The sequence below is a fragment of the Pholcus phalangioides genome, unplaced genomic scaffold, assembly GCF_987345545.1.
Source record: "Pholcus phalangioides strain wild (caught in Gottingen) unplaced genomic scaffold, Ppha-v1.0 ptg000010l_1, whole genome shotgun sequence".
In the NCBI taxonomy this organism is placed as follows: Eukaryota; Metazoa; Arthropoda; class Arachnida; order Araneae; family Pholcidae; genus Pholcus; species Pholcus phalangioides.
In genome coordinates this window covers 43,693,637-43,748,724 of record NW_028301603.1, presented here as the reverse complement: position 1 = coordinate 43,748,724, position 55,088 = coordinate 43,693,637, and the positions used below count along the sequence as shown (strand labels likewise).

The following is a 55,088-nucleotide window of genomic DNA, read 5'->3' as shown; positions in this document are numbered from 1 at the left end:
AAGAAGTGGGAAGCTTGAGAGAGTGAGAGAGAGAGGAAACTTTTTGGCTTATAGAGCTCATTACAAGGTCGTGCAGGTATGTGGGTTTTCCATTAAAATGTGAAGAAGTAGTGGCAGTAGGACGAACTCTCTCTCTCTATCTCTCAGGTAGGGTCGTTGTAGGGGGGAAGAACTGTAGTACTCGTTATTAAAAAAGATATATATATATATATATATATATAAGACTTAGTGTTTCTTTTTTTCACCACCAACTTAGAAATCAACTGGACTTTCCCGGGTTCCGGTAAAAACCGGTATCAAAATACGTTGAAAGTAGGAAAAGAAAGCGAAAGATGAATAAATTTTTGACTCGTTTGTTTAGGCACAGAAGGTCGAATGGCCAGCTGAGCCGCAACAACAACAAGACATTGGAGAGAATCGCCTCCTTCTGTGCTTTGCTCAAGACGTTTGGGGTTCGTGATCTGGTTTACGAAAAGGGTTTGTTTACGATTACATCGTCGTCGGAGCTCGTGGATGATCTTCTTTACTGACGACGTCGTCATCGAAGGAAATTCCTCGGATTAAGACGTCATTGATGGTGATCTGAAGCATTAGGAACGAGAAGATTGTTTTTGAGGACACTTTGGTTAGAGTAATCAAACGTCTTGTTGAGGAGTTGGGATTGCTTTGATCAATAATTATCATTTCAGAACTGACATGGTTAAAGCATCGTGACAAGGTCGTGGATACTTTTCACCACCATCTGTTTTGTGCTAAATTGATTACCCGTGACAACTAGTCGAACACAACTTTCAATTCTCGAGACACTAGTACAGAAAGATGGAGTTCGAAGACGTCCTATACCAAGTCGGTGACTACGGCAAATACCAGAGGAATCTGATCCTACTGTTCCTATTCCCATCGGCTACCCTACTGCCTCTATTTGCGATGAACACTTTCTTCTTCATATCGGAACCGGATCATTGGTGCAGGGTTCCCGAACTCGAAGGGTGGAACCTGACGCTTCAGCAAGAGATGAACCTAACCAGGCCGCCGACCGATCCGAGATGTTCGACCTACGACGTCAACTACACGGCCCTGCTCTGGAGCGGAGACTTGACGATACCGAACGGGACGTTGACCAGGCCTTGCGAGTACGGATGGCGATACGACGACACCTTCTACGACCACACCGCGGCGACGCAGGTAAGATTAATCATTATTATAAAATTCTCTGTCGTATCATTTTTGGTCAATTTCATTGCATGGTTGTCGCGGGAATTCCATTCACGATGTTCCAGAGAGGAGGTAACGAAATTTTTCAAGCGGGCAAATGTATTGGGATCGATTAACCCATTAATGGTGAACCTACCATAGTTGTCATAGGCAACTGTTGTACATGCCGATGAAACAACAAAACTTGCCACACGTAAAGCATGCAGGGTCGTTTAGTCACGATGGTTTCATGCCGCTTTGCCCCATGTTTTATCTTAGTGGACTAAACAAAGTATTACTTTTTCACACGTATTCGTCGCTTTCTCCTCAAGAAGTTGGATGCGTGCGGCACACAGTGGTGCGTTTTGCGAAAAACGTGGTCAAAATTCTTTACTCGCCTTGAAATTCGTTGCATATTTTTGAAACCTGTTTTGGAACAATAAATATTATGCTTTTTTAACGGCAGGGCACAGATTATATGATTAAAGGGATTTTAAGGATATGAAATGGATAAAATATGATATGTTTGAATTATGGCTATAGATAGAATTACGATAAAAAACATAGCATGGATTTGTTCATGATATCTCATTATCATATATATGACATTTGAATTGCAGTAACATGTAAGAATATTGCTGAGATGCATTAAAAAACTTATAATAACATAGAAATGCTACATAAAAAAAATGAATTAAGAATTCAAAAAGAAGTAAAAACGGGAAGTTAAAATAAGCATAAAACGTAATTTATAAACACAGTAATTTATGATAAAAGTTTGTAATGGATGGATTAATTGTTTCTGGTCGTGGTCTGGATGTAAAATCTTATGGTCACTACTATATATTAATTGTGTTTCATAATAATATTATAATCATAATTATGATTTATTAACAACTAGCCGGCGTTGCCCAGGTTTTCTGCACATACTGCGATCATTGAAGAAGTGACAAACCATTGTAAAGGAGTAAACATGTCTGAGACGCATTGTTAGGGAGCCACGGCGAATAAAGTAAGCATTCCGAAAATCATTGTTGAGGCCCAAGAACCATTCTTGCCTGACAATTTCGGGAATTTGGCCTGTTTTGTCGAACTTTTACAGTGGCCTATCGTTCAAGTCGGGTCCTGTTTCGTTTACGAGTATATGTAAAATTTGTTCACTATCGATCTGAAATTGTGGATTCGTAGAGAGAACATATACACAGACAGACACACAGAAAATCAATTTTACATATACAGTCAAAACTAGTTTTGGGTTATTTTGAAGACGTTTTGCGGCAATCTTAAATTTTTTTTTCGTTGTTTCCCCCATACTAGATATGAATGGATGAGAAAAAGTTATTAATTCGCGCATCACACCTTGATAATTTTGGCAAGAAACTTTTTCGAATTTATTCAAGTTTTTGACGTATGTGCTATTTCCTTAATGAATCAGTTATTTTCCTTTTTGTTCTTTTATTAGTCTCCACAAATTCTGATCTGTGTTTACCACCGATTCTTTGTGTGTACAGTGCTTCGCAGAAAATAAGAACGTTTGTTAAGATCAGTCAAGATTTGCAATTCATTTTTTTACGATTTCTGTACACCTTTCCAATTTTACTTAATTTAAGCATTTAAAACGTCATTCCCTGTGTTCATTTCTTTACGCGATTTTCTAAATCGGTGCATTGCTGCCTAAAATTTGAGCTGTGATCCTTTATAAGTATTTCGTTAAAAATCTAAATTTTTTTCAGAGTGGAGCACCCTGAGTTTGAAACTAAAAAAGACAAAAAAAAAAAAAAAAAAAAAAAATTAGCAGCTAATTTCACCTTTTTCACAAACTAAACATGTTAAAGTATGTTGAGAAATGAATTTCAGGAGTTCACATCAGGTCACTTTTTTCTACCGCCACTCACAAAAATGAACTTTTTTTTAAAAATGACCTGGTATTAAGAATAACTTATTTTTTAATAAAAATATCAAAAACGAAATTCAAAATGTATTTCTAAATTGCTAACACACTTGAAAGAAAAAAGAAATAACTGCCTAAAATTCCCCGGAGAGCTACGAAATCTCTGAACGAGAGCGGCCTTTGTAAAAGGTTTAGATTGATGTGCGGTATACTGCTTGCTGCTACTTGAATCACCACATTGGAGCTCCTTCTGGGCGAAAACTAAGAGGTGATGAACGAAAAAAAACATACGTCGAAAGCCGGGGGTTATTCACTCTTCATCTGTGAAAAAATCAGGGTCGAACGGCAAAACTTTTTTTTTTGTGGGTTTGGCCACAATTTTCGCAAAACGCACCACTGTGTGACCCCTCCCCAAGCCCATGGGGGGGGGGACATTTGCTCAAGGCCTCCTAATTTTGAGAGCACCAAAATTTCAATGAATTTTCTTCAAATAACCAAACACTATTTACCTGCGTCCAAGAGGGGGCCCCCTAACTTATGCTTTACCCAGGGCTCCTGATGCCAAAGTCGGGCTCTGAATGTGTGTCTGAATATTTATTATGACTTTTTTTCGGAGCAAACAAATACAAATACAACGCCGCAACAGGCAAAATGCCCAACGAGGTGGCTGATAAAAAGATGCCCATAAAAATATGGATGTCATATCTTTCAAAAATACAAAGTGTATTTTTCTGTAGGTGGGTGGGTTTGAACCCATGTACCCTGAACCCATCCCATCTGTAACTCCGTATCTTACCAACCCACCACAACAGAAAAATCTGAAACACTAGTGCATTTTGTCTTGTATTTTTCAGCCGATAAATATTATCTAACTAAAGACAATTTGGCACCCTCTGAAGGGCAGCGTAGTGTATCCTGATGCTAATTCCAGATAAAGGAATGGATTCTGCAAAAAATTAGGAGGTATCATCCACTGACTTTTTTTTTTTTTTTTTTAACCGAGCACAACTCAGGTCTATCGCCAAAGGCAATTTTCTACCTAGTGAGTTGTGCCGGAAGTGTAATTGTGTGTACCTAACAGTCTGAGTGCGTATCAAGTGTTGTGTATGATTTTTCAGTGCTGCCATCTATATCTCAGAAGTGAAGTGAGTGATGTGTCGTGACTGAATATTTGTACTGTTTGTAGGCCTGCTGCTCTCTGTGGCGAGACTTTTTAACGGGGAGATCGGCTCGCATTTGCGCCTCGAAGATCATCCACTGACTATCGAAATACAATGAATTGAATAGACCGTATTTGCTCAACCCATGGCCCACAGGCCAAATGTGACCTTCGGAGTCATCTGATGTGGCCCGCGACCTCAAAACTTGTTGTATTAAATAGAATTAAGCATTGCTCATGCGAGTATTTTTCGGTTAAACATGTGTCTATACCGCATTACGCACCCTTCTACTGTGGATACAAACGACCATATAGTTAAAATGGAAACTGTAACGTGAATAGCCCTGTGTAAAAATGTAAAAGCTCCTATATGAAACATTTTATGTGGTTGTGACCCACGACCGATTACCAAATCTCCATTCACTTAAGCGGCTCGCGGAACGTTTCCAGATCACTCAAGTGGCCTCCTCCTCCTCCTCCTAACTAGATCGTAGCCTACTTCTCTGTCTCAATGAAGAGATTTAAGCTGGTGGTCGAAGACCTTTTTTGTCCATGCAGGGAAATGTGCGTGTATGTGTTGTGAATCAATCATATATACAGTTTGTTTCTGTGTAATGATTGTTATAGTGCTACCATTTGCCATCAGTTTTTCAAACTACGAGTGAAGCGTAATGATTGAATAATTGTACTGTTGTAGGCCTGTTGTTTCCTTTACTCAAGTGGCCTTGGGCATATTCCCAGATAACTTGAGTTGTCCGCGACACGTCTCCAAATCAATGAAGTGGCCCGCACTCTCCAAAAGTTTGAGCATACACTTGGTACCGTTGTACCACAATGATCAAGTACTGTATCGAATTGCAAAACCTTAATCCCATTGGGGGAGGGGGTTAATCAGGGCCGCTTTTACCGGATGCTGGGCCAGGCACGTCTTGATAATTTTGACGCACTGAAAATGTTTGGGACTCCTTTTACTCCGATTTTATACATACCTTATGAAAGGGGAGAAATCGGCATTCATTATCTCAGCATATACAGGAATGTTGAGAAAAAGATTCATTAAAAAGAATTTTAATGACAAAATTAAATGTATATTAACAAAAAAACAAATTGATGAAAATTTAGCACTGAAGGTAATTTTGAACTGATGAGAGAAAAAATTCACCAAACCAATGAAAATTTTAGAATTGACAAATAAAAAGTAATTGGAAGAAATAATTCCAGAATTGATGAAAATTCAGTATTAATTAATGCAAGAAATAATTTAAGAACTGGGTGAAAGCCTCCAATAACTTACCGTGAGTGCTGGGCCCGGTGTGACCGCACCCGCCGCACATCCCCTAAGGAGGTTCTAAATGTAACTTCAAGATATCCTAAAGCGCTAAATAATCATTCAAATTGAAATCGCGGCGAAATACTTGTGTGTGTGTCGAAGAGACACGTGATTAGAAAAAAATAAAAGTTATCAATTAAATCACTAATTGCTTCACTATTAGGTCAAATTCATGTTCATGTCGATGTCAAAAAGAGGGGGAAAGAAACTGGCAATCTATTTCGTAAAATGCCTTTGGGAAGTCACTGTATAATCACTTACAAATTGATCGCTTTCGCGTACATAATTTATCATAATTTATAATCGATTAATGCACACTAATTCTACTTATTGCAAAGGGGGTCATTCAAGTATTACGTCAGCATCGATAGTTTGAGGGAGAGGGGTTTGGATTTGCTGACTTTTGATGACGGGGGGGGGGGGGTGTTTGAATGATGTTTACGTCATCTACCACCCTCCTTTATAAAACTATGGAATAAGAGCGTGCCATAAACGAGATAACTTTCCCCTAGTTTGTAGGCGCATCTGAACTAATATTTCCTCAATGATAAGTCCTTTATAGCAGTCTTTCTCGACTGCCATGCCGCGGCCCGGTTTCGGGCCCGACCTCAGTCTAACCAGGCTGTGAGCGGTTCAACGCTTCATTTTTTATCAATTTATTTCACATTAATCATGTGTATGATCGGGCCTTCAACTCACAAAAACGAAACCAACCGGGCCATGGGCTTCCAAACGCTGACCCTTAACTGTGCCGCGCGTCACTCAAATGGTCCGTAAATTTGTCTCGCGGATCACTTAAGTAATCTGGGAATATGCCGCGGGTAGCTTGAGTGACGTAGACGTAGAACTGCACTACGAGCCGCTTAGTGCTCTAAAACTATGCCACATGTCACTTAAGGGAACTTTAAATCTACCACTTACTTATTCTGGAACTGTGCCGCGGGTCACTTAAAAGTGATTTGTGAATCTGCCACGGGCCGCTTAAACGCTCTGGAATTGGTGCTACGGGTCACTTGAGCGATCTGTAAATGTGCCGCTTAGTTTTCATTTTTACGAAATTAGGTTTGAGGTGGCGGGCCACATCAGATAACCTCGAGAGGCCACATTTGGCACGCGGGTCACGAGTTCAGCATGTAGGGCTTAGAGAGTGGGTCGCAATGAATTTCTTGAAGAGAAATTTTGAGTTCTTTGCCTTCAAACACAACATTGAAAAATTAACGGAAACTTCTTCATAATAACATATAGGAGGCAAGGGGCAGAGCTGACGAAATTTTTCTGACAAGGGGAGGCGGGGAAGGGATCAGAGTTTTGCTGACGGGGGAAGTGGTGGTCTCAAAAATCGCTAAAAATTTACTGCCGTAATACTTGAATGGCCCCCAAAGTTCGCTTTTAAGACAATTTCAATTCGCTCGACAGGACGGCAATAAATGGACCCAGCAGGAAGCTCCAGCGGAAACTTCATGGTCAAGTGATTCACACCATTTTTTTTCGGGTTGAGCAAACACCTTTCGTGTTATAGCCTGTGATTTGTTTGCAAACACAAACCTTCATTGAAAAATGGCCAGAATTGAGGAAGAAAAGTGAAAACACACGAGGTTTCCTCTGGTCACTTTCTCTTTTTTGTCGCCGTTCTTACGCCACTGACCCATTTTGTCCGAAAGACAAGCCGAACCGCGCGGACTGAATGCAAAAGCGTTTCGAAATATCTTTCTGATTTAAAAAAATATTCATTATTTGGCCTTATATACAGTATCTGATGGATATCACGAGGCGGGATAAGTTGGACGTTTGAAACATAATGGAAGTTTTTTTGTTTGGTCATGTATACAGTGTGTGCGCAAAAAATTCGATGTCTGGATTGATGGTGCGACAATAAGTTCGTTGAGACATCCATTCAACATCAATGTCAGCGCGTGGTGTAACACTGATGTATCTGTAACGGTAAATGTAAGAAATCGGAGGAGGATAGAGGAAATGACTCTCTATTAGGCTCTTGTCACTATGTAAGCGGCCTAAGAGGGGCTGGAACGTAAAATAGGGATTAGCGACGGAAATAGTTGTATTGTTTTGGTCTGCACCACACACACTCTAGGAGCGAGAGAAAGGAGATAGTGATCTGTAAATGCGTTTGGCTGAGGCGGCTCTCGAGAAAAAAAAATCTCTACTCGTGCCGGACCTATTTTTGGTGGCCCCTGACCACCCTTTGTTTTTCGAAAAAAACTTTTTGTACCATTTGAACTCAGAATTGGATTGGATGCCCCCCCCCCCCCATAGAGAAGCAACCCACGCGGCCGCACGGCAAAAAACCCACCATTGACGTCGCGGGTTGCATAAGTGATCTGTGAATGTGCTGCGGGTCGTTTAAGTCCTCTGGAACTGTGACGCCAGTCACTCAAGTAATACGTAAATATGTCGTGTGTCACTGAGGTGGTCTGCAGGTACAATTGGTTGAAATTATTCACCGTTGTAATTGTTGATACTAATAGTATCTAGTGATATGGGTTGAAATAAATTTTCACCTTCATACTTAAATTCGTCATACATCATCGAAGAGAATGCAGGAAATTGCGATCTTAAATATGAGATATCAAAGAATTTTGTCAAAAATTGCAATTTATTGCTTCGAATTCAATTTGTTAATTACTGCTAAAATTGCTGAAGGTGTGGAAATGAAGGGCTGCCACAAATCGCAGTAAGCAAAAATGTATTTCCCGAAAAAAATATTCAAATGATCTGATGACCATATTTCATTGAGAAAAATACGATAAACTGGGAACTTAAATAATAAATATACGGGACATTGCCAATTGTCATTAAAAACATTGTCAGAAGCAGGCATAATACAAATACAAATACAACGCCACAACAGGCAAATTGCCCAACGAGGTGGCTGACTTAAGAACATCATGGATCCCCGAGCCATTTTTTGGAGGCCCTAACTACTACTACCAAACCCCACATGCGGCCCCCCCCCCGAACCCCCTAACGAATCGGTACATACGGGAATGTACGTGTAGTGAAACCTGACGTGAAGTTTTTGTTGTTTCTCTGTAATGCTTGTTATGTGTAGTGCTGCCATCTGCCACTAGTTTTTCTAACTATGAGTGAAGTGTTATGATTGAATGATTTATTGTTGTAGGACTGTTGCTCTCTGTGGCGAGACTTTCTAACGGGGAGATCGGCTCGCATTTGCGCCTTGAAGTTGGGAACCACAGAAAACCTACTTCAGCCGACCACTGCTGTGGGGTTCGAACCCGGATCCTCGCATCGCGAGTCCGTCACTATAACCACTCGACCACCACAGCGGCACTGTAAAAGTTACTGTTTTATAGAATTAAATATTAAAATTTGTGTGTGTGTGAGTGACATCTATAAAAATAAACATTAACGCGCAGTTGGCAAAATTACATTAAGGCTAAGGGTGATAGATGAATATTTGTGGGACAACAGGCCGAAAAATTGCTGCTGTACACGCGCTTACTGGCACAGTGGACCCTCTCACACAATAGACTTATATGGATCACACCTCCTTGCACTAACACACATGCATATCAGTCTTTTCATTTATAGAAAGATAAGGGTCCTTAATACATTTTACAAAGAGATAATAGTGTGAGGAAAAGGGTGTTTTCAATAGACAAATTATCTCCCAAAAATCAATTGCAATGAAAGGGTGAACATCAATGCAAAGGGTAGCATGAATAGAAACTTATGGAGGGTGGGGAGAGAAAAGTGGTTGAAATATGGACGAGTCCACTTCAAACACAAAAAAACTGGTATTTTCACGAACCTCCCAGGTCTTCTATCTGGGCATTAAAGAGTTAAAGAAACATTCGTCTCTGCTATAAAAATCAAATCCACAGGAATGCTCCTTGCTATTGCTGCTGAGAAGGATCTAGAAATCCACCAAATAGACATTACTGCTGCAGATTTGAACAGGTAACACTAAGATCTCAACTTGTCTCAATCTGAAGTCTTTGAAGTAAAAGACAAAGAGCACCTGGTATGCCATCTAAAATGAAGCTTCTATGGTCAACAATCTAGAAGAATATGCAACTTGTGTTTAGATCAATTAACACCACCACCTAGCATTATGTAAGGGGAATTCATGAGTTCCACCCTGGACATCGAGAAGGTAAGATGTCTTGATCATCTGCTCTGATATATAAATGCTTGCCTACCTATATATGCCTATATAATCAATCTAAGTCTAATGTAATAATAAATGCTCATCCAAAAAAATAACAATACCTATGTGTTATTCACTAGGCACACCAAAGTGCAAAAGAAACATCACACATAAGGGCTCATTATTTCCTACCGCTTCAAATAACAAAACTTTAGAAATAAACTATACTTGTTCCATAATCTAGAAAATTTCCTAATCAGGAATCAACCAGGTCCAGAGCAACCCGGATTGGAGAGGTTCTATTGTATAAGACTTCACAGCATTTAAAAAAACCCATTACATATTTTATACTAAAAGTTATTCAACCCCTCAATGTTGAGTGACAAAATCTGTACATCAGGCCTGAATTTCACATGGTGGCAGCCCCCCCAACTACGTATCTTATAATTTTTTAATCCATTATGTTACTTCATGATCTCTGCATGTTTGGTATCATTCAAAAGAGGAATGTGACTTTGTGAACAATAATAATTATTTTCATTCATTATATCTAATTGTGAGTGATGAACATTTGCTGCTTAACACGTAGGAATCCGAGATATTATTGTAAAGAGCATGTTTTAGCCCATTGAACTAAAAAAATGTCCTGTTTAATTATCATATCGTAATTAACTAATCGTAATTAACATACCAGAATAATTAAGGATAAAACATTAAGCGTGACAAATATGCGAGATGAATGTCGTTTATAATTCTTGCCATAATTATCATATATTATGGAAACGCTTATTAAGGCTTATTAACAGTGATGGGCGAACGAAAGACGTTTATCGAAAATTACACCAAGGTATTTAGTATGTGCATCAGATGGATGAATAATGTTTCCTTGCACGTTTATAAATGCATTCGAGGGAGCTAAATTTTTTCATTACAAGATATACAGAAGACTGGATGTTGTGAAGATATTTATTATTAAAATAATAAATATCTTCACAACATCCAGTCTTCTGTATATCTTGTATTGACAAGTGGAGAGCGACATTCATGTCATAAATTTTTTCAGTTACCCGCATGGGTCAACGATTTGGGAATTCTCACTGACGAGCGGCTTAGGTTTTCTGAACATTGTTCAGCGGTGGTCAAAAAAGCGAATAGAATGCTCGGTCTCATTTTCAAAAAGGTCTCTTCGCGTTCTCCTAAAGTCATTCTTCCGCTTTTCCGAGGCTTAGTTCGTCCTGGACTGGAGTATGCTGTAAGGTTTTGGATACCTACAGAGGGACATACACTTGGTTGAAGGGGTGCAGAGAAGAGCTACGCGTGTCCTTATTGGCACACGGGGCTTGAGTTATGAAGAGAGACTTCATTTTTTGATCATTTGATCATTATTGTCGCACCACGGTCATTTTCTGCGCACGAGGGCTAATTAGACCGGGACCTACAATTTATTGCCGATTCCGAACTGCAGGCTTGTTTTTTGTAGTCATCGAGAGGTTGGTGCGCTAACCCCTCGATGGGGAACTCCCTGCGGTAGCAACTTTTTCTGCGGTCATGTCGCCGTTTCTGTTGTACCCCTGGAAACTTTCTGGAAAGTTTTCTCACAACGACGAACCGAGTATCGAACTCGCGACACCTCTAAACATCCTTTGGTACTTTAGGCGAGTATCTTATCGACCTGAGCTACCGCGCCCCTATGGCTAAATGTATGTACAACTTCATCACGGCCAGGAAACCAGGATCACAACTTTACCAAAAGAAAATCCCGGATCACACACGATCAGATTCTTTTTTTTTATTTATTTGTAAAAAAGGAGTCTCACCCAGTCCAATGGTGAGATCATCACCAATAATAATAATAATAAGCACTGGTATTCAGAATCATCTAATCATCTCGACCTCAAGAGCTTTGTGCCATCATTTTCAGTTATTATCACGCATAAGCTGTTCATAGACCCGGCAATGCAGGTCTAGGCATATGTAGAAAATTCTTAGTTCTCTTTAATCGTAGCCTCTGTCTGCTATCGTATGGACAAATTTCGGCAAGATGCTACTACTATTGAACCAGACATGCACGTCGTCCATATTCTTCTGCGGAACTTCTAACGAATTGGTGCATGTTCGAATGTGTGTGTATGCGAAGCGTGTTGTATGAGCGCGAATGCGTATGTCAATTACCAAAAAAATGGCTTTAAGAGTGTGTGAGCAGGGGAGTGACCAAAAGTGACTCAGAGAGCAACGGACCAGGGCAGTGAACAAGTCACTGGGTCATAATGACGAACTCGCATTACGAGGATCTGGGTTCGAATCCCATCGACGCCTCAGTGCTGATCGGCTGAAGTTAGTTTTCTGTGGTTCACCAACTTCGAGGCACGGATGCGAGCCGATCTCTCCGTTAAAAAGGCTCGCCACAGAGAGCAACAGGCCTACAACGGTACATTTTTGTCGTTACACTTCACTTATGGTTAAAAAATTTATGGCAGATGGCAGCCCTATAACAACTATCACACAGAAATAAACTTCACGTTAAATTCACCACACACACTCACAGCTTCCAGCATGGCTCACGTCTTCATCGACCACCTGCTTTTATCTCTTCATTGAGACAGAGCGGCGGGTCGTGAACTGATTAGGAGGAGGAGGTTAGTGAGCCACCAAAAGCGTGTCCCTGAGCCTTTTTGAATGACCCAGAAAGCAACGAACCAGGTCAGTGAATGACCGAAAGATTGATTTAGAGAAAGTGTGTGAATATGGAACTGACCAAAAGAGTGATGTTGTGCATGTGAACGCACGTAAATGACCAAAAGATTGACCAAGATAGTGTGTGAACATGGGAGAGACCACAAGACTACGCAAGCATGTGAGTGGTTAAAAGAGTGACTTATAAATACAGACGTATAGCACAGGGCGGCAAATTCAAGAAATATGAAGTTAAGAAAATTAGACTAGAATGGGGGGGGGGGCTAAACTGTAAATCCGCCTCTGGGTGTAATTGCAGGACAGCGGGACGCCAAGCGGGTTAAAGTACAGGATGGCGAATTCGAGGAAAGATTAGTCAAGAAGAGAGTTAGGCTAGAATGGGCGAAGGTCGGCAAAATTCGTGTAGCCTACAGGCGGTAAAAACCATAAATGCACCTCTGGTCCCAACTTGCGACTGTTGATGACCTCCTCTGCATTACTCAAAACTAAAAATTTGGTTTCATTCATCACCATTGGTTACGAATAAGCAATACGAAAAAGCACATTCATTAACGAAAAGAAAAAGAAAATCAATGTGTTCCGGAAAATGGTAAATATGGGCACGCTATTCAAGGGGGGGGGGGGGCACTGACAAAATGCTTGTCGGGGGAAGGGAAGACCGTGATTCAAAAAGTTTGGGAACCACTTGCTTAGAGCAAGTGGTGACCAGGAGAAATAAAAAGGAAAAAAAAAAAAATTAAAATAATTATATTAAATTTTGATTGATTACAATCATTGATTATAACTGATCGCTTTGAATGCATTATGAAATCTTAATTCGGCCATTTAAAGGTTAAATTTCATTCCCGTACACCATTTTATAGAAAAGTGATGAGAAAAGTAGTCGGAGATAAACCTTAAACGTACAGAGAAAACCACAGATCAGCATGCACAGATTCCATGCTGGGAAAACACGATATTTCCACGATGCCGCAACGTTTCGCCTTAGTATATATGCGGTCATGTGTCTATTACTATAAACAGGTGGGGATGGCGGGAGGGTGATAGGTATTTTTGTGGTCAGAAATTTCTTAGGACTCGAATTTTTGTCCAAGTTGAAATCGATTTTTGGGGGGAAATTCCATCATTTGAGATTCTACTCGTTCCGACAAGAATCAGATGGTGCAGGTGAGGATCCAGGACGATGCGGCGGAAGAGGCGAATAGTGTAAGTTCGTTTGATCGGCCTGAACTTTACGGGACAGACAAATTTTTTTCCAAATTAATTCAACTCTTGGGCTGGGCGGTCTTTTCCATCACACCCACTCCCCATCCCCATGGATCCACACATAGAGTAATAAAAGTTGTATATATCTTTAGTCTTATGAATCCACACCTGAAAGAAGGCAGACAACTTCAAAGATGCGAATAGAGCGAAAGCAGGCATCTTCCGCTTTGATTGGAGTGGATTCAAGTACTTTCAGCTGCGAATGAAGCGGCGGCAGGTATCTTTAGCTGCAAATGGAGGAGGAGGCAGACATCTTCGACTGTGAATGGAGGGACGTAGACAACTTCAGATTCAAACAGAGCGAAGGCAGACATCTTCGGCAATGAATGGAGTGGAGGCAAGTACCTTCAGGTGCGAGAATGGAGTGGATGCAGGCATCTTCAGTTGCGAATCCAGGGTGATGTTTCCGAGAAGTGACTTATTGGGTAGATGCGTCGGAATCATCCCGTGTATTACGGGACAGACAAGTTTTCTCCATATATTTCGGCTCTTGGAAAAGATGATAGCCCTCCCCACCCTCCCCTGATTCGCACTTGAAATGGTGCTCATTTTTTGGACATGGAATTATAAAGTATTTTGGCCACACCTTGACACGCGAAATTATATAAAATATAATTTTAAATAAAAACACCAACCCGTCTGAGTGAATACGAAAACACGCCCAATTCGGGAAGGCCGAATGCCGCGCTGTCCAGAACACGTCGGATTTGATGTTGGCCTTGGCGGAAAAAATAAAACCATCTCACAATTTTTTTCCATAAGTAAATACTTTAATTGTGAATGATTGATTATGGGATGCAGATGGACGTGAATTTTCATGAGCCGAGACTTATCGGACCAGTCGTGAAGAGATTTTGAAGGTCTCTGAGATGAAGAGATATATCTAAGTCTCTTTGTGGAATGTTTCCACGTGAAGGGCGTTGGTCCACCTTCCAGTGCCATTTTAACGTATATGGGCCCACCCTGTAGTGCTGTATTAACAACATCATGGGTCCTCGGGTAAAGTAATATTCTGGGGTCCCTAATTTGCTGAAAATACCTGTGTGATAATCCACATAAATGATCTCGGTAAGACCAGACACCGTCTGGGCTAAGATTTTATTTTGCAAAAAACTTCAGAAACGATTTCAAGATTGTCGAGATTTCCTCTGTTGCGCTACTTCAGAAATAAAAAAAGACAAGGAAAGAGACTTGCATTTTTTCTGCAGTTGAGGTTGTCTCTGTTGAGTAAAGTTCATTCAGAGAACTGATACTTCCCGCTTAATCTTGTCTAAACACTTGTCATAACTTAAAGTTATCGGAAATTCCAATTTCAGAATGGGAAAAAGAGAAAGATTTATTAAAATAACAGTCTTATCTCTTATATGTGCAATGTCTGCCAGCAGTTTATATTAAAATATTTTAAAAATATTTTTGGTGCAGGTAGAACAAAAACTTGAGCGCAGTTAGACGCAAAAAAAGTTCATAGTATTTAAAAATTTAAAAATGTGTTTTTTGGAAAATTTGAGTGCAACAACCCCCCCCCCCCCCGCCATTAATCATATTTAATTACTGAATGAGAAAATTTAGAAGTAAACTGGACAAGCATACTTTATTATGTGGGAATGGACGCATACACATGATACTCGTTTAAATGAAACGAATTATAAATAAAGTTTATGCAAAGTTATTTTTCTGTCAAAAAATGCAGCGAACCCTTCTTTCGTAAGAAAATCATTCATTTCATACAAACAGACAAATGAATCTGCTAAATTCTATTACTAAATGCTATTTTTTTCAATATTCTTTCATTCCTAAAAACTTCGACTTAAAGGAAGAAAAGTTTGAGATAACGGGAAATTTTAACAGCAAAGTACGGAAAAAGTGTTGGGACTGAGTGAAAAAAATATTATTAATATTCCAGGAGTTCGACTTATCACGTATTCACTGTATATAGATACATATTCTAGTTCGGTTGCATTATCTAACTAAAAACTAGATTATTCATATTCCGTGCAAAAAAAATTCAAATAAAAACTTTTTTGAAAAAAAAAATTAATTTCGAAAAAAAAGTTTAAAAAGTGAATCAAAATTTTAAGATTTCTAAATTTAAAAAAATTGAATATGATTTTCTGCAATTGTCTGTTATTCCTAGTCATAGGCATATGAATAGAGTGAAAAAAACACAACCTGACATTTTACGGTGCAGAAAAAAATTAAAAACCCGTCAGGAAAAGTAGTTAATATAGCCGCTGTGGTGGTGGAGTGGTTATAGCGACGGACTCGCGATGCGAGGATCCGGGTTCGAACCCCACAGTGGTGGTCGGGTGAAGTTGGTTTTCTGCGGTTCCCAACTTCAAGGCGCAAATGCGAGCCGATCTCCCTGTTAAAAAGTCTCGCCATAGAGAGCAACAGTCCTACAACGATAAATCATTCAATCATAACACTTCACTCATAGTTAGAAAAAATGGGGGCAGATGGCAGCACTACACATAACAAGCATTACAGAGAAACAAAAAACTTCACGTCAGGTTTCACTACACGTACACGCACATTCCCGCATGTACCGATTCGTTGGGGGTTCCGCGGGGAGGGGGGTGGTGTAGCAGTAGTAGGTAGGGCCTCCAAAAAATGGCTCGGGGATCCATGATGTTCAGCCACCTCGTTGGGCAATTTGCCTGTTGTGGCGTTGTATTTGTATTGTATTGTATAATATACGTTGACACTAAAACAATAATATAAAGGGGATTGTAAGTGAAGTTCCCTTACTCTGAGTAGTTTTTCTCAAAAACTAATCATCCGAATGCAGTCAAATTCTGTGGTGTTTGGTCAGAACATGATATCTCCAAAAGTATAACTAATTAGAAGTGAGATAAATGCACAAATACTTGCGTCCGGAAAAAAAAAAACCCGTGCTGGTGTATGATATTTTCATTTGTATTTGTGTGTATGCTTTATTCTTGATTCTTAAATGACAATGCAAATTCCTATATCTCGAAAATGTGATTTTTGGGTTATCATGTTCTGACAAAACTCCACAGAATTTTCAGAATATCATAATGAGACTATGGGAGAGAGATTTATGAAATAAGAAAAAATATAGTTGAATTTTCGACCAAAAACCAGAACGGATGCCACAGAGGTCTCAGTAGTTTCAATATACTGACACTGCTCAAAGCAATGTAGCGCCCGTTCTGGTGGACGTATTTCATTGAAACTTAGTACATACCCTATATGGACCATGGAAAAAAAAAGAAAGAAAAATGCAATAAAAAAGAGAAATATTGAACTATTTTTAATTGCATAAATCTCTCTCCCAGGGTCTCATTAAGATATACTTAAAATTTAGCTGCGTTCGGATGAGTAGTTTTTGAGAGAAACTATCCAGGGAAGGGGGGAACTTTGATTATAACAATGGTTTTTGGGGGCCACTACATGAATTTCCTAATAAATCTGAAATGTGAAAAGAAACATGGAGAACTAAGATCAGGGCCGCAACTAGAAACGGAAACACTCTGTCACCCATGGCAGCCAGTGTCCAATTTCGAAGCAGCCTCACCGGAAATTTGAACGGTTTAGCGTTGTATTTGTATTTAACTCAGCGTCCTTTCTGATCGAGCACCCGGCTCTTCGGTAGTTGCGGCCCTGACTAAGGTCGATCTCTGGGATCCCAAGAGGCTAGAGCTCCGTCGGTCCCCGTCTTCTTTTTCGGAAAGGCCAAAGGTTTAAAAGGCTGGCTTGTGAGTAGTCACAGTATTAGCACCACAGTCAAGTAGCACTTGTCTGAGCACCGGCGGAATTAATTTGGAAAATCAAAATCTTCGATATAAAGATCAAGTCGAGCACCCACAGGTCTAAACCACTTCCGACGCCTCTGGTAAAAGCCACGAATGTTAAGTGACTGTTATTTTACAACTGTTTCGTCTTGAAAGCAGGGCTGTACAGAAGAAACAGGAGGGTCTGGTTTTCAAGGAGCCGGACTACATTTTGGGGCTAAACTTATCTTCCAACCACTCCGGCAACAGTACTCCATCACCAAAAATACTCCCGCTCTGTCTCCACGGGAGATAAAGGTATAAGCTGGCTACTCCAAGGAGTGTGAGTATGCTGGAAGAACCGGGGATGTAAAGGCCAGGCGAGCGTTCCACGCAGGGTACTAAAACCACGACCGCGCAGGGTACTGCAACCAACAGTACACCAGGGGTGCCGAAATTCATACTTACCCAAGGTGTTCGAGTAAATATAATTCTGACTGTGTGAGACGCAAGGTAACGACTAACGGGAGGCAGGAAGGTTTGATTATTCGAGCGCTGGACCATTTAGGACGCTTAGTTAATTTTTTTTACCGTTAACAATTACGGAAGCGGGACGCTAAAATGGATACTGGACCAGGCGACAGCGCTAATTTTTGTCTCTATTTGTGGCTCTGGTGAGACTAGTGAGACGAGCGTAGACGTAGCGTCTTGTAGAAGGGCTACGGCCTCGACGCGAAATCCAGCTGTAAGCCAGAATGTCAAGTGATCATGTCAGAATATAATTGAATCTATATTATGATTTTATTATCATTGCAGTGGAATATGGTGTGCAAGGACAGTCACTACAAAAGCCTGGTCCTGACGCTCGGAAATGTTGGTAGCATTATTGCCACGCCTATCTATGGAGCACTTTCCGACAGGTAAATATGATCCACTGCGGAGCTTTTTATATATATAATTATAGAGGTTTATTAAAGATTATCACTTTTCAGCGATGGCGGGGCCACAACTGGGGCCGCAGAGGAACAGGTGAACACTGTTCCAGAGGAGCGGGATTCCGTTAGAGCAAGAGTTTTCAAACTTTTCCCACCCACGGCGCCCCTTTCCCCTATTCAATGCTTACCTGCGAGCCATAGGCGGAGATAGACTTGGAAGTTTGGGGGGGGGGGCAAGGTCATTATTGTTGGGGGGCATGATGATGATGATGCCAATTCATATATACACACGTACAATGGATCTGTTGACTCCACTTTGGACGTTGGGGGGGGGCAGTGTTCCTCTACCCCCCCCCCCCGTATCTCCACCCATGATGCGAGCTCCTCCGGCTTCCCAGAGATATTTAACAAAGAATATTTTTGGAAAAGCTTTGTGGGGGGGGGGGCACCCTTGGCGAAGGTTGAAGTTCACGCTGGGGTGCCGCGGCGCACAGTTTGCACTCCTGCGTTAAAGCAATGTTTCTCAACCACCGGGCCCTTTAATGGCTATCAGTCAAACCAGGCCGTGAGTGACTCCCTATTTCATTTTCCTCATTTATTCTCCATTGCTCGTGTGAATGACCGAGGCTTCGACCAGAAGCAGATTTATCGCATGTGTGTGATGTACAAATTTTGGCAATGTTTACTCATCCAGTAAAATTTTCTTAACCACTCATTCCTCAAATGTCCCACCCTGGGCTATAGCCAGCTGGTTGGGAGGAGGTACTATAACTGGTAGCTTATCTCCATGGCACAGGTAATACGTCAGTCAGCACAGTGTTTCTCAGGGTGTGCATCACAGCTCCTAGGGACGTCGCCCACTTTTGTCATGGGCATCGCGGTGAGCCGGAGATATTGATTTGTATGTCTATCTATCTCCCCGAGACGAATGCGGGATGTGTCTTATGCGTTCCTATTTATCCTTTGAAGTGGTTCATTTATATGGGAAAATATCTACCAAGCTATTCTGGTGAGCCACAGATGAACCATGAATTGGGTAACGGAGCCGTGGGTGAAAAAAGTTTGAGAACCACTGAGTTAGTACCAAACCGTGTATCCGACGGAGGGGGAGTTGAACAGGGCTCCTTCCCATAGTTATCAGGACAATTCTAATAATTTGTTTGTTCTTACTATAAATTCACTGTAAACGGACCCTTGAAAAGTCTGGCCTGAGGGTGGGTGGGGGGGGGGCACGAAAGATAGCAGCCTTGTGACCCTGCTGCAGAACGTGGATGCCATGCAAGGTTTCTAGCGACGGCCTATGTCGAGATTCGTGACATTGTCGGTACTTTACGATCCACTTCACGATCACGGACGAAATATTTCTTTCAAATGTCACTGGAATAGTTTCAATCCAGTTCTCTGATTTTTCTTTCCTCTCTCCTCATCATAGCACAGCTTTATATGTAGCCCTATGAACCAAAGTTGTTTTTTTTTCTTCCCCATTTTTTCTGTACCCCTTAGTGATTTTCTTCCCACTCGCAAATGTGTCTTTCTACTATACAGGGTGAACGTGACCTGTTATGCCAAACGAGAAGGGAGTGATAGACGAGTTCAAGTGGAACATGAAACAATGCGCCAATATGCGTTAGGAGGCAGGGGGCAGAGATGATGAAATCTTGCTGACGGGGGGGGGGGTAAAAAATGGCTAAAAATTTGCTGACGTAATAATTGAACGGCCCCTTAACCGTTTGAAACCTTGTTACAAGAACCCCGGAATATGATATCGAAAAATTGCTTTTTTCGTAACATTTTCAGAAATCATTCCCACAAAAAAATAACTGTGTAAAAACATAAATTGCTGAAATAATTTAAAAAGTAAGAATGAAATTTCGAGTATTTTTCGCAGTTGACTAATGTTAAAACCATTTTTTAATATATACATGACTTTTTCGCTCCTCAATGTGACAGAATGATATTTTTCACGCCACGAAGTTGCGTTACTCAAGGGGTCATTCAAGTATTACGTCAGCATCGAGAGGAGAGGAGGGGGGGGGAAGAGTGGTTTCGGATTTGCTGACTTTTGATGACAAGGGGGGCGGGGGGTTTGAAGGTTGCTTACGTCATCAATTTGAATCGATTTTTGAAGATATGAAATATTCTAAGCTGCTAACGGGGGGGGGGGGGGAGAATCAGTGTTTTGCTGACAATGGGGGGGGGGTAGGGGGTCAAAAATGGCTGAAAATCTGCTTGCGTAATACTTGAATGGCCCCCAACCGGAGTTTCATGGAACCCTAGGACCTCTCGAGAAATTAAAAATAATAGCAGTGGAGAAAAGAGAGATGTGTGTTGTAATAATGTTTTGGATAGCATGGGTTATCACATCAATGGTAACATTATTTTCCCCGGTAATAAATACTTCCTACATGATTCCCAAAATACGCAGAAGGCCCCTATATGTAATGTCGAGGGTTCCTTAAAATATTCATATTACTTGAAGGTCTCCTTATAAAACATAGATGAAATCGAAGAATTACTTAATACATGGATATTGCTTCAAATGTTCCCTAGAATGGGAATATCGGCAAAATACTGCCCACCTAAGCGTGCCATCCCGCCCACGATAGGTGTGCCGAAAAAGAGAAGTACGAATAAAAACAACGCGATTTAAAGCTTAGACTGGCCCTATATGTTTCATAAAAATTACGGGAAATCGGGATTCATAGGGCCATCACTAATTATTGCAAAATCTGTCTAAAGTTGCCAACAAGCCAAAAAAATTACCACAGGAAATTAAAGTTTCAAATTACAGCAAAAAAAATTGTCAAAGGCATTAATTTATAAGTCAGGAAAATGATCTTAATTCCTGACTTCAAAAATTCAAGTAAAGCCACATTGAGAACAAGGAAAAAAACGGGACATTTTATGAAAAAGGTGGAACAACCAAAATTTCGAAAATATCCTGTAAAATACGGGCCATATGGCCACCATGTATATACAAGTTTCTGGCCCATGGGAGATAAAATTACCTCATATCTGGCCCGCGGACTGAAAAGATCCCCTGATAAATATTACTTGAAGGGAACCCTCTGTACCAGTTTCTCTCAACCGCCGGGCCGCGGCCCGGTACTGGGCCCTGATATCATTCATACCGGGCCGCGAGTGATTAGTCATTTTCCCTCATTCATTTCAGTTGGTCGTTTGTTTGACCGGGCCTTCGACTAACGAAACAATGAAACTGGGCCGTGGGATTGGAAAAGGTTGAGAACCACTGCTCTAGACAGGACCGTCTTGAGTTCTCCTATATCTGCAGAAGGCTAAGAACATGGATATAATTTCAAGCATTTCTTTAGAAAAAGGTTCACAATCTTTTCAGTCCTCGGGCCAGATATACGATATTTCAGGCCAGAAACATTGTGACCATATGACCCGTATTTTATTAGATATTCCCACAATTTTCATCGTCCCGTCTTTGCTACAAAAATGTCACACTTTTGTCGTATTTTAACGATTACTTGATTTTTTTAATTGTTAACTCAAATTGGGGATTAAAATTTTTTTCATCACTTGCAAATTATTGCAACAATTATGAATATGATTATCATTATTTCTCTCTCAATTATAGTCTTTCACTTCCCATATTACACTTTCTTATTTTTCGTGAAATTATTGAATCCACAACGATTCGCGGTAGTACTTCCATTTTCCCCAATTGGCGATTTTTCAGAGATAAAGTTCAACCGTTGGCAACTTTTTTGGCGATAATTAGCGATGTATTTCCAGTAGAATTCCAGATTTTCCGTATTTTATCGAGGAAATATGGTTAGTGCAGGTATGTTTGTGTTGTGTGCATTGATAATTTTTTACCGGAACACATTTCGTGAGCCGGATGAGACCCCCTTGGCGGGCCCGAAGTTGTGCATCCCCTCCTTAGATCGTAGAGATTTGTCCTATGTTGTATTCTAGAATGGATCTAGAATACGGACGTAGCTTCAAGGGATATTAGTCAAAGGGTTCTCGCAAGGATGAAAATGTTAGGGAATTATTAGAAAACGCTTGATCTTTCAGGGATTACTTGAACGTGTCTTTTTTTAACAAAGGTTTTAACAACTGGCTGGTGCGAAGCTGAATTCAGGAAGAAAACTCAATTGCTTCCGCGGGAAAATCGAACCACCGCGTCCACCGTTTTCTCGCAATCCAGACGAATGCGCAAGAGACCACTTCGCTACAGAAACAACGAACGTCTTCCTTCATTCATATAAAGGTACGAACAGTGGAGAGTGACATCACACACACCCACACACCTTCAGATAGGTCGCCATCTGGTGGCAAATGTCAGTATATATGAGCATCCTGGTCGTAGCACGATCACGTTACCTGCCGATTGCGAATAATCAAACATTTTCTTTTCTGCTGCTGTGGTGGTCAATTGAACAGAGTGACGGACTCGCATCGCGCCCACCCGGGTTCAAACCCCAACCACTGTCACAGTGGTGGTTGGTTGAAGCTGGGTTTCTGTGGTTCCCAACTTCATGGTGCGAATGCGAGCCGATCTCCCAGTCAAAAAGTCTCGCCACAGAGAGCAACAGTCACAAATGGCACAAATGTTCAAACATCACACTTGACTCAGAATTTGTAACATAGATGGCACCATTGAAAATTCACATACAGTCAGACTGTTAGGTACAAACACACGCACTCAATTTTTCCGATGCAACTCAAACGGTAGTAAATTGTCCACGGCGATAGACCGGATTTGTGCTCGGTTTGAAAAAGTATATATGGGATATCGGTTTTTGAGTTAGGGGTCCGACTGTCCATGTACTATTTCGTCCAGCGTATATATTCTCAAAGGAAAGACGTTCGTTGCTTCTGTGTCGTGGTGGTCTAGCTCACTTTGCCCGGATTGCGAGGGAACGGTGGTTCGATTCCCGAGCAGTTGTGTTTCCTTTCCCGAATTCATCTTATAGCCACCAGCCAGATTTTAAACCTTCGCATGAAGTGAGTGTGTCAATCGTCTTCACATTCCGTGTCTTATTTTTACAATCCTAGATACGGACGGAAGCCTACGTTCTTCCTGACGGTGCTCATAACTACCATCACGGCCTACGCCTCGATCCTCATGACCAATTTCACGGCTTTCATGGTGCTGAGGGGCATCAACGGGTCTCTGATGCCTTCCATATTCCAACTGCCTTGCATCATAAGTAAGTAAATGAACAAACTAATTTCTTTTTTTATACTACTATAATTAATTTCTCTTCTCAAGGTGACCTCGGCCATACGAACAACAAGATGATAAAATCATCCGTATCTTAAAAATATTGCATGACTCATTCGAGAGATTAATTAATTACCAACCGTCAGCTAATAGTTAATGCTGAACGCTAAAGAGAAAAAAACGTGATTTTACAGAAAAATTATTTTTTCTTTAATACCAATGGGAAAGATTTTTCCGTGGTTCAGCCCCGATTTCTTTCTATGTTATTAATATTTATAGCTTCTGCAAGAGAATTGAATAGTCTTGACCTTTACGCGGATAACAAGAACAGGTTAACATGTAGAGAAAAGGGTTGTCCGAACTCTTTCCCTGTTGCTTCCAAGCGATAACAATAACAATAATCTTCAAGGCCAACTTACAAACAGCTGTTGGATTGACCGTCATCTTGAATCTGGCGGAACCGAGTTATTTAGTGAGAAAAAGAGGAAACTGAAGCTAACAAATTACCCAGCAGGACTGGATTTTTTAGGCATTTATGGAAGGTGCAATCGCGCACCGGGCCGTAAAATAAAAGTGTATTTTAATTTTTTTTGATTAGGAATAATAATATACAGGGTGTCCTGTAAGTCCGAACTCGGCTTTTATCTCGTCAACCGTTCGTCGTAGAGGTATGGTTTCAATTCAAAAAATACTCAAAATGTGTTCAGAGATCACTTTGTGCCAGGTTCAAGAGTGAAAATGCTCTGTGTCATAAAATAAAATAAAAACCAAATTTTTGTAGTCCCCCGTCCTCTAACTTCCAATCTGTTTCCCTGTCTCTACTAAGGCACAAAAAAAAACAACAAAAAACAGTGTTTCTAAGGGCAGTATTTGCTGATTCTTTCCGTCGTTTATGCCGTTCTTTCCAAACATTTCTCTGGTTTTAGAATTCGAATATCTCAACAGGCCAGTCATTTGGAGTGGTAATTAAGAGGTGGGGGGACTCCCGGCTTTAAAAAATACAATAAAAAGGGACAAACAAGGCGAAATATATATATATATATACACTGCTCAAAACAATTAGGGGAGCAAGCAAAAAAGTGAAGAAAACCGTGCGAGACAGCCACGTATTGGCATACAATGGATAGTACACGCGTATCAATGCGCAATACAGAAAAAAGACGTAAAAAAATTTGGAATTAAGTTTTAATTCTTTGAAAATATGGAAAAAACATGAAAAGATGATTTAGGGCAACAATTTGGTTACATGTAAACGATAAAAAAAAGTACTGTTTAGACATGATGCATGAGTTTTAATAGGGCGTGTGGTCTCCTCGAAGAGCTAAGACTGCTGCACACCTGTTTGCCATGGATGCGATGAGGTTATCGATCAGACTTTGGGGAATACTGTTCCACTCCTCAAGAAGTGCAATCTGCAAGTCTCGGACAGTAACAGGCGGCCACATGCTCGATTGGATTCAGGTCAGGAGAGCACGCTGGCCATTCCATACGCTGTATTGTTTCAGCTTCAAGCATGTTCTCCACCAGACGAGCTCGATGCGGTCGGGCATTATCATCCTGGAAAACAAAGGAATCTCCAATGGCTCCAGCGTAAGGGATGACATAAGGTCGCAGTATCTCGTCTACATACCTCCGGGCCGTCAAAGTGCCATTCCGAATGATACAAGCAGGTCCGTACGTCCGCCTATGCTGATTCCACCCCATACCATCCAACCAGCTCGTTTGTATTGTGACCTTTCACGAACGAATGCGGGGTTATTTCGAGTGCCCCTGTCCCTCCATACCAGAACACGTCGGGTGTCACACTCCAGACTCGTCTGTAAACAGCATTTATCTCCAATCATGTTGCTCCCAATCTCGATGTTCAGCAGCCCATCTTCTTCGGGCCGCACGGTGGCGTGGGGTCAACGGAATGCAGACCATTGGCCTACGTGCATAGAGCCCTCCCTCATGAAGCCGATTACGTACTGTTTGGCTGGACACCCTTCGTCCTGTTGCCAAGAGCAACAGTCTTTGCAGCTGCGTAGCATTCTCTGTTCTGTTTCGACGGGCTGTTAACCGTACATACCGGTCATCAGTTGCTGTAGTGGCGCGTGGCCGACCTTGCCCTGGTCGACGTCTAACATTTCCTGTTTCTTGGAATCGATTCCACAGCCTTGCAACAACACTTCTGGCGACTCCAACAGCGTCCGCGACACTACGTTGTGTTTGCCCGGATTCCAGTCTGCCTATAACACGCCATGCCATGGATTCTGGTAAATCACGTTGTTGAGACATCCTCAAGTCACCTTGTCTCAAAAAACTTATCGGTATACATCTTTGCGTAATTTTGTTAAAACCATGTGCTCCCGTAATTGTTTTGAGCAGTGTACATACAGAATGCATAGCAAACAAAGGGTATGACATTTTACCGATGAGCCGTTGATCTTAGAGGTATACTTTCAGTTAGAAAAAGTTTCTATATAACGTATAATATTCAGATATGTTATTTTTTAAGGGGTTGTATAATTATGAAGATAAAAATATTAACTTTTTATATAGTCCCCCTGCCCTCTAACTTCCAATTAGAAAGTTGTTGCCATGTCTCTCCTGATTTCAACAAAAAAAAACATTCCACGTTTCCAAGTGCAATATTCACTGAGGTATACGAATTCGAAAAACGGAGTAAATTTGGGAAAAAACAGCGTTAAATGCGGAAAAATTTTTTTTACCCGAGTTTAACGCTGTTTTTTTTCCAAATTTCCTCCGTTTTTCGAATACCTCAGTCAATATTGAACTTGGAAACTTGGAATGTTTTTCGTTGGCATCAGAAGAGACAGGGCAACAACTTTCTAATTGGAAGTTAGAGGACTGGGGGGGGGACTGTATAAAAACTTAGATTTTTTTTATGACATACTGTAATTTCACTCACAAAACTTATACAGAGTGATTATTGAACACATTTTGAGCATTTTTGAATTATAACGACACCTCTACGACGAACGGTTGATGAGATAAAAAGGCCGAATTAGAACTTACAGGACACCCTACACATAAAATATAACTGCTTAGCAACTCTGTAGCTCGAAATTCTGTAAATTGACAGACACATTACTTTGAAAACAAACCCATAGAACCTCCCCACATCCTTGAATGGGGGGTCTAGATTTTTGTTGGAACCTCTAAGGCCCGGAATCACACTGTAAAAGTTTTACAAAAATTGTTTTATAAAACTTGAAACAGGCAATCAGTAAACGCATCGGTTACATTCGTGCGAATGTAAACCTATACGTTTATTGGCTGCATTTTTTACAAGTTTTATAAAACAACTTTTTAAAACTTTTACAGTAACTTTATGTATTACAGTGGACAATAGATAACAGCACATGCATTATACGAAATTTTTATCGATTTATTTTAACGTTTACAGTACGTGCAGGCAGAGACATGTTTACTGGGGCATGGGAGTTACTCGCTGAGTAATCAAAAGGTTGACCTAAAGGTGATCTATATAATGCTTATGTATCAGTGGGGATGCCACACATGAATTGCGGTAAGGGTGTCCACACAAACAATTTATGATGCCCAGTTTAATTTGTGCCCCTGTGGCCAACTACAAAAATGGACCAACGTCATATAAAAAGGTGGGTTTTTATTTAGTTTTGGCTCGACTCTGTATATTTTTTGGGGATTGGCGAGAAAATAAATGCTCATCAAAACAATATATTCACATAACATTCAGGATTCACATGTTATTCTCATGCCACCTCTTTCTGCCTTCTTTAGTGATCGAACTCGTAGGCCCTTCGATGAGGACTAGGATCAACTCCATCGGGAACATTTCGTGGACGATCGGACTCTGCGTGCTACCTCTCATAGCCTACCTATCACGTGACTGGGTGACGCTAGGGCTGATCACGTCATCGTTCTGTGTCCTGTATTTCCTTTACTGGATGTAAGTACACGATTTCATTGCTTTTTTGGAGAATTTTATCTATAATTACAAAAGTTGGTTTTATGGTGGTTTCTGAACTTTGAGAACCAAATGCACTTTGGAAAATTTCCCAAATTCCCAAAATCTAGAACCAGCATTTTCCTATCAACAATTTTGGCCTTGTGAAACCCTTGGAACGATATCCATGACTTTGGGAACCCCCTACAATCTTAGTACTTTTGTTAGAATCATATTTGTACATCTATGCATCACTATTTCTCGCGGAGACCCTAGTGATGTGTCCTAGAACCCTGGTTGAGAAAAACGCTGATCTAGACCAATGTTTCTCAACTGGGGTTCTCCAAGACATCGCCAGGGATTCCGCGAAAAATGGTATTGAATGAAAGAGGTGAGTAGTTCTAGTTAGAACTGTTTAAAGCAGATTATGGAAAGCTATTTGTTTCATCTCTTCCCTACCCCCGCTGGTTTGCGGGCCAGCTGTTGGCTACCAATGTTCTAGATCAGTGGTTCTCAACCGGTGCTCCGCGGAGCCCTTGGGGTTCCGTGTGCACTTCCCAGGGGCTCCGCGGCGATTCCAGGAAAATAAATATGTAAATTTGACAGATAAATAAAAAAAGAGGCCTACGGAGTTCCGCCACAAAAATTACACACAGAAAAGGCTCCTCGAGTCAATTAGAGCCCCGATGTAAAAATTATGGACCGATAAGGGCTCCGCGGATCAAAAAAGGGTGAGAAACGCTGGTCTAGATCAGAAGCCATTGAGAGGGAATGACATTTAAATTAATTTTACAAAATTCATAAATTATTAATAATAATTAGCACGTGGTCCACCTGCTGACACTTGATCGTGGCTCGAACCATATTGAACAGACATAAAGTATTGTCATACTTTTAAAAGCGCTTCATCATCTCTTTATCAAATATACGTTGCAATTCGATAACTGATAATTTTTCGAATTTTTTATTGCTATTTTTGTTTAATTAATGTAAATTAATGGAAGTAAAGGAATCAAGTACTGAAATTCCATGACCCCCGCAATGGTGGGCTGACAGGCAGGATCGCCTTAAGAGCATCATGGGCCCCCCGAGCGAAGGGATTTTTTCGAGGCCCTACCTGAAAAATTCAACTACGTCTAGTTTTTCTGAGGCATCTCTTCTCTTGAAGCCCTTCGGGCACGGCAGGGTGAGGGAAGCATGCGTTAAGACGGCACTGCCTAAGGTCGCACCAGGCGTCCTCTTTTTTCAGTTTTGAATCTAGTAACCCTATCTGAAGACCACATAATCCGTGTTTTCACTTATTTGTTCGATCATCCATATTGTCCGAATGTTTTTGTGGAAAGAAATAATTATTTTTTCTACATAAAATCGATTATTGCAAATGTACGAATTTTTTTACCGAAATTTTCGTCTCATAAAAAAATTTCATGCCAAAAAAATGACAAAAGGAACTCTCTCTCTCTCTCTTTTCATCATCGCACGAGTTGCCTGAAATTTCGAGATTAGATGGCAGCACCAACAGTATATAAATCAAGCCTCCGTCGAGCTTATATGTATTACTGGAGAGAGTATGACATCAGCGGTCTCCGCCTTGGCAGTGCTGAGAACATGAAAAAATAATTTCAGCATCGTTGAGGTAATTCCAAAATTAATGAAAGAGATAATTTCATCATTAATGAAAGAAAATATTTCAGAGTTAATGTAAGAGATAATTTCAGCATTGATAAAAGTGATAATTCCAAAATTGATGAAAGAATTAATGAATAATAAAATTTATGAAAGATAATTCAAGAATGAAGGAAAGAGATAATTCCAAAATTAATGAAAGAGACAATTCCAAAATTAATGAAAGAGACAATTCCAAAATTAATGAAAGAGACAATTCCAAAATTAATGAAAGAGACAATTCCAAAATTAATGAAAGAGACAATTCCAAAATTAATGAAAGAGACAATTCCAAAATTAATGAAAGAGACAATTCCAAAATTAATGAAAGAGACAATTCTAGAATCAATGAGATATAATTTCAGCATTAATGAAAGAAAAAAATCCAGAATTGATGAAGGAAAATTCAAGAATTGATGAAGGAAAATTCAAGAATTGATGAAGGAAAATTCAAGAATTGATGAAAGAAATGATTCCAGTATTAATGAAATAAATAACTTAATCTTTTTTTACCTTTAGATGAGTTCTCTATCCCTGTTTTTAATCTTTAAAACCTAATATTTAGAGACCGAACTGTATATTTCTATGTGCAAATTGCCAGGCGGGAACTTTGTTTTCGCCGAGTCACGCCTCACATTTGATGTCGCTGCAGTCGCGGAAGGCTGGAAGCTCCCTCCAGTAACATAAGCTCGATGCAAGCCTCGGAATCTCTGTCGTCTGCTTCTCTCCGGGTTACTTGTTTTGGGCGTCTCCTTGTGTCCTGAAAAAATTACTGAACTGGCAGTTTGTACTTCCAGTTCTGTTTGTGAGCGTAGCTCTTAGGGAACCGAACAAACCGTCTGTCGTCTGCTCATTAAGAGTTTCTTCGTTTTGCACGTCTCCTTATGCTCAGATAAAATAACCGAACTTTCAGTTTGAATTTCCAGTTCAGTTTATGAACTTTGTTTATAAGGAACTGAGCGGAATAAAGAATATAGTTTTTTATTTTAAACTTCATCATCACCACATGAGTCACTTTTAAATTTGACATTAGATGGCAGCACATTACTATAAAGCGCAGTGTGGAAAAATTCATTTTTTGCTATCTTACCTGCCGTCTGCTTGTGTGGAGGTCTTTTGTTATTACTGAAAATTACTGAACCTGAAGTTTGATCTTTCAGGTCAGTTTATAAGGAACAAAGCTGAATGAAGAATTTAGTTTTTTATGCTTGAGCTTCGTCATCACCACATAAGGCACTTCCGATTTTCAAAGTACCAACAATATTTTTAAAAATGAATGTCTTAAAGTATTCTAGAGCAGCGGTTTTCAACTGGTGCTCCGCGTGCACTTCCCAGGGGCTCCGCGGCCACTCGAGAATAATAAAATAAATCAATAAATTCGATAAACAAACAAAAAAGAGGCCTAAAGGGTTTAGACCTCTTTTTATGGGTTTAGGCCATATAAGTGATATACTAGAAAGGGCTCTTCGAGTTAAACAGGGCTCCGCCAGAGAAATTATTCACTGAAAAGGGCTCCGCGAGTCAGAAAAGAGGTTGAGAACCGCTGTTCTAGATCATAGTCTCCCAAACTTTTTGTTCCATCGCCCCCTTCATCAGAAATTTTTTCCTCTCATCGTTCCTCCCCCCAACTCAAGTAAACCCATAGGATCCTACGTTAAATCAGTAGGTTCCATCGCCCACCAGCGGGCGATATTGCTCACTTTGGGAAACACTGTTCTAGATCATGGATAGCATCGCAAAGGTTTTTTTTCAAGGGCAAAAAAAATTAAGAAACCCAAGTCTAGACTTGAATTAAACTGGAGGCACATGAATTCATTTTGCTTGTCCCGTATTTTAGCACTTGAACTAAATCAAAAGCCACAGATATTCGAACTTTCGATTGCTATTAATTTTTTCAGAATACTACCAGAATCTCCAAGATGGCTGCTTTCCCAAGAGAAGTACTTGGAGGCCACAAAGATTATGACGAAAATCGCCGAGACGAATGGGAAGAGTTTGGAACCGGCGGAAATATTGCTCCAAATGCAGGTAAAATAATAATTCGCATAATAATATCTAACCTGGAGCCTGGAAAAGCAATCATGCATCAACCGTCACTAACCCATGTTGATATCTCAGATTCGCTGATTTAGAAAATTCACTTTGTGCGCCCGAGATGACCTGTGGAAACTGTAGTACTCGAGATTAGGCAAGCTGGGAATATGCTTACTAATAAACATTGAAATGTTTCCCACCAGAAAAACAGGAATTGAATCCTCCAAACAGTGCAAATTATTTCAAATGTATATTTCGTATAAGTGAGGAAAGTTGCGAGTCATTAAGTACCCAATGCTAATAGAAATAGGCTTTCCTGGACCGCTGTCTGTTTGTGTTGGAAAAATTGCACAGAAGAGAGGCTAAAATCTGTTTCTCACATAGTCTCAGCTGATGATACCTGCATGCAAGCATAAAATTCAAAGAGCAATCGGCAATTTCGAGTGTATAACGATGAACTAATTCACCAAGTCACAAAGTTCTATAAAGCAGATAGTTGTCACAGTCCTTCCAAGTTTTGTAGCAGTGGCTGCAATTCCACTAAGGAAACAACGTGCTGTTACCTCAGAATTGTAGAGCGAAGATTAGTAGCCAATTGCTTTTAATCTCGTGTCTGATCCTTAAACGTTCAATGTCTCATCAATCTACAGCAATGGTTCTCGAACTTTTGACACCGGCTGCTCCCTTGCCCTATTCATGGTCCATCGCCGACTCCTCAGAATAGTTTGGTAGATATCTTCCCATACAAAAGAACCTTTTCAAAGCATAAATAGTCACACAAATCAATATCTCCAGCTCCCCGCGACGCCCCCCGACAAAAGTTGGTGACGCCGCTATGAGTCACATGGCACACTTTGAGAAACACTGGTCTATGGTGCAATCAGATCTAACTTTTCACTGACAATTTAGCACTGGCATACCTAAAATTTTAGGTGCCAATACCGATTTTGTAATCGGCATGGTGACCTGGAAGTTGTCAAGCCCCGGGCCCCGCAATTTGACTATTCGAAGAGAGAAAACGAGTATTTATTACGACTAAATTATTCATGAACCGAGTCTCCAGCTTCCGGATACACCATAAACTCTTCGGGTGACCAGAGACCGGGAATTAATGAATTTTTCTGCTACTAACATCCGGAGTGTGACCTGCGCATCTTGACTATTCGAAAAGGGTGCCAGAAATCTTTACTACAGACCGGGGGCGGCTCAAGCTCACCTGCCGCCAGGATGCTAAGTCTCATGTATTGCCTCAAAAGACGATCCTGCTAAGTAGCTGAAAGGAATTTAACCAGGGCACTCTTGGATAAACGTAATTTTTTTTCTATTTTTTCATACAATAAATTGCACCTGACCATACTTCCCGCTTTTGAAAAAATTGGATACGCTTTTTGGTTCAGAGTCATTTCACTGCTCTCAATAGTTCTAGGTAACTCCTTTCACATTATATCTCTGGTTGTGCGTGATGATCCTCCCAATATTTTTCTCCCTCCGTCTTCTGGAGTTTAAGAGTTTTCAATTAATATCTCCTACATAAAGTTGAACTTTGTTAACGCCAAAATACCTACTAAGTTCCTTTGGCAGAAACTAGGGAGTGTGCGTGGGGTTCTAGTGTTCCCAAGCCTTGGACAAGAACTCTAATTATTTCTTTGCCTTTATTTGACCGCTCTTGGGGGGGGGGGGTTAAATTCACACTTGCCCCTTGTGAGGCACGACGAAAGCCGAGGATGAGGGGCTTTAAAAGAAGAGTCCATACATGTTTTTAGTATTCAGCCCTGTCTGTTCCCTCAACATCTTCGTTGTTAAGGTATGGTTCATAAAAGAGTGACAGAGCTGGTGTCTTGCCAATTTTTATTGCTCAAAGTTTTAAAAACTTATAAGTCTGAACGAAAGATTAGGCTGCCACACCTTACAAAATGCTGCCCGGGTGCACCGCGCTTCAGGTACGGACGTTGAAACCTTTCTTACTCAGTGGTTACGGAATACTGAGAGACCAAGTATAAATGTAACTGGCACCTCTTCAAGTGTTTTATCACTATTTCAAACTCTATTATAATAACAGAACAGAATTTAATTTATTTCGTCGTTTCCCAGCCCAACGAGACTGTCCGAGGACTTACAAATAGCCTTTCTCAGGCGTTGTGAAGAAGAAAGACAAGTTTGTATATGTATGTGTAAAGCATGAGTGTGTGTAGAGTAACCAAAAACCCAGTCCAACGTCATGTCCAAAGTGCAAATGTAGTATGCGCTCCGACAGATCACAATTAGGAGAAAAATTAAAACATTCAATGTTTCAAAAATTGTTGGTAGACAAAAACCATACAACACATATAAGATACAGCAACTCTATTATAATGTCGTTGCCAGTTGATGCGAAGTACTGTGCACTGAGCTTTCGTCCTCTCTTAGTCTTGGTTTCTCTATTTAGGTAGAGATATTGATCGGTCAATGGCAAAATGGTTGCTTACAAACAAACATCTCGGTGAATCATTATATGTATCCTAAATGTATTACCGCTGTATGCCTCTGGGGGTGGGACAGCAATATATCATTGATTATATATATCGTAGTATATTATTGTACGATTTGTATTTTAGAAATAAATAATATATATAGTCAACAACAGATGGCGATGACATATACATTCGCGAGATTTCACGTGTTTTTTGATTTTATTGATGTGTGAAACGCTTAGTTTTTCAAAGCGAGGTCTCTTTATTCATCATACCTTCTTTTTTGGCTTTTAGCTTTTCTTGGTTCTGATTGGAACTGATTCTCTTCCAATTGAACGTTCTTCCGATTCTTCTACTAGACCACCAGCCGCTCGTAGTAGCGGGATTTTTCGAAAGTTCTTAAGTTGATTAGTACAGTAAAAGTTCGTTATAACGAATGAGAATCTTGCTATAACGAGCAATTTGCTGGTGATTATCAAAGAACTAATGTGAAAGATACAAAAAACATCTCTCCGGCTATAGCAAGTTATTTATGAATGAAAATCGGAACACATTCGCTGTAACGACAGCGGTTGTTCTCGGAAAGCATGCTTTCGTTTCCCGTTCTTTAAGAATATCATAAAATGGGAAAAGAGTGGCATTTTTTTCTAAAATCTCTTCATCCTATTCATAGATGTTTATAAATGCGGAAAGTCAGTACCTGCCCATAGATATGAAGACCATATGCTGTATCTTCTTTTTATTTATATACGCGGTGGAAAACACACATAGTTTTTTCTGTAGGTGTGTTGGTTGGCCAGGTGGAGCGCGACCTCTGGTTCTGATATCGTTGCTGTTTCCCTTAGAAAATCCTTCCCTTTCTCTCTTTTTTCTTGGCATCTTCCAAAACTGAACCAAGGCAAACAGGTCTCAATCAATTTTTTTTCCTACCATAAATGCTATTGGACATTCTTATACTGCGGTGAATACCCCAGTTGCGGAAACTGCTGCTTTCCACAAAATTTAAAATTTTGTTACACAATTAAAATTGTGTATGATTGTGTGGCAATTAACTCTAGATACATATTTCAGCAAAAGTAGTTTAAAAAAAAAAAGCAAATTTATCTAGTTTATTTTTCCCACATTTATATGTTTCTACTCTGCAAAAAACCTAAATTCGTTCATAACGAGAAGTCCATTATCCGGTCGATGCTCGTTATAACATACCCACGGTATATACAAATACAAATACAACGACCGGTAGGATAAGTCCCAAATGTTTTCCTAGAACGACTATCATGTATGTTTTACGTTCGATGCAACTACCTTCCCAATATAACGTCCGTTTTCGATGGGACGAGGGGGGGGGGTCATTATATCGAGCGTCGACTATAACACCAATTTTCCCTCTGATTGTAAACTTTCGTTATAACGAGCTATTAGTGTATTTATGACTCGAAGTTTGAAACCCCGCAGAAAACGCACTTCAACGAATAAAGGGGGGGGGGGACACATGTTCACATGTCAAGTTCCACGTGACCAAACTCTCGATCACATTTTTTCGTGGACAAGTTCGCAATGGTAGCTTACGGGGAGGAAGGACATCTATTGGACGCATCGAGGAGAAACAATTAAGATTCGGTTTAAGAACCAATGCAATTCGCAATACGATAAAAATACTGTGCATATGTGCACGCACGCACGCACACACAGGATTTTCAGACGTCTTCACATTTCAACAAAATAGTATTTTAAGTCTTAAAAAAGAAGTCTCACGCGGGACTTGACAAAGTTTTGCCTACTGTGTCTGCAAAGTATTGGTTTCATACAAACAATAGGAAGTGATAAATGTTGTTTTTCTTTTTGATTAGAAACTGGGAGAGCGAATCAAGAAAGAGAAGAGCATATCCGGCAAAGAAGCGTCTGCGGCGAACCTCGTGAAACACCCGCAACTGCGCAAGAAGTTCATCATCGTATCTTGTTGCTGGTACGGAAATTAACTGGATGTGCGCTTTTTTCACGACATAAACTTCGATGATTCAATGCCGAAATTGAGATGTTATGTACAGGGTGGTCGTAAAATGACTTTAACGATAGACAAGCCCCCTAGCGGCATCAAAAATCAACGAATGCAAATGAAATTCGAGATATGTTTCCCAAAGTATGAGTTCGGGAATGAGAAAAGGGGGGAAAAGAAACAGCATTCACGGTTGCGGTTACAGAACTTTGAAAAATTCGAAAGGTAGCAGCACTCACTTAATTATGCATTGCAAAGCGATCGGTGCAGTTAAAAACCGCGAATAGCGCTAGAACGGTACCTTTAGCACCAAAAACGTAAGTGCAGGACAAAGAAAAAAAGATCTCATCAAGGGGTTGATGAGCAAACACCCTTAGAGGGGGGAACTTCCGGCCAGGGCCCACAACTTGGGGGGGGGGAGCAGACAGAACCGGTGCCCCGAGCACTGGACTAGAGGGGCCACAGAATTCGCCCTTCAACTGCTCCTTCTGCATTACACGGGGACACCAAAATGTTTGCTTGACCCGGCTCACAAAGTCAGGGCCGTCTTAAGAGTATCGTGGATCACCGGGCCAATTGATTTTTCTTAGGACCTACTAAAAAAATTCTCGAAAATTCCAACCAGATCTCATTTTTGTGAGGCCCCTCTTCCCTTGAGGCACCCGGGCTGTGCCCTTGTTTCCACGCGTTTGTTTCTCTGCGTCTAGAGCCGGCAGTTATTGTGCTACAGGTACCGTTCCAACGCCATTAATGTTTTTTACTGCTCCGATCACTTTGCAATGCATAAAAGTGAGTGTTGCCATTCGAATTTTTCAAAATTTTGTTGCTGTAACTGTAACCGCGGGAGCTAGATTTTTGTTTTCCTTTTCATTCCCGAGAGCATACTCTGAATCACCTATATCTCGAATTTCATTTGCATTCGTTATTTTTGCGGCCGCTAGGGGTCTCGTATATAGGTGAAGTTATTTTATGACCACCCTGTAAATACTGCATAAAATTAAAAAAAAAAAAATGCCCGCTGTACATTATTTTCACAGGAGCGCCAACATCATGGCTTACTACGGCCTCCAGTACAACGTGGTGCACCTCTACGGCAACGAGTTCTTCAACTTCTTCCTGCTGACGATCATCGAATTGCCGGGACTGCTTTGCGGATGGCTCTTCATGAACACCATCGGCAGACGTTGGTGCTCGGTGTCGTCGCTGACGCTGACCGCCATCTCCTGCATCGTCGCGGCCATATTCCCCGAAGGTAAACGAGGTCCAAAAAATTTGATTGGAATTATATTTTAGGCAATAAGTTCCAAGGTTGGTTATGGGCGAATTAGTGTCGCCACTCCATCATTGGTAATGATCGTGAAATGGTGCAGGTTGGAAAGTATTGGAAGGCTGGTCAAAGAGAACGACCAGGACTTTCCAGCTCCCAGCCAAAGTAAAAAAGAGAACTGCCTTCCTTTCCTTTCTTCCAATTCTTCAAGAAACACATTGATAGCAGAACGCCAACAGTCACAACACGGAGAGTGTTATGGAAGCAAGTATTCCCCAAGGTACATTAGGCCAGGCTGGGCCACTATGTAGCCAGCTCATGCCGCTGGTGCTTTCATTGCAGCAGGGGAAGGCAAACCTTGGAATTTTGGTCCAATGCCAAGACTATTGGACCAGGTTAGACACGAGTGTGGCCTTAGCTTTAGGGTGAGTTCCACCATGGTGGAAGGAAGACGTGGTTTTTGGCTGTTGCGGTTGCAGTAAATCTACCGCGAGAGTGGCGAGCACCTTCAAGAATCGGTGTTCAAGTAACTTCAGTCGCACTTGTAATCTTTCTAGGTCACTCTTTTGGTCACTCAAGCACTTGCACAAGCTCTAGGTCACTCTTTTGGTCACTCAAGCACTTGCACAAGCTCTAGGTCACTCTTTTGGTTACCCATCGACCTTGCTCTGTATGTCACTCTTTTGGTTACCCATCGACCTTGCTCTGTATGTCACTCTTTTGGTTACCCATCGACCTTGCCACTTACTGACGTTGTCCTTGCTGTCTAGGTCACTCTTATGGTCACTTACATGACTGAATACTCTTAGGTCACTTGGTAAATCACTGACCTGGTCCCATGCTTTTTGAGTCACTCTTTTAATTACTCACATACTTGCAAACTATATAGGTTTCTCGTCCGGTCAACCCAGTCCCTCGCTCTCTACTACTAACCCACACATGCACCTCGTTTGGCAACTCGAACTTGGTACATGTTGGAATGTGCATGAATGTATGTATGTGTTGTGAACCTAACATGAAGTTTGTTTCATGTATAATATGTGGTGCTGCCATCTATCATTAAGTTTTATAAGCATGAACGAAGTGTAATGATTGAATAATTGTACCGTTCTAGGCATGTTGCTCTCTGTGGCGAGACTTAACAGGGAAATCGACTCGTATTTGCGTCTTGAAGTTGGGAACCATAGAGAACCAACTTCGCTAGTCCGTCACTATGACCTCTCGTCCACCATAGCGACGATCCCTCGAGCTCTAGGAAGAGGCGAATTTATGGCGCCTGTGGGCTACAAATTTTGCCCGCTTCCCCCATTTTTTTTTTATTTTCTTGACCCACTCATTCCTCAAATTCACCCGCCTTCCCAATTTGCTGCACTGCGCTGTGCCCACTAAGCCTCTCCTCCCCCCATCCCCTCCCCTGTGAATATACTTATGCATGTATACGCTGGTTGTCATCAGTATAATCAACAACATGCTCTGTTTCTTTCAGTGAGCGTCGCCGCTTCACTGGTCGGAAAGTTCGGTGCGTCAGCGGCTTTCATGACGGTCTACCAACAAAGCTCCGAGCTCTACCCGACCACCGTCAGGGCCTTGGGTATGGGACTGAGCGGCACAATGGCCGGTGCTACGGCGATAGCGGTCCCATACATCGTGTTTCTGGTAAGTGTTGCAGATTCAACGCATCCAATTTGATGTTATAGGGTAAAGTTTCACAACACACGCAATTACTGTTCAGCTCATAATTTCTGCATAGAAAAGAGACAACCGTCATTAGTAAGACAACCATAATATTCTTTATGGGCATTGTATCATGTGTACATATTGTTTATATTTTTTGAGATTGCGTTTTTAATTGGGTTGCTGTATTTTTGAAATATATGGCATCCATATTTGTTATGGGCATCTTCTTCTCAGCCACCTCGTTGGGCATTTTGCCTGTTATGGCATTGTATTTGTATTTGTATTATAGACACGGTCTTTTCTCGTTCGGACATTCGTGAGAGAAATCTTATAGCAAGATGTCAACGAGGTAGCATTCTGATCCCTCCTATCACGTGATTATTACGCGACCCGGTAACTCCATCATAGGTGAGAAGCGCACTTACTGTATAAAAAGGTCAGTTTGTCTGTCTGTTCCTGCATATTTTAATATACCCTTTTGAGAGATCCTTTTAGCTATTGTATCAGTGGTTGTCTTTGACCTTTCACCGCTAAACTTTGGCAAAGACGTCGCTCAGAACCTGGACGAAGATTCTGATGTACAGTGGCGTAGGTGTCGGCAGTGCTGTGGGCATAACCACAGTTTCTTGTAGCGCTAGCATGTATAGCTACTCCAAATTTAATTCCGACACCAAAGCAAAAAGTTGAGTATGGACAGGTTTGAAACTTTCGATCCCCCGATGATGTGCACTTACACAGTGATAATTATTAGTTTTGGGTTCTATTAGACCAGTTGTTCTCGAATATTTGTCACCCGCGGCTCCCTTGCCCAATTCATGGCTCTGTAGCGGCTCCCCAGCATACATAGATAGATAGGACAGCTCACAACCCCGGACTGATGCAAAGCAACTTACTTTCGTTACCTCAAAAAGAGGCAGAGTTGTGTCGGAAAAGTTAGCAAAGATTTAGAAAGTGGTAACTCCCCTTGCCCCGTGCTCGCAAGTATCGAATCACTCGCGTCGTTCTCCCCATGAAGACAGCCATCAACTCGATACAACGCACAAGCCATTTGACTAAAATAGATAGCTGAACCCAATGACTACATGAGAAAACTGACTACCCAATGAGAAAAATTGCGCGTGCGCCCAGTGGCACTTAAGGGTCGGAGGAGACCGCAGCCTAGGATTTCAAAAGAAGTGCGGAGAAGACTTGTGGGGCAAGTAAGAAGAAGAAGAAGGTGGCATGTTGAAGTGGGAGAGGTTTGAGAATTTTCAATCACAATGTATACAAAATATATATATATATACAGTGCCTCCACTGTGACGGAAATAACCAAACGGAGCCTCCATTGACAGTGCCGGGCATTCACGTTTGAAAATTACTCACATATATCTACATAATATATTTATATAATATACACTATTTACATAATATAAATTTCCCTTTTTATATAATTGGTGATGCACATAAACATTACTATGTACAATACATATAGGGAACAAATGTCATTATGAGCTCATGCAAATATTCAAGTTACAAAATTATTATCATACTATGAAAGAGTATACATACATACAAAGACATTTGTGTATTCTTTCGATTGTTTATTTCCGGATCGCGGAGTGTTTCGCAGTTATGATAGGGTTTGTGAGGGATACTAATTCTTTACTTTCAAAAACAGCTCACAAATACACAACATGTCCTTGTTCCGATATTTAAGAAGGGTAGTAGAGAAGCTGTGTCAAATTATCGTCCAGTGAGTTTGACGAGCTCCCTCTCGAAAATTTTGGAAATTATCATCAAAAGGCAGTTTGTGAAGTGGATAGACGAGAATAATGTATTGTCGGATAATCAGCATGGGTTCAGGAAGGGGAAGTCATGTGTAACTAACCTCCTTTGCTTCTATGATTACGTGACTAAGGCTTTGGGTAAGAGCAAAAATGTAGATGTTGTTTGCCTTGATTTCCAGAAGGCATTCGATCGGGTCCAACATGGCAAACTCTTGAAGCGTTTACACGAGATTGGAATAGGGGGCAACTTGCTGAATTGGATAGAATCGTGGTTAAGAGATAGGTCGCAACGAGTTATGGTGAACGGGGAATTCTCTGGTTGGACAGACGTCACAAGTGGAGTTCCTCAGGGAAGTGTCCTTGGCCCCATACTTTTTTCACTTTTTATCGACAAACTCGATCAGGGTATCGATGGAATTACTAGCAAATTCGCAGATGATGTGAAGCTAATGGGGGTAATCGGAAATGAAAGCGATAGGGAGTTGCTCCAGACCAACTTAAACAGGATTGTGGCATGGGCAAATGAATGGAGCATGACGTTTAGCGTTGATAAGTGCATTATCGCTCATTTTGGTTCGAGCAACCCACGGTTCTCTTACGAGTTGAATTGTGTCACTATCCCGGATGCAGCTAGGGTCACCGATTTGGGAATTCTCATTGACGAGCGGCTTAGGTTTTCTGAACATTGTTCAGCGGTGGTCAAAAAATCGAATAGAATGCTTGGTCTCATTTTCAAAAAGGTCTCTTCACGTTCTCCTAAAGTCATTCTTCCGCTTTTTCGAGGCTTAGTTCGTCCTGGACTGGAATATGCTGTAAGGTTTTGAAGACCATACCTACAGAGGGACATAGACTTGGTTGAAGGGGTGCAGAGAAGAGCTACGTGTGTCCGTATTGGCACACGGGGCTTGAGTTATGAAGAGAGACTTAATTATTTGAATATGTTTACATTGGATGAACGCAGGTGTCGAGGAGGAATGATCGAAGTGTTCAAAATTTTCAATGGGATGGATAGAATGGACCATGAACTTTTAGTACACCGCCAATCGACTGCTTTTACAAGGGGACACCAGTATCGATTGGTGAGGGGCAATGCAAGGTTATGGAGTCGCAGGGAATTTTTCTCTAATAGGGTTGTTAATAAATGGAATAGCTTACCCCCGGAGGTAGTAAATTGTAACACAATTGACACGTTTAAAAAGAAATACGATAAACATGTTGGGGTAAATCGAGAAACTCTATCCATACTTAGAATAAGACAACCATAATATTCTTTATGGGCGTTGTATAATATTTTGTCATGTGTATATTTTTTGTTTATAATTTTTGTTAATTACATTTTTAATAGGGTTGCTGTATTTTTGAAATATATGACATCCATATTTTTATGGGCATCTTTTTCTCAGCCACCTCGTTGGGCATTTTACCTGTTGTGGCGTTGTATTTGTATTCGATTCCACAATCATAAATTATACAGTGTGTATCACTTAAATATTATGATATAGGAGCCTAATGCGCCCCTTTATATTGAATCGGCATCTATTTCAGATTCTACCTCCGAATCACTAGTGGATTGTTCACTGCTTCTAGTTATTATCAAGATAGTTTCTTTATTATTCATCAGATAGCTCAAGACATGTTGTAGTTTTCTGGTTGCAGATCTCTTTGTAAAATAATTTCCCGTTTCCACAAGATCTCTTGTCCGTTCGGTGGCGCCTCTAAATGGTATCCCTTTGTGTACTCACACTGTGTCACATAATGTATCAGGCTTCCCGAATGGCCGCATCTACACGTGCTGGTCTGGCTGATTTTTAACCTTTGCATGTATTCACTGAATGGACCGTGTTCTGTGAGGAACATTACTATTTCTCTCGGCATGACTTCCCGCTTTTGGTATTACGTCGAAGACCTTTCTTCCAGTTGTGCATATTTGCCACTGGTGTTGCCATTTCTCTGACATTTCTTGTGAAAACAGATTTTGAATGTAAGATGCTGGTAATTTCATTAGGTGGTTTTCATGTTGATGTTTTGTGGCCTCTTTTTCGAATTTATCCACCATTTCATTCCCCTCAATGCCAACATAAGTTTTCACCAAACGTATTGTAATCTTCCTGTTGTTTATTAGTATTTTTCTAATGTCATGCACTTGGCTATGATGGGAATCCACGTCCCGTATTACCTGTATACAGGACATGCTGTCGGTCTTTATGATTGATTTTTCTGCAAAATATTTTGCGTAAGTGACCGCCATTCAGACTGCGTATAACTATGCTTGGAATACAGTGTTGTTATTCACAAGAGTAATTGGCAGTTCCATTTGTCCGTTACTTTACTCAAGTAGACACTGTTGCAGGCTGCACCCACGCTATCCACGTTCTCGGAGCCATCAGTGAAAACAATTAGATGGGTTGATTCTTCTGGATACAGGTCATTCTACAGGCTGTGTTGGCAGAATATCTTTAACCGGGTGATACGTCTGTGGCGGATGTTTATGCTCTACATCTGTAAGACGATATGTTACATTGTTTATTTTAATCTCGCGCTTTAACCTTAAATTTACTATTTGTACTTCGTTGTCCAAAAGTATATGCAATGCTGATTGTTAGTTAATACTGTTTGGTGTTCTGGAAAAGGTCACAGCGTTGAATAACAGGAATTTGTTTTGAAGAGTCTACTTTTGTTCTTAGTTGTTGTTTGGGATCATTGAACCATGTGATAGCACCATATGCTACAATGCGGATGGCGACAACTTTATAAAGCCTATTTCTAATACTTGTATTAATGCCTCATGCGGGGCCAGCCATTCTTTTAAAATTTTGACCTTCTGGCCCCACATGGGACATTAATAGAAGTTTATGTTCCCCAGAATAGTTTAGTAGATATTTTCCCCTGTAGAACAACCACTTCGAAGCGTAAATAGGTACACATATGAATATCTCCAGCTCATCTCGACTCCCCTGACAAAGGAAGGTTGGCGCCGACGCCCCTAGTACCCGCGACGCACACTTTGAGATACACTGTATTAGACTATTTCCCACAATTATCACTGCCGCTTACGTAAGTTATGAATTTTATATATTCTGACATTAAATTGGATTTTCAAACTTTTTTGAAATTATTTTCTCATTAAATATAAATTTTCATCAATTCTGAGAAATTATTTATGACTAACGATGAATTTTCATGAGCTTTGAAACATTTACGACCAATTGCGAAATTATTTCTTCCAATAATCATGAAATTATTCCTCATTAAATCTGAAAGCCTTTTCAAAAGTAATTTTGAATCAATTCAGGAATAAATTTTTTCATATATTTGGCATTTCTATAAATTCTGCAACTATGTAAGCATTTTCGTAGGCCAAAAAAAGCTTCGAGGGCCACATGTGCTCAGTGGGACAGGCATTGAAGACCCCTGATCCAAGGACATTCAGCCTTCCCCTTGCAAATGTCGGCTCATAGATTCGAGACTCTTTCTGGAGCCCATTACATGACCATACAAAAATTTCACAAACTGTTACATGCACACACCAACATTATATATGTATACATAATGATTAACTCTGTCATCTTTTCAGGGTGAATTCGGCAAGTACATACCGTTCGTGATAATGGCCACGACATGCCTTTGTGCCGGGTTCGCGGTCAGTTTCCTGCCGGAGACCTTGAACGAAAACCTCCCCCAGACCATCAACGATTCGGAGACTTTTGGAATCAACCAGAAGTACTTTTCATGCTACCGGTGAGTTTTTTTTTGCCATGAAAAGCATTGACACCATGTTAATCGATTCGATAAGACGACATGCAATCATTATTTTTTAAAAATGTTTTTAAACATGGACCTTTTCACTGTTTCAGGAGGAGGCACCCACCATGTTACGGAGACCACACGATGTCGGAAGTGACCGAAAAGCTGACCGATGGGGAATACAAGTAACGACAAACATCACGCAGCAACATGGTGGCCTGGACTGTTTCAGCACTAATGACCTGTCCCGGTTTTCCACATGATTTACAGAAAAGAACTCATAATTTTGTACAGTTTTGCGAATTGGTGCTATTCAAATGTTTGTAATTTACGTCAAATAGCACCGATAAGTACCGATTACACCAATAAGCACAGATTATCTATCTATTATGATCTCCAAATGTCTGTAATTTACATCAGAGATAATCGGTGCTTATTTGGGAGAAATTACCGATATTTGGTGCTATATTTGGCGGAAACTATGCAAGTACAAATTTGGTGCTATTCGGGATGAACTACAGATTTTTTGAAGATAATTTATGCTTTTTGGCATGAACTACCAATGTTTGGGCGATTTTGCGTGAATTACGGATATTTCGCGATAATTGGTGCCATATGTGACACCAATTACCGATATTTAACACTGTTTGGCGTGAACTAATGATATCCGCCGACAATTGGTGCTATTTGGCGTGAATTACCGATATTTGGGGACATTTGCCGTGAAATACCAATACTTGGTGACATTCGACAAGATTTACTCAAATTTGGTGTTGTTTGGCGTGAACTATAGATATTTCAAGGCATTTGGTGTCATTTGGCATGAATTACTGATACGCATTTGGCGAAACTTGATGCTATTTGGCGTGAATTACCGATACTTGGTGGAAGTCGAAGCTTTTCGGCACTAATTAGTTCTAGAATTCGTTCACCCTTCTGAACAAGAACTTTATCTGGCACATTGAAGATTAAAAAAAAAAAGTTTTGGTGTATACGTCGATATGTTGGGCATTTTCTGACATGGCATCAACATTGTTTTCTTCATCGAAGTTTCACATCGAATGCTCACAAACGATTATGCATCTGCAATGGTAGGAGTACCGTTTCATCCTGAAGAGGAATCAAATCAAAGTCACGCACATTATATACATGGTAATTGAATTATGAGCTTGAAATTTTGTATTTTACACGTGTTTATATTAAAGATGAAAATCGTTCATATTCAAAGACATGTGTGCAAAGTATCTTATCATTCAACATTTTTCAACATTTCGCCTTTCCCCACCCCCTCGCTATGGCCCCAGGCCATTTTATATGATATGTAAACACTGGACGGGCCAGTCTGAAGAGGGGGAGGGAGGAATTCGACAGTATGGCGGGAGTCATACTCGTTGACAGAAAAACAATAGGTCATAGCTAACGAGTGAACAGTTTTTTTTACTGGTGGCTCAAATAGAAAGACTGGTGGGAAAAGGAACCCCCCCTCCCCCGCCCCACCACCAGTTAACCTGCTAGAAAAGGCTTGCTATGGTTTTGCAATCCTGGTCCCGCCTTCCGTAAATGTTTTTCGTGTCAGGATCAGTGACTCCAAACGGGTACTGTACTAATAACGGAAGCCTTGTACTTACACCCAAGCTACCTAGCTATGGGCGAACAAGAGCAGCGGGTAAATGAGAGCCAAGGAAAGTGAGTTCGAACCCCACCGTGGTGGTTGCTGAAGTTGGTTTTCTGTGGGCCCCAACGTCGAGGCACAAATGTGAGCCGATCTCCCAGTTAAAAAGTCTCGCCGCAGAGAGCAACAGGCCTATACTACAACGGCGTACTATATATTTAATCATTACGCCTCATACACAGTTAGAAAAATTGATGGCAGATGGCAGCACTATACACAACAAATATTATACAGAAAAAAACTTCACGATAGATTCACTATACGCACACATTCCAACCATAACAGAACTACTTCACTAAACCGGGCCATATCTCTGTATTGAAATTTACTGCCCTTAATGAGATGAGTTGGAAATGAAGGCGCTGTTTATCGGCGGTCGCCTCAAGCTCGTTAGAGAAAATATCTTACCTGTATCCTTCCTCGGGTTTGAACCTGTGACCGTAACAACAACTATCACGGTGGTAGACGAGCATCTCCCCACCTCGCCACTTGGACGCTGAAGACGAAGCTAGAGTAAAGTGTTTGGCAATGAGGACTAGATCGAACGACTACAGTAAATTAAGAATAGATTAAGGAATTCTATAGGGTAAATGAGGACTAAATTCAGAGACTCGATACAGCAAATGAGGGTTAAGGTAACTGAACCCAGGGTGAACGGTGGCAATATTAAGGCCTATGTTTAGCCTGTAAGTGAAGACAATTAACTCGAGGGTAAATGATGAGTAGACTAAGGAGTTCGAAGATAAATAAGAGCCAAGGAGAGTGATCCCACACACACACACAGGGTAAACGAAGGGCCAGAAGGGCCGCGAGTAAAGGAGATTTTTAGCCATATATCCAGATTAAGGAACTCGAGGCAGTGCCGGCTTAAGGCATGGATCTTAAAAAATGGGATCTGGTTGAAATTTTTGAAAATTTGCCTGGTAGGGCCTCAGAAAAATCATTTGGCCCGGAGGCCCATGATGATCTTAAGACGGCCCTGAATCAAGGGGTAAATAAAGGCTACGGTAAGTGATCGTAGGGTAAACGAGGACCAGAGTAAGGTTTTTTTATCCTATAATTGGTCTGTCAACGAAGATAAGGGACTTCAGAGTAAATGAGGACTAGATTAAGGGACTCGAGGGTGAATAACGGCCGGGGTAAGGTATCTCAAAATAAACGAAGGCAAAAATATGGATTTTAGCTGGTAGGTGAGAACTAGATTAAGGGATTTGAGGGGAAAATGAAGGCCAGGAGTGTAAGTGATTTCGGGCTAAACGATGGCAAGATTTTTAATGCCTATTTTTAGTCTGTAAATGAAGACAAGGGACTCGAGGGTAAATAAGAACTAGATTAAGGAACTCAAGATGAGAACTAGATTAAGGAACTCAAGATGAGAACTAGATTAAGGAACTCAAGATGAGAACTAGATTAAGGAACTCAAGATGAGAACTAGATTAAGGAACTCAAGATGAGAACTAGATTAAGGAACTCAAGATGAGAACTAGATTAAGGAACTCAAGATGAGAACTAGATTAAGGAACTCAAGATGAGAACTAGATTAAGGAACTCAAGATGAGAACTAGATTAAGGAACTCAAGATGAGAACTAGATTAAGGAACTCAAGATGAGAACTAGATTAAGGAACTCAAGATGAGAACTAGATTAAGGAACTCAAGATGAGAACTAGATTAAGGAACTCGTGGGTAAATGAGAACTAGATTAAGGAACTCGTGGGTAAATGAGAACTAGATTAAGGAACTCGTGGGTAAATGAGAACTAGATTAAGGAACTCAAGATGAGAACTAGATTAAGGAACTCAAGATGAGAACTAGATTAAGGAACTCAAGATGAGAACTAGATTAAGGAACTCAAGATGAGAACTAGATTAAGGAACTCAAGATGAGAACTAGATTAAGGAACTCAAGATGAGAACTAGATTAAGGAACTCAAGATGAGAACTAGATTAAGGAACTCGTGGGGAAATGAGAACTAGATTAAGGAACTCAAAATGAGAACTAGATTAAGGAACTCAAGATGAGAACTAGATTAAGGAACTCAAGATGAGAACTAGATTAAGGAACTCAAATACAAATACAACGCCACAACAGGCAAAATGCCCAACGAGGTGGCTGATAAAAAGATGCCCATAAAAATATGGATGTCATATGTTTCAAAAATACAGCAACCCAATTAAAAATGCAATTAACACAAATTACAAACAATATATACACATGATAAAATATTATACAATGCCCATAAAGAATACTTATGGTTGTCTTATTCTAAGAATGGATAGCTTCTCGATTTACCCCAACATGTTTATCGTATTTCTTTTTAAACGTGTCAATTGTGTTACAATTTACTACCTCCGGGGGTAAGCTATTCCATTTATTAACAACCCTATTGGAGAAAAATTCCCTGCGACACCATAACCTTGCATTGTCCCTCACCAATCGATACTGGTGTCCCCTTGTAAAAGCAGTCGATTGGCGGTGTACTAAAAGTTCATGGTCCATCCTATCCATCCCATTGAAAATTTTGAACACTTCGATCATATCTCCTCGACACCTGCGTTCATCCAATGTAAACATATTCAAAAAATGAAGTCTTTCTTCATAACTCAAGCCCTGTGTGCCAATAAGGACACGCGTAGCTCTTCTCTGCACCCCTTCAACCAAGTCTATGTCCCTCTGTAGGTATGGTCTCCAAAACCTTACAGCATACTCCATTCCAGGACGAACTAAGCCTCGAAAAAGCGGAAGAATGACTCTAGGAGAACGCGAAGAGACCTTTTTGAAAATGAGACCAAGCATTCTATTCGCTTTTTTGACAACCGCTGAACAATGTTCAGAAAACTTAAGTCGCTCGTCAATGAGAATTCCCAAATCGGTGACTCTAGTTGCATCCGGGATAGTGACACCATTCAACTCGTAAGAGAACCGTGGGTTGTTCGAACCAAAATGAGCGACCATGCACTTATCTACGCTAAACGTCATGCTCCATTCATTTGCCCATGCTGCAATCTTGTTTAAGTTGGTCTGGAGCAACTCCCTATCGCTTTCATTTCCGATTACCCCCATTAGCTTCACATCATCTGCGAATTTGCTAGTAATTCCATCGATACCCTGATCGAGTTTGTCGATAAAAAGTGAAAAAAGTATGGGGCCAAGGACACTTCCCTGAGGAACTCCACTTGTGACGTCTGTCCAACCAGAGAATTCCCCGTTCACCATAACTCGTTGCGACCTATCTCTTAACCACGATTCTATCCAATTCAGCAAGTTGCCCCCTATTCCAATCTCGTGTAAACGCTTCAAGAGTTTGCCATGTTGGACCCGATCGAATGCCTTCTGGAAATCAAGGCAAACAACATCTACATTTTTGCTCTTACCCAAAGCCTTAGTCACGTAATCATAGAAGCAAAGGAGGTTAGTTACACATGACTTCCCCTTCCTGAACCCATGCTGATTATCCGACAATACATTATTCTCGTCTATCCACTTCACAAACTGCCTTTTGATGATAATTTCCAAAATTTTCGAGAGGGAGCTCGTCAAACTCACTGGACGATAATTAGACACCACTTCTCTACTACCCTTCTTAAATATCGGAACAACGTTAGCCAGTTTCCAATCTCTCGGGACGATACCCTCAGCAACACAAGATGAGAACTAGATTAAGGAACTCGTGGGTAAATGAGAACTAGATTAAGGAACTCGTGGGTAAATGAGAACTAGATTAAGGAACTCAAGATGAGAACTAGATTAAGGAACTCAAGATGAGAACTAGATTAAGGAACTCAAGATGAGAACTAGATTAAGGAACTCAAGATGAGAACTAGATTAAGGAACTCAAGATGAGAACTAGATTAAGGAACTCAAGATGAGAACTAGATTAAGGAACTCAAGATGAGAACTAGATTAAGGAACTCAAGATGAGAACTAGATTAAGGAACTCGTGGGTAAATGAGAACTAAATTAAGGAGCTCGTGGGTAAATGAGAACTAGATTAAGGAACTCATGGGTAAATGAGAACTAGATTAAGGAACTCATGGGTAAATGAGAACTAGATTAAGGAACTCGTGGGTAAATGAGAACTAGATTAAGGTAGTCGAAAGTAAATAGAGGCCTTCTCTCTAGGTCTCGCAAACTCTGGTCCTCGTTTACCCTTCCCCCCAGGGTAAACGAGGACCAGAGTAATGTTCTTAGCAGCTAAATGAAGACGAAAGCTAGAGTAAGGTATTTGGCGGCTTTTAGAGGACTAGATTTAAGCAACTCGAGGGAGAGCAAATGGTAAATGAACCCAGGGTGAACGATGGCAAGAGTAAAGCCTATTTGTAGCCTCTTTATGGCCCTTATTCACTCTCGAGATCCTTAAGCTAGGGTTTCATTTACAGTGAAACCAGGTTAAACGAAGGGGTCAGAGAGTAAAGTTTTTAGCTGGTAAGCAAGGACTACGTCAAGAAACTCGAGAGTAAATGAGGACTAGATTAAAGGACTCGAGAGTAAATAAGGGCCAAAGCGATTGATCCCAGCGTTAACGAAGGGCCGTGGGTAAAGAAGGACTAGATTAAGGACCTCTTAGGCAAGAGTAAGGTTCTTAGCCCAATATAAAGTCTAGATTACACTCGAGGGGTAAATAGGAGCTAGGGCAAATGATTTCAGGGTAAACGAGAGCAAGAGTAAGGTTTTACCCTATATCACGTATAAATGAGTTATATAAATGAGGACAAGGGACTCGAGGGTAAACAAGGGCTAGATTAAGGGACTCGAGTGTGAACGAGGGCCAGAGAGTAAGGATTTTAGCGGGTAAAGGAGGATTAGATTAAGGAACTTGAGAGTGAGAGAGCTACAGAGCCAAAAATTTAGAGAACCACAAGCATTCGCACATCCAGGGCGATGTGTTGGGGAAAGTTGACTGAAGGTGCATGTTGATTGGAGCGTCCCGTATTTTACGGGACAGACAGATTGACCTGTCCAATAGAAGAAGCAATGGCTCTTTTGTGTTGTGGTCTGCGATGGGGAAAAAAAGTGTGCAACTAGCCATTACAAATTCAAGATCCCATTCTTGAAGGGGCACGAGCCGCGAGGATAATGAGAATTTGGTGATATTTGTTTCGACTTCCTTTCGGCTCTTGGCATTCGTTTGATTGGATCGATAGCGTTTACTGGACGCCATTCGAGCTCAAAGTTGAATATCAATTTTTTTTCCTCCGAACGACAAGACGATGAAGTCCACAAAAACACTGGGACCAGCGAGAGAGGACGCCTCGACCGCCGACAGCGAATTGCCGAAGGAGCTGTACGTCAAGCACCCGCTCCAGAACACCTGGTGCCTGTGGTTCTTCAGGAACGACAGGAGCCGCACCTGGGAGGACAATCTAATGAAGATATCGTCCTTCGACACCGTCGAGGACTTCTGGGCGCTGTTCAACCACCTCGAGAACCCCAGCAAGTTGCCCGTGGGCTGCGACTACTCCCTCTTCAAGGACGGCATCAAGCCCATGTGGGAGGACTCCCGCAACGTCAACGGGGGACGCTGGCTGGTCACCTTCAGCAGGCAGGAGCGCTGCAGCGAGCTCGACAACTGCTGGTACGAGCTGCTGATGTGCATGATCGGCGGCAACTTCGACCCGTTCAACGACGACATCTGCGGGGCCGTCGTCCAGATACGCAACAGGGGGGACAAGCTGGCGCTGTGGACGCCCGACGTGAAACGCGGCGACGCCATCCTGAGGATCGGCAGGACCATGAGAGACAGGTTGGGTCTGGCGCAGGGCACGCTCAGCTACGAGATGCACGAGATGATCAAGTCCAAGACCGGCGCCATACACAAGGTCTGAACTGGGGCGGGGGCGGTCATGAACATTTTAATGTTATACGAGTGTCATGCGGATATTATTATTTTTCGCACCATTATAACCATGTCGTTTCTTGGACATTATCACGGTGGAAGGAGGGCCACCGCCAAGGGTCCGCATTCCGAATATTTCTCGATATGTACGTCGTCTCTTAAATCAGTAGCAATGATTCAATTTAGCGTTGAATTGCATTTGGACCACCTTTTGTGGTCATTAAAATGACCATTTTTCGTTCTTAGTGTATTTCCATGAAATGTCTCTAGTAATAGATGTCTTTTTTTTTTTGTCAAAACATAGCTCTTGTCATTACTGAGTGTCTTTATTTTGAGTATGTTCCGATAGAAACTCATTACGACCATTGGATATATTGTATGACCATTTCCATGACCATGGCTATTACATTAGCTGGCTTTATGAAAATGACCGCGTGTCTTCGGCGCGGTTCATGGTACCGTATACATGACATAATCTTCTTCACATCCTGTAGAGACAAGGCTGGAATCTTTGGAGGGGGCGCCCCCCGAGCCCAGAATTTTCACAGGCTCTTGTATAGTAAATTTGTAGCATGAAAAAAAAAAATTATACGAATAGTTCAGGGCCCTATAGGCTGGAGCTCTGTCAACCCCACCCCTGTGAGGGCCCATGACCGTATACGTCGGAGGTCTTCAATCTTATTCTAGTCGCGAGCACTGCGAGTATCCATCATCAAAAGCAAGTTAGAAATACGTATGTTTGAAATCAATATGATTTTAAACTTTTATAATGCAATTTGTACAGGGTATTTGATTGAGACGTTCACCAAGTGCTCGGGAGCACGAAATAGGGCACGAGCACTCTCGGAGCACCACGGTGCTCGCTAGCAACGGACTAAAGATGCCTGGTGTATGTCATCAGAGGTGCTTGCTGCCCGTATAATTAGTATTTGGCGCTGCACCCAGGGAACGCTCCATCCAATCATTCTGCTCCCTGGACCGTAGCTGGTTGTACGATGGTTTAAACAACTGATTCGCCGGGTTTTTTTTGGGGGGGGAGGGGGGGGCAAATTTCGAGAACACCCTCTCCTAAGCTGGGGGGATCGTCCATACAGTATAGGGTGGACTGTTCACTCACCGTAGTTGAGATAAATATTATATCAACGGTATTGATGACATCGAAGATACCAGATGGGAGTGGTGACAATATTCGGACAATTTCACTAATTGTCCGAAACTACCCCGTATTGGCCCCCCCCCCACCCCCACGCACACATACACACACACTGAATCACCAGCACTGATGGCCAGAACAATGTATCGTCGTGGACGCTTTTCCAGTATGGGTCGTCGCGTCCTAGTGAACCCCCATGCATTGAGGCGACCCTGCTTTAATATTTTAGGCAATGCCGTCCCAACAACATCGGGAGCCTCGGGTAAAGTGGGGTCTCGAAGCCCCCCCCCCCCACTAGAAATACCAGCCTACTAATTCATCCAAAGAAACGTCCTGAGGGATGGAGGGACATTTCGAATGGAAATAGCAGCCAATGCCCCCCATGCATTGAGGCGACCCTGCTTAAGATGTAGCCTATATTGTGGAAATAAATCCTCATTGTGACCCCCTCGAAACCATGGGGAAAACCCCGATGATTGAGTCGACAAAATTGATTGGACTGTTACATGATGTGATTTAGTGGCTCTCAAATTTTTGACATCCGCAGCCCCTTTTACCCAGGGACTTTTAGAGTACCTGCTGTGCCCCTTGCAACAAATAATTATATGAATCGGGAAACTGCGGTTTATTCTATCGACTGCTTTATATCCACGGACCACAAGGCCGCCGTTAGAGAATCATGGGGAGCCCCTGGGCAAAGTGATTTTCTGGGAACTTGCTACCGTCTTACCAATTTACATATTTACTCTAGAAAATAATTGTTCGAAATCTCATTATGATGACGCCCGGGATCATGCCCGGGCTGGCCCCGTGCGTTAGTAAACCCAACTATTTATCCTAGAAAATAATGGTACCAGATCTCTTTATCATGAGACCAGTGACCGTACCCGGATGAGTCGTTAAGAACATCCTTTATTCTAGAAGTAAATACATCCGACGCCCATTATAACGACCCTACGTTATAGCGACTATTCCATTACGAAGACCGGTGGGATAAGTCCTAAATGCTTTCACTATACTATCATATACTGTATGTTTTACTTTCGATATAACAACCCTCCCAATATAACGTCCGTTTTCGAAGGGACGAAGGCGGTTGTTATATCTAGCGTCGACTGCAATAGTCTCAGATCTTATTATTATTAGGCCACGATCCGTGCCCGGGTGAGCCCATGTGTTGACATATCCCTGATTATTTACCGTAAAAAATAATAGTACCAGATCTCATTATCATGAGGCCCGGGAGCGTGACCGAGTGGGTTCCAGTGAATTTTGAAAACTGCTGCCCCCATAGCTTTCCGGGGTCGCTACGTCCATCCAGCTGGGGTTTTCCCTCGAATTAGGGTGCACACCTGACCACTGTAGCTTAGGGTCATTCTAATTCGCCCTACCCGACATGGAATACCTCTAGATCCACGAACGATTGAGATGTACACACACAACATAGGGTTGCCATTCCTCTTGTCTGGCCCTTCCTCTCAATCAGTATGAGAAGAAAAAAAAATTGCCGCTCCGGGAAGGTTCTGGAAAAAATCTGCGAAATTTCCAGGGTGGGTCTGATTGACCCCCTCCCCCACCCTGATCATTGTACCTGCTAATGCAAGTGTTGGGTTTTTGGCGTTGAGGCTTCGTTTCGTCCGAGCAACTTTCCTCTTTGACTTGGATATCCTTGGCTTCGGAGAAGCCTCCCGGGCACTCGGAACCTGTCGCGAGGCAGCGGTCTTCGGAAGGGCTGCAACTAGATTCCTGGTCTGCAGGGGCAAGCAAGCATTTTAGCATCCCCTTGTAATATTGAAGGAGGTGATGAAGGGAGAAATTGGCGTCCCCTCTGGTGCACCAGACCCGCCTGCCCCCCCCCTTTGGCCCCCCAGGGACGCCCTTTGCCGAAAAGACTAAAGCCACGGACCCTTTCATAGAACAATATATTACAGCACATAGTAATGTAAAACAATAACAGAATTGAGAGAACTAGCCTGTGTTTTTACGGATGGCTGTTTGCGTGAATTAGACGCAGCCGCCCCGGGCGTCCTGTTGGACTTGTTCAATAGGTGCCTGGCGACTGGGACCTTCCCGTCAGCTGGAAGGAATCAATCATATATATTGCTGTCCCGCCCCTAGAGGCATACAGCGGCAGCTGGAAGGAAGGTAGAGTCGTTCTGATTCCTAAGGATGGCAGACCGGTAGATGACCCGCGGGCCATGAGACCGATCTGCGTGACCGCTCCATCCTTGGGAAGGTATTCGAGAAGTTGGTGTTGGAGCGCCTAAAGTATCACTTTAAACTGCGCAACCTGACCCACCCGAACCAACATGGGTTCACGGACCAGCGTAGCACTGCGTCTGCGATCCAAAACCTTGTGGACC

At 41.4% G+C, this 55,088-nt stretch overlaps 1 protein-coding gene and 1 pseudogene across 1 annotated transcript; both read left to right on the top strand.

Annotated features, from left to right (window-relative positions):
- The first annotated feature begins 363 nt into the window (after nt 1-363).
- LOC149081553 (beta-alanine transporter-like) lies at nt 364-45,289 on the top strand. The gene is made up of 10 exons (XM_089238491.1): nt 364-1,185; nt 18,214-18,317; nt 23,364-23,518; nt 27,298-27,466; nt 31,027-31,156; nt 35,463-35,578; nt 36,646-36,860; nt 38,362-38,531; nt 43,896-44,059; nt 44,176-45,289. Exons 1-10 carry the CDS (start codon nt 820-822, stop codon nt 44,252-44,254), a joined length of 1,668 nt encoding a protein of 555 aa, XP_089094617.1. The 5' UTR covers nt 364-819; the 3' UTR covers nt 44,255-45,289.
- A 5,657-nt stretch (nt 45,290-50,946) lies between these two features.
- Nucleotides 50,947-51,561, top strand: LOC149081552 (eukaryotic translation initiation factor 4E pseudogene; annotated as a pseudogene).
- The last annotated feature ends 3,527 nt before the right edge of the window (nt 51,562-55,088 follow it).

Coding starts and splice junctions, on each gene's coding strand:
- LOC149081553 (XM_089238491.1), top strand. CDS start 820: ATGGAGTTCGAAGACGTCCTATACCAAGTCGGTGACTACGGCAAATAC. Junction 1,186..18,213: donor ACCACACCGCGGCGACGCAG/GTAAGATTAATC, acceptor TTATCATTGCAG/TGGAATATGGTGTGCAAGGA. Junction 18,318..23,363: donor TATGGAGCACTTTCCGACAG/GTAAATATGATC, acceptor TTACAATCCTAG/ATACGGACGGAAGCCTACGT.